Source organism: Brachycentrus maculatus, unplaced genomic scaffold, assembly GCF_059751285.1.
Source record: "Brachycentrus maculatus isolate JH-2025_06_01 unplaced genomic scaffold, ASM5975128v1 h1tg000114l, whole genome shotgun sequence".
Lineage (NCBI taxonomy): Eukaryota > Metazoa > Arthropoda > Insecta > Trichoptera > Brachycentridae > Brachycentrus > Brachycentrus maculatus.
In genome coordinates, this window is record NW_028280867.1 from 28,414 (window position 1) to 85,664 (window position 57,251).

A 57,251-nucleotide genomic window follows, 5' to 3' on the forward strand; every position below is an offset into this window, starting at 1 on the left:
ACACGAAGGAAAGGTGATCAGCCCTCCGCTTCAGGTACCAGTCCAGGGTAATATTGAATAAATATTACAGTGAAAAAATCACTTATATTTATTTGACCCCCCTGGGAATCGAACCCGGGACCTCCAGAACGGTAGCCGAGCGTGCTGACCATTACACTACAGAGGCGGACAACAAACTAAACTTTTTAAACATACTAAATATTTTTCAAATGGAGTAAAAACCTTCAGGTTTTACCTAAAAAGATCTGTTGCACAGTAAAAAGTTCAATAAGTGGCTTAATATTTATTTTTAATACATTGTATTATATTTTTAAACTTTAAAAACGCTCTTCTGAAAAATCAAGTTTTTTGATTTATGACGTTCTTGAAAGGAGTGAGCGATATGCGTAATATTGCAATGCGTTGCCTGCTTGCTCGCGAGTGTTTTTGTCTAGAATTTTCACTCATAATTTACATGAAATTATAGTAACTTTAAACATAAAGAGTAAATCCACTCACAATAGGCTATGAAACTTAAAAAGTTGAAGCCGGAGTAGGGTCATGATAAGCGGCGTTGCAGAAGCCGTAGCTAGATTTCAGAGTCACTTGGACGTTAGGTAATTTAAAAATATACCGTTGTCTGCTTACTGAAATACTGTATTTCGAGCGAACTCAGTATGTGAAAATGATCATTTTAATAACTGATATTTCATGGTTTTATATGTCACTCAATATATATAATTCTATTCAACCATAAATGTGCCTCATCGGTGAATATAGTTTTGCGTCGAAAAAGAGGATCAAGCTGAATCGGAATGTCGTTATTTTAAACGTTATTTTACGTTATTTTAAAAAATACGTTATTTTATAAATATGAGTTATATTTACTAACTGGTTAAATAGAAATATAGTATTTATTTTTAGTAACGTCTTTTATAATAAATATTTGAAGTACTTAATTTGGGACTTTAGTATAAGTTTGTAGTATTTTACATATACATATGTGTGTCGTTGGTAGACGCTCGACTGCAAAACTGACGTCGCGGGTTTGATTCCCGCCAATTGTAAAATTAATTCATGAAAGTTTATTTTTCAATTGGCCTGAGTGTTTGTGATGTATTTTTCATATTTACCTTCCCTATCCTGACTATCCTACCTGCAGACAAGCTTCTAAAATTGACGCTTTGCGGGTTATTCCATTAAATAATACAAACATGTGTGTAAAATTTCGATTCTTTCATATAATTTTCTATGTATTGATTAAAAAACAGTCATGGTGACATTACACAACCCTGTTTAACACCTTAACAGATGCTGAACCTAGATGAAAATAAGCCATATGCCCTAATGGATGATCATTTAAGTAAATATATAAAATCAATGTGATGAATCATATATATTTTTTTTAAAAAAAAACTTTTTTCTACTTCATAAGGTAGTTAATAAGAATTTTGTAAGTATTTATTTCTAAATGTTTTAATAATTTATTTTTGAATATTAAATTAAAATTTAGATAGAAAAGCCTGGAGACAGTTTGTGGACTCCATATGCTCCACCTAGGGAGCGGATATGGTTATTATATTATTAAATTAAAATTTCAGTTACCAATAGTATAGACAAATGCCTAAATATAAGAGTAATAAATACATAATTCATATACAATACAAATGTCCATCAAAACGATGTATGAAAAAGTTCAAACTTGAGAAGGGTCGTGATAAGCGGTGATGCATAAGCCGTAGCTAGATTTCAGAGTGACTTGGATATTAGGAAATTCACAAAAAAAAGATGCATGGTAGATGTTCGAATGGTGATATAAGGAAAGAATGCAAGGCTAAGATAAGCATTATGCGTTAAATTAAGAAAGGTGTGTTGAGATGGTTTGGGTATGTGGAACGAATGAGCGAGGAAAGAACGGTGAAAAAATAAGGTGAATGAATTACAGAATAGTAGCAGAGGAAGAACGATTAATACTTGGCAAAATCAAGTATTTTAAACACTTGAGCTTGGTTAGGTCACGAATCGGAATAATCATCGGGTATGTATGAGGAGATACGTGAATGTGGAAGAGGCGAAGAATGTTTGAAAAATATAGAGTGGTGTGGCGTTCTATTCTTTCAGTATATCCCTAACAAGTAGCACGATTCTTAGTTAACTAATGGATTAAATCATAAAGTTTTACAAAGTTAATGTTGATACCGTCAGTCAAAGCATATATCGCTCACTCCTTTCAACAACGTCATAAATCAAAAATCGTAAATTTTCAACTGTGCATGTTTTCGGAATGCCCAGAAAATGTACTATATCCCAGCAAAAGCGGCATATTTTTAACTTAATATTTACCCGCTACAGGGCAGAAAGTGTTGTTTTTTTGAAGAAAAGGTATTATTTAATTATTTTTTTAAACATACTAAATATTTTTCAAATGGAGAAAAAATCTTCAGGTTTTACCTAAAAAGATCTGTTGCACAGTAAAAAGTTCAATAAGTGGCTTGATATTTATTTTTAATACATTATTATATTTTTAAACTTTAAAAACGTTCTTCTGAAAAATCAAGTGTGTTGATTTATGACGTTCTTGAAAGGAGTGCACGATATGCAATATTCACCAGTTTATTAGGTGGGTGTGGCGTTCTATTGTCTGTGCCTGCCCCTGGTTAGTTTGATAATTAATATAGTTTGTACTCCAGTACAGTTTTCGTACAGTGAAACCTCTCATAAGGATCATAATTCATTCCAGAATCTTACTCGTAACGCGAAACATTTTTTTTTGTTTTGACTGTCACGGAATTCCCGGCTCACAAGTGGATTTCGTGATAAACGGACTTGCCTTTGACCGTAATGCGTTATGCGAAACGTCGCTTGTTATGAGAGGGTCAACTGTATGTAGATGTAGATTTAAAAAAATCGTAAATTAGTGATAACTTATTTTAAAATAAAAGAAATTGTTCAAATAAAAGCAAACTGAAGAGTTCCTGAATTGTATTTTAATGTATGTATGTAAGATTTTTTTAAAACGGTAATAAATAAATTAAAAAAACATGAATCTATTTTTTTTATTTTTTATTAATATTGTGTATCAACATTTTGCATGTGTCCAAATCCTTGTTCACAAATCTGGGTACCCCTAAACCTAAGAAGTAGCATGATATTAATATAAAGTTATAAGAAGTTAATGCTGACACTGCCAATCAAAGTGTATATTTGTACAAAGTATATCAGTTTACTAGTGGGTGTGGCGTTCTATTATCTCTGCCTACCCCTACAGCGAAGAGGCGTGATGGTATATATACACATGTATATATATATATATATGTATACATGTATATATATATATATATATATATATATATATATATATATATATATATATATATATATATATATATATATACACACATCTTATATGTGTGTGGCATTGCAACCTTGTATGAAGATAGAACTGCATTCATTAGGGCATGTGGCTCATTTTCATCTTGGTTTGGTGGCATCTCTTAAGGTGTTAAACAGGGATGTGTAATGTCACCGTGGCTGTTTAATTCATACATGGATAATTGCATGATAAAACTGAAAGATATATATATATATATATATATATATATATATATATATATATATATATATACATCCCTGTTTAACACCTTAAGAGATGCCAAACCAAGATGAAAATGAGCCACGTGCCCTAATGAATGCAGTACTATCTTCATACAAGGTTGCATATAAATAAATATTATATCTTCTTCTTCTTTATTATTCTTAGTCAGCCGTCCCTCCACTGCTAAATGTAGGCCTTTCCTATTTTATTCCAGACTTCTCTCGTTTCCACGCGATCCATCACATCAACAAGCTTTTTCTAGCGTATTGCTTGAATACGGCCCAATATTTGTATAGCGTTTCGGTCAAACTTTCAACAGGGCTTGTGAATACGACCATCAGAGCTTCCATCACAAATATAGCACTTATGGTAAAAGTATAATATCGTATACAAACACCATACGTGACCTTCAGTTAAAAATGTCACAATAAAATCAATAGTCATCAGTAATCGGACCATTTCAATGACGACACGTCGCTCACTCCTTTCAATAACGTCATATTTCAAAAATCGTCAATTTTCAGTTAAGCATGTTTTCGAAATGCCCAGAAAATGTACTATATCACAGCAAAAGCGGCATATTTTTGACTTTACATTTACCCGCTACAGGACAGAAAGTGTTGTTTTTGCATTTTGAAGATAAGGTATTGTTTTATTTTATTTTTTTAATAAACTAAATATTTTTCAAATGCAGAAAAAACATTCAGGTTTTACCTGAACAGATCTGTTGCACGGTAAAAAGTTCAATAAGTGGCTTGATATTTATTTTTTATACATTTTATTATATTCTTAAACTTTCAAAACGATCCCCTGAAAAATCAAGTTTTTTTATGTATGACATTGATGATATATGTACAATAGGAGTCTAGCAGTATTATGCAAAGTGATACAAAACAAAGTAAACGATGAGTTATGAAGTGAGTGTTGTACATATTACCACACCAAAAAGTTAAGATTGCTTTTCATATAGGTACATACAAAACGATCTCCTGAAAAATCAAGTATTTTGATATATGACGTTGTTGTAAGGAGTGATCGACATGTAATCAAGCATACGACAAACTAAATAGACAAGTTACTATCACATCGCTTCCCGCAGGGGTAGGTAGAGAAAATAGAACGCCACACCAGTCTGTCTTTGTAAAAAATTAATTGCCCCTTCCACATTCGTTCAAAATTCTGCAAGAATCTTTTCTAAGCATAAAATAATCCCAATAAATAGTGCGTTTTTCTTGCCCATTAAAGGTGCGTGGTTTATTTTTAGTAACAGCAGTGGATGTATGGATGAATTTTTTATTTGATAGGCTCTATGACGTGGATCATAAAAATAGCTAATCTATTCAATGTGCGTCAAATAAAGTACCTGTTTAGCTAAATTAGATATTGTACTGACCTAGCGACCCTTAGAATATTGGAATATTTTAGATGACTGATATTCTGCGTACCTATTATTTTTTTTACATCGATACGAAAAAGTTCATCAATAAATTTATGTATTAATAGGGTATGTATATTTTTTATTTATTTCTTTAATTAGCTTGTTTACACTTATATAATATATTATTTACATTTAATTTACATTATATATATATATATATATATATATATATATATATATATATATATATATATATATATATATATATATATATATATATATATATATATATATATATATATATATATGTATATATATATATATATATATATATATATATATTTATATATATATATATATATATATATATATATATATATATATATATATATATATATATATATATATATATATATATATATATATATATATATATATATATATATATATATATATATATATCCAACTCTAATGTATGGAAGTGAAACATGGAGTTGGCAAACGAAGGATGAAAGTAGACTGAATGCAGTCGAAATGCGATCTGTCAGAAGAATGTGCGACAAAACGATGTATGATAGATGTGCGAATAGTGAAATAAGGAAGGAATGCAAAGCTGAGATAAGCATTATCGATAAAATTAAGAAAGGTGTGTTGAGATGGTTTGGACATGTAGAACGAATGAGTGAGGAAAGAACGGTAAAACAAATTTATGAGGCGAATGCTAGCGGGAAAAAAAGCAGAGGAAGACCGAGAAAAACATGGCACGATCAGGTATGCCAAATACTTGAAAGTGGTCAGGTTAGGAGTCGTAACAATCGGCGGGTATGTATGAGGAGATGCATGAACGTGGAAGAGGCGAAGAATGTTTGCAAGGACAGAGTGGTGTGGCGCTCTATTCTCTCTGCCTACTCCTGCGGGGAAGCGGCGTGATGGTTAGTTAGTTAGTTTTATATATATATATATATATATATATATATATATATATATATATATATATATATATATATATATATATATATATATATATATATATATATATATATATAGCTGTTTTTTTAGGCTGTATTAAATCGGGACTTTGTTTTTCCCCAATTCGGGGAAATTGACCTAGATTTTTAATTCTCAATACTGGCATTGGCTACGTTAACTCCAACTGTCTAGTTCACAAGTCGCTCACTCCTTTCAAGAACGTCATAAATCAAAAAAACTTGATTTTTCAGGAGAACGTTTTTAAAGTTTAAAAATATAATACAATGTATTAAAAATAAATATCAAGCCACTTATTGAACTTTTTACTGTGCAACAGATCTTTTTAAATACAATCTGACGGTTTTTTCTGCATTTGAAAAATATTTAGTGTATTTTAAAAAATAATTAAACAATACCTTTTCTTCAAAATGCAAAAATGACACTTTCTGCCCTGTAGCGGGTAAATATTAAGTTAAAAATATGCCGCTTTTGCTGGGATATAGTAATTTTCTGGGCATTCCGAAAACACGCACAACTCAAAATTGGCGATTTTTGATTTATGACGTTCTTGAAAGGATAAAGCGAAGTGTCAAACGTGATTGACGTACGACGCCACTCGCAAAATTATAACATCTGTGATTAATATTCTGTATTTCTAGCTCCTGAAACATTCGACAATTTGCCACAGAAACTTAAGCTAGAATGAAATTTAACCGAGAAAATGTATCGATTATCATCTCAATCGTGTAGCCGATTAAATAAGAGTCACCACATCTCTAGTAGGTCGTATGTGTGGTGGCGTGGGAAGGTGCCTAACCCATTTTCTTAAAAACGTCAATCGCATATGGCTTTTGAACGCAGGTAGATAGTATGACCACCCGCCGATGTCTATTTTATGACCAAATTCATTAAAATTGTAGACATCGTGCGGGGTGGCTACCCCTGCTGACGATACTCCGTGGACATATTTAAAGTGGGTCATGCTACTACCTGTACTTAATTTTTATATAATTATTTGTTTCGGCATTCATTTTGTGGTAAGGCATGATTTAATTATAAATTAAAAATTGTTTTTACCACATATTATAAATACATATTTGATTTTTTTTATTAAATAATGTAATATATCATATATGAGATAAGCATTACCGATAAAATTAAGAAAGGTGTGTTGAGATGGTTTGGACATGTAGAACGAATGAGTGAGGAAAGAACGGTAAAAAAAAATTATGAGGCGAATGTTATTGGGAAAAGAAGCAGAGGAAGACCGAGAAAAACATGGCACGATCAGGTATGCCAAATACTTGAAAGTGGTCAGGTTAGGAGTCGTAACAATCGGCGGCTATGTATCAGGAGATGCATGAACGTGGAAGAGGCGAAGAATGTTTGCAAAGACAGAGTGGTGTGGCGCTCTATTCTCTCTGCCTACCCCTGCGGGGAAGCGGCGTGATGGTTAGTTTTTTTAATATATCGTAGTCGTACAGGAGAAAGTGACTAACTAACAAAACGTTAAATATTCAGGAGGGTCATTTAAGTCACTTTTGCTTGGCAATAAAATAAACATCAATGCAGTTAGTCATTTTTAACAAGTCAATATGTTATGCATCCAAGTTTAAAATCCTTTGGAATTTTTTCAGGGCAATATTAAGCTAGTAAGATATCAAATAGTCAATAATCGCGTTTTTGCAAAAAATGCACTTGGTCACTTTCTCTTGTATGACTACGATAAACATAAAGAGTAATGCCTTTTTTTTTTTTTAGTTGTATTTATAATTTTTTATATTTATTTAAACCGTAAATAAAACTTACAAATTATTCAGTTTTTAGTACACGACTTTCAAGTGTGTCTTTTTTTTTAAATACCTAACATCCAAGTGACTCCGAAATCTAGGTACGGCTTATGCAACACCGTTTATCATGATCCAACTAGGCTTCAACTTTATTAGTTTCTTTATATTGAATGACATATGAAAACCATAAAATATCGGTTATTAAAATTATCATTTTCACTTACTGAGTTCGCTCGAAATACAGTATTTCAGTAAGCAGGCAACGCTATTTTTTTAAATAACCTAACGTCCAAGTGACTCTGAAATCTAGCTACGGCTTATGCAACACCGCTTATCATGAATGCCCTACTCAGGCTTCAACTTTTTAAGTTTCATAGCCTATGCCTACTCGTGAGTGGATTTACTCTTTATGTTTAAAGTTACTATAATTTCATGTACCTAATTCATTAATGAAAATTCTAGGCAAAAACACTCGCGTGTGTCATGTCCACTTCTTGCTTTTAAGTCCATAAAGCCTTCTGACGTCACCTTCATCACGTGCCATTTTCAGCGGTCACGTGACAGCGGCCATATTGCATTCCACTTTTCAAATTACTTTCAGGACATGTCACAATCTGTGTCAGAATTACCGCGCTGTCGGAGGAACATCGTTTCGCACCGGAAGTAGTCGGTATAAGGAGAGGAAAACGCACTAAAACACGAGAAAAAGTTTAGAAAATCATATGGGAAATGCCTGTAAAGATATATGTGTTCCTGGTATATAAGGTTTAATTGAAAATTGAAGAAATAATCGAGAAAAAAGGTACGCTTTTGTATATTACTTGTAAAAATGGAAGGGTTATTTTTTTACAATTTTTTTAGCGTACGCAAATCTTGGTTTTTCCAATTAAAAGTAATTTTAATAACAACATTTTGAGTACAACATTTTTAAAGTGTGTCCAAATACTTGTTCACAAAATCTGGATTATCTCCAATTACAGGAGTTATTTTCATATGATTTTTTGACATCTCATCAAAGATGACGAATAATATGGAAGTCTGGGCATTTACGGGGCTGACGACCGTCATAGGCTGGTTTAAGTGATCACTTTACACACGTGTAACATTCACCAATTCTACCCATTATTGACAACCACATTACTCAAATTCTTGGAAGCTCTATATATATGAACCAATTTAGAAACCCTAGTCTTGAATCACTAGAACTTCACTAGAGACATCTATTGGCGAGATGTAAAGAAGCTTTTTATTAAGCAGAAACTCTTATAGTATGTGAGGTCCAAATCCTGGATTATAATCACACACATTATGATAACTTAAACCACCAGCCTATGACGGTCGTCAGCCCCGTAAATGCCCAGACTTCCATATTCTTCTTCATCTTTGATGAGATGTTAAAAATAATATGAAAAGAACTCCAGTAATTGGAGATAATCCAGATTTTGTGAACAAGTATTTGGACACACTCAAAATGTTGTTCAAATCCTTGTATATAAATCTGTATTTCTCCACAAAGGGATGATTTTTGATTTCAACATTTTGAGTGTGTCAAAATACTTGTTCACAAGTCTGGATTTTCTCCAATTGAGAGTCATTTTTTATGTTGATATCTCGATAAAGACGAAGAAAATATGAATTAGTGTTGTTGTCAATCATGGGTATAATGGTAAATATTGCACATGTGTGATGCAATCACTTAAACCATTATTTGATAGGTCGTAAGCCCTGTAAGTGCCCAGACTTCCGTATTCCTCTTCATCTTTATTGAGATATTTTTTAACATTAAAAAATTGCATTTCTAGGTATTTATTTGCAGATCTTACAACCGTCATAGGCTTAGTTAAGTGATCACATTACACACGTGTCAAATGTACTATGTCAGGAGTTTGATCAATATACCTAGAAATCTCTGCTCAATGATAAGCATTTTTCATATCACCAATAGATGTCTCTAGTAATATTCTAATGATTCAAGAACAATGTTTCGAAATTGGATTACATATATCGCTCACTCCTTTCAACAAAGTAATATTAAAAAAAAGGTTAATTTTCAGTTGTGCATGTTTTCGAAATGCCCAGAAAATGTACTATATCCCAGCAAAGCGGCATATTTTTAACTTAATATTTACCCGCTACAGGGCAGAAAGTGTTGTTTTTGCATTTTGAAGAAAAAGGTATTGTTAATTTTTTTTAAATATAATAAATATTTTTGAAATGGAGAAAAAACTTTCAGGTTTTACCTAAAAAGATCTGTTGGACAGTAAAAAGTTCAATAAGTGGCTTGATATTTATTTTTAATACATTTTATTATATTTTTAAACTTTAAAAACGTTCTCCTGATAAATTAAGTTTTTTGATATATGGTATGACGTTGTTGAAAGGAGTGAGCTGTATAGAAGTTCCAAGAATTTGAATAGTGCGGTTGTCAATAATGGGTGGAATTGGTGAATGTTATACATGTGTAAAGTGATCGTTTAACCAAGTCTATGACGGTCGTAAGACTTGTAAACGCCTTCCATATTCTTCTTCATCTATGTTGAGATATCAGAAAGTTATTTTTATATATAGATGAATAAGAATATGTAATTCTAGGTATTTACAGGGCTAATGACCCATCATAGACTGGTTTTAGTGATTGCATTATATATGTGTAACATTTAGCATTCTGCCCATGAAATTGCAACGACACTAATTTAAAAATTTCAAACTCATGCATATCGCTCACTCCTTCAACAACGTCATAAATCAAAAAACGTCAATTTTCAGTTGTGTATGTTTTCGGAATGCCCAGAAAATGTACTATATCCCAACAAAAGCGGCATATTTTTAACATAATATTTACCCGCTACAGGGCGGAAAGTGTTGTTTTCTCGCATTTTGAAGAAAAGGTTTTGTTTAATTATTTTTTTATTTATACTAAATGGAGAAAAATAGTCAGGTTTTACCTAAAAAGATCTGTTCCACAGTAAAAAGTTCAATAAGTGGCTTGATATTTATTTTTAATACATTGCACCGATGGTGCACATAAACGCAGTGTTATCGTGATCGTTAACACATAAGGAAAAGGGATCAGCCCTCCGCTTCAGGCACCAGTCCAGGGTAATATTGAATAAATATTAGAGTGAGAAAATAGCTTATATTTATTTGACCCCTCCCTGAGAATCGAACCCGGACCTCCAGTACGGTAGCCGAGCGTGTTGACCATTACGCTACGGAGACGGACAATTTTTTCTGTCGTACAGTTCTTACGTCACTTCGAGTGTGAATTTGCTGCAGTATCTATGGTTGATTTGATTGCGCTATGTTTCAAAATTGAACCATATACGAATAGAACTTCATAGAATATGAGTAGTGTGGTTGTCAATCATGTAGAATTGGTGAATATTACACATGTGTAAAGTGACCTCTTAAACTACAGCCTGTGACGGTCGCAAGCCACGTAAATGTCCAGACATATCACTCACTCCTTTCAAGAACGTCATAAATCAAAAATCGTCAATTTTAAGTTGTGCATGTTTTCGGAATGACCAGAAAATGTACTATATCCTAGCAAAAGAGGCATATTTTTAACTTAATATTTACCCGCTACAGGGTAGAAAATATTGTTTTTGCATTTTGAAGAAAACGTATTGTTTAATTATTTTTCAAATATACTAAATATTTTTCAAATGGAGAAAAAAACCTTCAGGTTTTACCTAAAAAGATCTGTTGCACAGTAAAAAGTTCAATAAGTGGCTTGATATTTATTTTTAATACATTGTGTTATATTTTTAAACTTTAAAAACGTTCTCGTGAAAAATCAAGTTTTTTGATTTATGACGTTCTTGAAAGGAGTGATGTTCTTCTTCACCTATAAAACTTGCCCAAGACGCGGGAAAAGGGCCCATTAAGGGGCGACCACACTCCCCCCATTCCAGTATAATGATTGACAATCTGTGATCAGTTTGAACAGAGCATATTGATCGTTCGCCCATTCCGCGATGCATCGACCACAGCAGGTCGCTAGATTGATGCCGATAACGTCCAATGTCACAATCGATTTTATGGCCATCCTGAATAATTGATGGCTACCATGTCCAACGCCTATTGTTAACGGCAAGGCCCTTCGCGGACTATTCAAATTCAAAATTAATGCTAGAAATAGTATTTGTAAATTTAAAAAATCAATGAAAAAATCCAACTTATCGCCTTTGTAGACTGCTAGGGTCAGCTCTCCTCGTCCTCAGATTGTAGGTCCTTCCTTTTTGCTGTTTATAAGTTTAGGTAGTTAGTTGAAATTCCAAATATATATATGTATATATATATATATATATATATATATATATATATATATATATATATATATATATATATATATATATATATATATATATATATATATATATATATATATATACATATATATATATATATATGTATATTTTTTTTTCTGATGCTATTTCTCGCTCTGCCTCTCATAACAAATCTCTCTACATTATTTTTTTGACATCTCAACATAGATGAAGAAGAATGTGGAAGTCTGGGCATTTACGGGGCTGGCGACCTTCATAGGCTGGTTTAAGTGATAAGTGATTATTGTGAGCCTTACACACGTGTTACATTTACCAATTCCACCCATGATTTACAACCACACTACTCAAATTCTTGGAAGTTCTATATATATATTATAAATACTATTAAAATTTGAAACATTGTTTTTGAATTCCCTAGAATTTCACTAGAGACATCTATGGTGAGATGAGAAGCTTTTTTACGAAGCAGACTCTCTTTCATTTGTATGTGAGGTCCGAAACCTGGATTATATTCACATACATGAGAAACGCTACAAAATTTCATTATATTTTTAGCTTTATAATTTGACCACTTAATTTATTTACAACATTTTAAGTGTGTCCAAATACTTGTTCACAAATCTGGATTATCTTCAATCATAGGAGTTATTTCCCTTTTTTTGACATCTCAACATAACTCTTTATTGGAGATAATCCAGATTTGTGAACAAGTATTTGGACACACTCAAAACGTTGTAAAAAATCTCTATGTTTTATTTTATTTTATAAGAAATTTTACTTCCATCACGCTAAGGGCGCTTGTCCACTACCCGTAATTTTACCATCCGGCAGTCCGGTTTTGAAAAAAGCGACTACGACAGTTTGGCGTGATGGAATTTATGCGCACCGATCAAGAGCACCGATCCGAAGAAAGATGGACAAAAACACAAGCCAATCCAAGCCAATCATCGTTTTAAAACGCCTACTGACGTGCCGGACGGTAAAATTCCGTGTAATTCCGTGTAGTGGACAAACGCCCTTACGGTTCTCCGTTCGCAATTCTTAATTTTTATTATGCTTATTTTTTTCAGATTTGAAATGCTATTTTTAATGCCAAATTCCTGAACAATTTTTCAAACTCAACGTTGATCAAAATTTAATTTAAAAAGTGTTTTTCATCGCTGATTTTAATTAAATAAATAAATATTTATCGATTTTTTTAAATTATATTTTAAACACTGAATTGATGTAAGAATCATATAAGGAATTGATCGACAGTACGGACAGCATGATCGGATTCAATGAAAGAAAAAGAAGAACAAAGCAAGTGTCAAAATAATATTATTTTCTTCTAATATTTTTGCCAAGCATGTATCTCTACACACCGGACGAATCTAGAATGGTATTCTAGACAATTCTCTGCACAAATTTTTCGCACAGGTTTTGACTTGATTCGTGTCCAATTTTCACCAAAAACTGCTTCAACGGTTTTATACTTTGAAACTCTTGGCTTCTTTCATACCGCTTTCAATTTTTTGCACCAAATTCGGCTTATGGGACGCTTTGGACGGCAGATATAGCACAAGGGAGATGGGTGATTGGGACAGTTTGAGAAAAACAGAAGAGAAAACTTGGAACTCTTCGCTGGACCATCAAAACAGGCATAAAGATACCCTCAAGCTAAAGCCAGCTCGAGAAAGGATTGAGGAAAATGCTAGATCTAATTCGAAAGAAGCTGATAAAGAGAGACGCGAAGATTTCAGCATAGAAATCAATATTACTGACAGTGAAATAGATCTCGATGATGAAGCTGAGACTGATCCTCGTGTAAAATACCACCCGAGGTTTCTAAGCGTCGGGTTGGATGGATCTCTTACCAGGGAGTTGGAAGAAGGGAAGCTGTCTGGCCTCGGTGGAGGTTCGGCCGACAGCAGCTCCAGCAAGAGGCGAGCTAGCCACGAAGGCACGGTGAGGCAGAGCATCTTGCCCTCCATAGAGCACGCAGGTTAGTGAGTCCAGTCTGAGGCGGGCGAAGGCGATAGATCTTCGATCAAAAATTGGTACTATTGTCATTATATTATCCAATTTGGTTTGTTAAACGACCAATTTGATTAATAAAGGCATCCAATTTGATTTTTGAAACAACCAATTTCAAGTGGACAACCTGTATAACTGAGAAAATACACATCGCTCACTCCTTTCAAGAACGTCAAAAATCATAAATCGACAATTTTCAGGTTTGCATGTTATCAGAATGCCTAGACAATGTACTATATCGCAGCAAAAGCGGCATATTTTTAACTCAGTATTTATCCGCAACAGGGCAGAAAGTGTTGTTTTGTATTTTGAAGAAAAGGTATTGTTTAATTATTTTTTTTAAATATCCTAAATATTTTTCAAATGGAGAAAAAACCTTCAGGTTTTACCTAAAAAGATCTGTTGCACAGTAAAAAGTTCAATAAGTGGCTTGATAAAATTATTTTGAATACATTGTTTTATATTTTTAAACTTTAAAAACGTTCACCTGAAAAATCAAGTTTTTTATTAATGACGTTCTTAAAAGGAGTGAGCGATATGTTACAATGTTTCAGTCGATTTGAAATCACGCTATGTAAAATAATTTTTGATAATTTTTTAAATAATATTTCAGGAGAATGGACGAGAAGTCGCTCAAGTCCGGCCCGAAGAAGGCACAGTCACGGGTCTGCAGTGTCTCCAACTGCATCGGTAATTACACAATCTTTCTTATTGCGTCACTCCACACAAACGTCTTGGCAATCTGACTGCACTCGCTCCAAACAGTGCTACAGTGGAACCACCTTCTCCAGTTCGGCTGTCCAAACTTAAAACACAGTAAGGGACATTATTTTTGTAGTACGTTTTTTTTGCATTTTTGGACTAAGTAGAAAAAAAACGTACTACAAAAAATGTCCTTTACTGTGTTTTGAGTTTGGACAGCCGAGTTGTTAAGCTAGGATAAATATTGTCTATATTATTAATATTTAAAGCATTAATTTTTTTAATTAGTAATTTTTACCTTTTTTTACAAAAATGTTAATAATATTAGTATATAACCACTCACCGAGATTTTTATGTCTACCGGTTTCGAGACATACCCGTCCCTTCGTCAGGACAATCACTAACACAGCATGCAAACAATACTACCCTTCACCACCATAGCACCATTTACACACTCAAAACTACACAAAATGTCTAACACATGCGATTTTTGGTCGATCCGAGGACCAACATGCACTTATGTTTTCAACACTGACATGCGTTACGAGCCGAGGTTGCACATGCAATGATAGGATAAATGTGTCGCCTAGTTTCAAAATCCGCCAGATCCAATTTCATAAGATTTTAAAATAAATACTTTATCGGAATGCCAATTGTAGGTTTCATTGTTTAAAATATTTATATACTTGAAATAATAATAATAATAATAAAACCCTTATCCGCACCCCAATGGTGCATAGGGCACTGCGTCATATAAACGCAGTGTTATCTTGATCGTTTACACATGAAGGAAAGGTGATCAGCCCCCCGCTTCAGGTACCAGTCCAGGGTAATATTGAATAAATATTACAGTGAAAAAAGTCACTTGTATTTATTTTACCCCCCTTGGGAATCGAACCCGGGACCTCCAGAACGGTAGCCGAGCATGCTGACCATTACACTACGGAGGTGGACAAAATGAGATGAACATTATCCATAAAATTAAGAATGGTGTGTTGAGATGGTTTGGGCATGTGGAGCGAATGGTTTAGAAAACAAATATATCGTAGTCATACAGGAGAAAGTGACCAAGTGCATTTTTTTTAACAAAAATGTGATCTATTGTAACTGCAGACTTGGTTGGTGGAATTCCATATTGAATTGTTGAGTAATATATCCAAAATTAAACAAGGTTTATTTGGTTGAATTTTACATTTATTTATGTATATTTTAATACGTGACGTGTTTCGTCTTCTTAGGACATTATCAAACACGTATTACATTATCAAATAAGTGTTTGATAATGTCATCAAATTTTAAATTTCTTCGAAATACAAAAACAACACTTTCTGCCCTGTAGAGGGTAAATATTGGCACATGCACAGCTGAAAATTCGTGATTTTCGATTTATGACGTTCATGAAAGGTGTGAGCGATATGTATTCCACTAGTATAACGAATATTGTTATTGATTAAAATAATACATTTTTAAATTCTTGATTTTTCTCTTGTTCCTCAGACTGCTGTATGTGGAAACCTAGGGCAGAGTGTCCCAGGAAGTTGTGATACAGCACTAGCGGACATCATAGAGAGCCCTGCCAAGTCGGTGAGTATACACAATCAACTAATGAATAGAACATTTTGAGTGTGTCCAAATACTTGTTCACAAAATCTGGATTATCTCCAATTACAGGAGTTATTTTCATATTATTTTTTGACATCTCATCAAAGATGAAAAAAAATATGGAAGTGTCTGGGCATTTACGGGGCTGACGACCGTCATAGGCTGGTTTAAGTGATCACTTTACACACGTGTAACATTCATTTGGACACACTCAAAATGTTGTAAATAAATTATCTGGTCAAATTATAAGCTTAATAATAAAAATGAAAATGGTATTTTCTGGCGTTTCTCATGTGTGTGATTATAATCCAGGATTCGGATCTCACATACTAATATAAGAGTTTCTGCTTAATAAAAAAGCTTCTTTACATCTAACCAATAGATGTCTCTAGTGAAGTTCTAGTGATTCAAGAACAAGGTTTCTAAATTGGTTCATATATATATAGAACTTCCAAGAATTTGAGTAGTGTGGTTGTCAATAATGGGTAGAATTGGTGAATGTTACACGTGTGTAAAGTGATCACCTAAACCAGCCTATGACGGTCGTCAGCCCCGTAAATGCCCAGACACTTCCATATTCTTCTTCATCTTTGATGAGATGACAAAAAATAATAATGAATAGAAATTATCGATTATCATTGCGATATGATGTGTAATCCTGAAATTATCTGGAACATTGGTCTGTATGTTCCCGATAGTTACCTAAGACAGCGTCGGCAGATTGTTTCACATTCCTATATCGTAGTCGTACAGGAGAAAGTGACCAACTAACAAAACGTAAAATGTTCAGGAGGACCATTTAAGTCACTTTTGCTTGGCAAGAAAATAAACATCAATGCAGTTAGTCATTTTAACAAGTCAATATATTATACTTCCAAGTTTAAAATCCTTTGGGATTTTTTCAGGGCAATATTAAGCTAGTCAGATATCAAGTAGCCAATGATCACATTTTTGTAAAAAATACACTTGGTCACTTTCTCCTGTATGACTACGATATACAGGACCAACCTGCCGATGGTTATGCCTGTAGGAAGAGCTACCGCTATGTTGAACAATATTTCATCTGTTCCATGTGTCTGAAGGGGTTTTCCGAAGCGGGATTCTTCTACACCTTTAGCAATAGTTCTTGCATATTTTCGATTTTCGTATGTATAGGTACGCTTTAATTTTTTTTCGTTTTTAATGTATATGTGAATTGAGAATCAATAAATTAAATTTGAAATTGAAAATTATCAAAATAAAGAAAAATATATCTGTAATAATAACTCGTAATTAGGATGCAATCGGTTTATTCAACAGGTCGCTTTGTCAGTACAAGGACAAGTCGGCTGTCCAAACTTAAAACACAGTAAGGGAAATTTTTTGTAGTACGTTTTTTTTGCTTTTTTGGACTAAGTAGATTCTACTAAGTCCAAAATTGCAAAAAAACGTACTACAAAAATAATGTCCCTTACTGTGTTTTAAGTTTGGACACCCGAAATGAGTCAGGTTGTGGTCCTGTGGTTAGTGTCGCAGACTTAAGTCAGAGATTCTCGGTTGGAACCCACTCTACCACAATTTGATACCTATTTCTAATAATGAGCCGCTTAGGCTCACAGAAATAGTATGAAATTGAAATATTTGTGTAAATAATAAAAACACAAACGTTTCACTTTTGAATAAAAAAATTCTTACAAAAAAAGGGGATTGGAAGAGACCTACAGCTAGCAGTGGAGAGATGGCTGAGTCCAAAAGTCCAAAATTGCAAAAAAACGTACTACTAAAATAATGTCCCTTACTGTGTTTTAAGTTTGGACAGCCGAAGTGTATGCAGTCTGCTTTGTATCAATCTCATAAGGGTTGTAACATTAACATTCCCCGCGTACAACTCTGCTGCCCTGCCCCTGGCCGGCACACAGAGTTTAGGTTGTTTTCTAGGGATGGAAAGGTTGATAACGATATGGGATACATTCATAGAGATACTGTCCACCTAACCTCGGACATACGTGCCACATGACCTGCCCAGTTTCACTTTACGACTCTTTCCGCGACTCTTTGAGTCACATTTCACTCACTCCTTTCAACAACGTCATATTTCAAAAAACTAGATTTTTCAGGAGATCGTTTTAAAAGATTAAGAATATAATGAAATGTATTAAAAATAAAAATCAAGGCACTTATTGAAGTTTTTACTGTGCAACAGATCTTTTTAGGTAAAACCTGAAGGTTTTTTTCTCCATTTTAAAAAAGCGAGTGTTTTTGCCTACGATTTTCACTCATGAATTACATGAAATTATAGTAATTTTAAATATACAAACCAAATCCACTCACGAGTAGGCATAGGCTATGAAACATAAAAAGTTGAAACCTGAGTAGGGTCATAATAAGCGGTGTTGCATAAGCCGTAGCTTGATTTCAGAGTCACTTGGAAGTAAGATAATTTTAAAAATCCAATTTAAAAATATTTAAAAAAATAATTAAACAATACCTTTTCTTAAAAATGCAAAACCAACACTTTCTGCCCTGCAGCACCCGCTATTTACCCAAATATTAAGCTAAAAATATGCCGCTTTTGCTGGGATATAGTACATTTTCTGGGCATTCCGAAAACATGCACAATTGAAAATTGTCGATGTTTGATATATGAAGTTGTTGAAAGGAGTCAGCGATCTGTTACCTTGGTATTTTCCCTTATTTGAACATTCGTTCTTCTATCCCTAAGGGACAAGTTTAGCATTTTCTCTCCAATGCTCTTTGTGTTACCCGGAGTTTACATATGATTCGTTTTGTTAGGGTTAAAGTCTCAAATCCTTATCGCTCACTCCTTTCAAGAACGTCATAAATCAAAAATCGACAATTTTCAGTTGTGCATGTTTTCGGAATGCCCAAAAAATCTACTATATCCCAGCAAAAGCGGCATATTTTTAACTTAATATTTAGGGTAGACTGGGTACGGTTGAAACAATTTTGCTTATATTGTCCATAGAATTGTTCTTAACAAGTCAAGCGATGATGAAGATGCATTAAATACAAGAGTGTGTTTCTGTCTACTAATGGGAAGTATTATTTCAGTACCCGGTGTGTTATTTTTAGTGGCAGATCAAATTTAAAAAATATATCCGATTTGTTTCAACCGTCCCCATACCAGGGGCAGTTGAAACAGTGATTGGGGTCAGTTGAAACACACGCAAATAAATCAATATTTAATATTGTAAGACGTTTTATTCATTATTTATGTTTTGTTTTATAAATAATTTTGGCACCGCATGACAATATTAATCAGTCTACAGATATGTAATGAACAAAAACAACTAAAAACAATGGCATTTAAAAAAAAAACAAATCGAACGAAAATAATCTGTGAATAAACTAAAAGGAAACACTTCTTTCATTTTGATTAGTCATAAATCAAGCGAAAATCTAGCTTTGGGATCATTCCGAGTCGCAATTGTGGCAAACATAGCTAAGACCACCTTTTGTGCAGTCTTCTTGAGTCCACAGTTTACAAGTAGTGCACTGTATCCACTTTTCACCGGATTTGCTCTCTGAATACAGTGACAGACAAACAAGACAATAGCACTCGTCCTCTTCTGATGATGATTCCTGTTGCGTATTATGATTATTTTTCCTTTAACGATCCTTCTACTTTTTCCTCCATCCAATCTTTTCTTGACTTACTTAGTTTTCATCCGTTTCAACCTTATTTCATGTTCCTTTCTTATCTCTTCTTTCTCTGTTTTTTTTAGTAGCAAGTATTTTGCAAGCTCCTGCTCCTGCTTTTTATTAAAAACTTTGTTATGGGGTTCATATCCCATTTTCTTCTTCACCAGATGCATCTTGCTTTCGTATATATATAATGAGTGAACAGTGGTTTAATCCATGCTTCTCCGCCGCTTTTCGCAGTGAATCTCCTGCTTTAACCTCCTCATAAGCGTATGTATACCTCGACAAGTCGACCTCCCCTCTCGAAGTCTTTCTTGCGCGTACTCTCGGCATCAAGAAAACAGGAAAACTGAAAAAATATGTTGTTTCAACCGTACCCACAAAAAATGTTTCAACCGTCCCCAACCCCTCCTTTAGGTGGAAAACAGAAAATAGTAATGTTAACAATAATGGCACATTAAAACTAATCACTATATCGTGTTCTACAAGCTTCATTTCAAACACGAAATCATACTCAATAATATCGTTTCAATAGAAACCGTAATAAAAAGAAAACTCTCGGAACAAAAATACTTACTTTTGGTTATCAAAAAACAATAAGACCTCCTACAAGCAACTGCACCGTGCGGCGAGCGATGCAACACTGATATTCGTGTTTGAACTTGTTGTCCGCTTTGTTCGTCCCTTGGACCCTTCACCCTACCGCATACGGTTTGCAAGATATTTGCTCTGTTTCAACCGTCCTTTGTTTCAACCGTACCCAGTCTACCCTACCCGCTACAGGGCAGAAAGTGTTGTTTTTGCATTTTGAAGAAAAGGTTCTGTTTAATTATTATTTTTTAAATACTAAATATTTTTCAAATGGAGAAAAAACCTTCAGGTTTTACCTAAAAAGATCTTTTGCACAGTAAAAAGTTCAATATTTATTTTTAATACGTTGTATTATATTTTTAAACTTTTAAAACGTTCTTCTGAAAAATCAAGTTTTTTTATTTATGACGTTCTTGAAAGGAGTGAGCGATATGTGATACAAGATACAAGGAACGATTTATGAGTTGCGGGTAACGGTTTGCGGATAACGGGTTACATGGAACGGGTAATATGTTGAACGGGTTACAAGGAACATGTAACAGTTACAAATAACGGGTTAAAAGTTCGGTTCCATTTTAGTTGCGATTAGTTAGCCGCATTGATTGATTAGTTATATACTTTTTTTTACATCTTAAAATAGAACAATGACTCAAAAACCATCATTTAACAACATTTTGAGTGTGTCCAAATACTTTTTCACAAATATGGATGATCTTGGAGTTATTTTTCATATTATTTTTGACATCTCATCAAAGGTGAAGAAGAATATGGAAGTCTGGGCATTTACGGGGCTGACGACCGTCACAGGCTGGTTTAATGATCATTTTTACACATGTGTCACATTCACCAATTCTACCCATGATTGACAATCACATTACTCAAATTCTTGGAACTTCCATATATATGATCCAATTTCGAAACATTGTACAAGAATCACTACAATCTTCACTTCAGACATCTATTGGTGAGATGAAGAAGCTTTTTTATTGAGCAGAAACTCTTATATTTGTATGTGAGGTCTGAATTCTGGATTATAATCACATACATGAGAAACGCCAGAAAATATTATTTTTATTTTATTATTAAGCTGATAATTTGACCAGATTTATTAACAACATTTTGAAAGTGTCCAAATACTTGTTCACAAATCTGGATTATCTCCAATTATAGGACTTATTTGTAAATGTACCACAAATGCCCAGACTTCCATATTCTTCTTCATCTATGTTGAGATATCAAAAAAATATATGAAAAATAATAATAAAATAATAATTCTTTTCATCTCACCAATAGATGTCTCTAGTGAAGTTCTAGTGATTCAAGAATAATGTTTCAAAATTGGTTCATATGTATAGAACTTCTAAGAATTTGAGTAGTGTGGTTGTCAATAATGGGTAAAATTGGTGAATGTTACACGTGTGTAAAGTGATCACTTAAACCAACCTATGACGGTCGTCTGCCCCGTAAATGCCCAGACTTCCATATTCTTCTTCATCTTTGTTGAGATGTCAAAATATAATATGAAAAATAACTCCTGTAATTAGAGATAATCCAGATTCTGGGAACAAGTATTTAGACATACTCAAAATGTTGTAAATAAAAATAATGCCTTTAATAATAATAAATAATAAAACCCTTATCCGCACCCCAATGGTGCATAGGGCACTGCGTCATATAAACGCAGTGTTATCTTGATGGTTTACACATGAAGGAAAGGTGATCAGCCCTCCGCTTCAGGTACCCAGTCCAGGGTAATATTGAATAAATATGACAGTGAAAAAATCACTTATATTTATTTTACCCCCCTTGGGAATCGAACCCGTAAATAAAAATAATGCCTTTAATTTGAGATAATCCAGATTTGTGAACAAGTATTTCGACACACTCAAAATGTTGTTGATTGATTGGTTTTTGATTTGACGTTTTCTAGGGATGGAAAGATTGATTGATTGATATTTTTTTATTGAAGGCTGTGGTGATGGGTCATGGAGCGGTGCCCATAGCGTTCAGCAAAGGGTTGACACTCTCTCCGTTGTCGTCTACAGTGAAACAACCCTTCGGAAGCCCTCTCGCAGAGTCCCCGCACAGGGCTACACCCTTACCTCCTCTCCAAGTAAGCAAACAACTAAAAATAATTATAAAATAATCCGTTTGACTTTCTCCCAGCATATCGTCCGTAGGATGAAAATGATCCGGTACCCAAAATTTTAATATCACTCAAGACCTAAAATATATTTGCTAGTTCCAAAATAACATTTGAAAAGAAAAACAATTATATGAGTAATAATTCCTATACTTGGAGATAATCCATATTTGTGAACAAGTATTTAATAATAATAAAATAATAAAACCCTTATCTGCACCCCAATGGTGCATAGGGCACTGCGTCATATAAACGCAGTGTTATCTTGATCGTTTACACATGAAGGAAAGGTGATCAGCCCTCCGCTTCAGGTACCAGTCCAGGGTAATATTGAATAAATATGACAGTGAAAAAATCACTTATATTTATTTTACCCCCCTTGGGAATCGAACCCGGGACCTCCAGAACGGTAGCCGAGCGTGCTGACCATTACACTACGGAGGCGGACAAACACTACGGAGGCGGAAAAGTATTTAGACACACTTAAAATGTTGTTAGTAAATTATCTAGTCAGATTATAAGCTAAAATAATAAAATGAAAAGGGTATTTTCTGGCGTTTCTCATGTATGTGATTTTAATCTAGGATCCGGAGGTCCGAATGTGAGGTCACATACAAATGTAAAAGTTTCTCTGTTCAATAAAAAAACTTCTTTATCTCACCAATAGATGTCTCTTGTGAAAATTCTAGTGATTCAAGAACAATGTTTTGAAATTGGATAATATATATGGAACTTCCAAGAATTTGAGTAGTGTGGTTGTCAATCATGGATAGAATTGGTGAATGTTACACGTGAGTTAGTGATCACTTAAACCAGCCCATGACGGTCATAAATGCCCAGACTTCCATATTCTTCTTCATCTATGTTGAAATGTCAAAAAATAATAAGTTTTACTTAGTAAATAGCGAAGGAATATAATTTAAGCGTGGCGCTGATCACCTTTCTTTCATGTGTTAACGATCAAGATAACACTGCGTTTATATGATGCAGCGCTCCATGCACCGGGTGCAGATAAAGGTTTGAATGAAATGAAAATAACAGTATTTCATCAAATCTATTGTGACACGTGTTTCACATCAATTTCAAACTACTATGGTAATACCAGTGGCGGTACTTCCCTAGAAGCCCAAAAGCCCGGCTTGCCTAAAAACTCCAAATAAAAATGACTAAATCTAGACCAAATGATTAAAAATATATAATTAATGTGTGACTGTTTTTAAATTATCGTGCGCTCATATGATTATTAAACACTATGCATGCCATTATATGGTGATGGTACTTATTGGTAATGGTTGATCTCTGAGGAAGGTATTTTATTATAGTGAACATTTTCTTTGTTTAAAGGTGATGGCTATACCTTACAAAAGTTACATGTATGCATATTTTTACAATGATTACAATACATTGTTTATATTTATAATACTTTCTGGGTGCTTACTATACTGGGAATGATATGAGGTGAAGAAATTATAGGTAAATCATATATTCACGAATGTGAAAAATAATGGGTTTGCCTTACTGGTAAACCCTAGGCACGCCACTGGGTAATACTGTGTTTAACATACCTAGCTACCTTTTTTATATTCACTGAAACGTTGAAATTGTATAAAAAAAAATTAACCACGTTATATAAAAATATTAATATATTTTATTTTTCAGGACGAATTTGACAAGAAGGAGCCAATCACCCCTAACGATATGGATAGCAAGCTAGACAAGAATATGGAAGGAGAGGGAGCTGATCTCATAGAAGGACATACAAGCAGAGATGTAAGAATAGCCCTTTTTATAATTGTGCAATACCTTTTTGTATATGTTCTTCATGAGATTACGAAAGCCTGTTTTTAAGAGGGATAAACCTCCTGCGATGTCGATCCCAGCTGTCAATCCATCTCTTTGGTGGTCTGCCCGGGAGAAAAATCAAGTACAGTGAAACCTCTATCGTTTTTAAAGGGACCTATTAAAATAAACTATGAATACGGGAAAACAATGAATGCGGGATCAAGAGGTCAATACGCAAGTAGATACGACCGAGTAAAGATACCGGCCTCCCAATCTGTATAACCATTCGTAGGCTGATATTCTAAGAAGAATACATGTTTCAGATGCAAATGAATTTATTTAAAAAAAAAATACAAACCAGAATAGATTTTGAATTAATACTAAAGTTTATTAATCAATTTTTTTTTAAACTGTTTTATTTTCGTAAGTCAATAGTATATATTCGGCTTTGCAAATAGTATTTTTTTCAGCATCGGTTATTGAATGTGCGTTGTAGAAAGTTTTCTTTCAAAGAGTGTGCACGCTTCTGCAAATGCAGGTACAGGCAGCGGCTCCTTTTCATCAATATTGACCTCTCCTGCTATCGGTTACACAAGCTTTCGATAGTTTCTATCCCATACGTTGCCGTTGAATGTAAGAAAATTGAAAATAATGTAAAAAAACAGACAAAATGTATCAAATATGCAGCTTAATTCGAACCATAAATGCGGTAAATGGTGATAGAGAAACGATCGATGCGGTTTAGTTTAGTATGAAATGAATTCGGGATAGAAGAAATAAACGATACATCCGGAAAAACGATTATTCGAGGAACGATAAATAGAGCTTTCACTGTATATGAGTATATCAAATATATGACGTTGTTGAAAGGAGTGAGCGATATATCTATCCAATTTGGTTATGCTTGATCTAATAGTTTTCTTGGTATCACAGGGTCTAGACCCGGAGACCATGATGTTCAGAGATGGTAGGAGAAGAATTGACATGGTGTTGGCTTACGAACAGGAAGATATGGGAGTGATGACAGAAGCGGAAGCCAAGAGGTGTGACCAGAGAAGAACGTTCCAAGAAAACCTCGTCAAAGAAGGTATGGACAATGAATATGGTATACTTGAAAACAAATTTAACAAAGAAATTTGATTTTTAACAAAGAACTTCATTTACAACATTTTGAGTGTGTCCAAATACTTGTTCACAAAATCTGGATTATCTCCAATTACATTATTTTAATATAAGAGTTTCTGCTTAATAAAAAGCTTCTTTACATCTCACCAATAGATTGTCTCTAGTGAAGTTCTAGTGATTCATGAACAAGGTTTCTAAATTGGTTCATATATATAGAACTTCCAAGAATTTGAGTAATGTGGTTGTCAATAATGGGTAGAATTGATGAATGTTACACGTGTGTAAAGTGATCACTTAAACCAGCCTATGACGGTCGTAAGCCCCGTAAATGCCCAGACTTCCATATTCTTCTTCATCTTTGATGAGATGTCAAAAAATAATATAAAGAAATTCATAATCATAATACACGAGGACATAACAAAATACATGTGGAGCCGATAAACACTACTAAATTTGGAGTAAGGTCCTTAAATTATATTGCCAATACACAAATTAACCAGCCGCCTGACATATGTAAAATAAAACCCATTCGGGGATCAAAATAAATGATCTGAGAAGGTACTTTATGGAAAAATATATATGTAGTGATTAGTCATATTTTCTTATTTTGTTTTTTATATCTCATATGTTATATTTTCTCATTTGTTATATTTTCTCAATTGTTATATTTTCTCATTTGTTATATTTTCTCATTTGTTATATTTTCTCATTTGTTATATTTTCTCATTTGTTATATTTTCTCATTTGTTATATTTTCTCAATTGTTATATTTTCTCATTTGTTATATTTTCTCATTTGTTATATTTTCTCATTTGTTATATTTTCTCATTTGTTATATTTTCTCATTTGTTATATTTTCTCATTTGTTATATTTTCTCATTTGTTATATTTTCTCATTTGTTATATTTTCTCATTTGTTATATTTTCTCGTTTGTTATATTTTCTCATTTGTTATATTTTCTCATTTGTTATATTTTCTCATTTGTTATATTTTCTCATTTGTTATATTTTCTCATTTGTTATATTTTCTCATTTGTTATATTTTCTCATTTGTTATATTTTCTCAATTGTTATATTTTCTCATTTGTTATATTTTCTCATTTGTTATATTTTCTCATTTGTTATATTTTCTCGTTTGTTATATTTTCTCAATTGTTATATTTTCTCATTTGTTATATTTTCTCATTTGTTATATTTTCTCATTTGTTATATTTTCTCATTTGTTATATTGTCTCATTTGTTATATTTTCTCATTTGTTATATTTTCTCATTTGTTATATTTTCTCATGTGTTATATTTTCTCATTTGTTATATTTTCTCATTTGTTATATTTTCTCATTTGTTATATTTTCTCATTTGTTATATTTTCTCATTTGTTATATTTTCTCATTTGTTATATTTTCTCATCTGTTATATTTTCTCATCTGTTATATTTTCTCATTTGTTATATTTTCTCATTTGTTATATTTTCTCATTTGTTATATTTTCTCAATTGTTATATTTTCTCATTTGTTATATTTTCTCATTTGTTATATTTTCTCATTTGTTATATTTTCTCAATTGTTATATTCTCTCATTTGTTATATTTTCTCATTTGTTATATTTTCTCATTTTTTATATTTTCTCATTTGTTTATTTTAAATATGCTTCTCACCTTGTGTTTTCTCATGTATTTCTTTTAAATATGTTTCTTGTGCCTATTTATTATACCTGTTTATTGTTTTTATAGTTTGCCATGTATCAGTATTAGTTTTGGTTATTTAAAAAAAAAAAATTGTTACTTTATTATTTGTGTTCCAGTCTTGTTAACCTTAATCCCATGTCCCAAAATGAAAAATCGAAATTACTCATCGGGAATATTATATGTATGTATATATGATTTATGTATGTAATATGTATTGAAATAAATAAATAATACAAGGTTAGAACAGGAACAAACAAACAGTCAACTGTCAACATTCTCAAAGGTTTCTCTAGAGTTGCAATCAATTCTGAATGTATCAACAAATACGTTCCAGGTTTGGAGTTGGAATTGGAAAACAAGTGCCTCTCGTTTGACGAGAAGACCTGGTTCCTGAAGATCCACATTCCGTGGCGAACGGAGGCTAGATACGCTGAGGTCATGGGGCTGAAGCTCCCCACCAAGAGGTTCATCACCATATCGGTCAAGGCCTGGGTAAGCTGATCAAATTTCTGCATCCATTAAAACCTTGGACGATGCAGCTTGAAAGAATGAACGGATAGTCATGTAGGTACCTTGCATGCACACACAGCTGCACTCTATGCAGAATAAATTAATGAACAGTAGCCATGTAGGTACCTTGCATGCATACACAGAGCTGCACTCTAAGCTCCTGCTAAGAGGATGCAGCGTGAATGCATGAACGGTAGCCATGTAGGTACCTCGCATGCATACACAACTGCACTCTATGCATGAACGGTAGCCATAAAGGTACCTCGTATGTAGACACAGATGCACTGTTAGCAGGATAATGCAGCGTGAATGCATGAATGGTAGCCATGTAGGTACCTCGAATGCACACACAGCAGCACTATATGCAGAGTAAATGCATGCGTGACAGCCATGTACTCTATGCAGTGTGATTTTTGACCTTGCATGCCTACACAACTGTACTCTATGCAGAATAAATTAATAAACGGTAACCATGTAAGTACCTTGCATGCATACACAGCTGCACTCTAAGCTCCTGCTAAGAGGATGCAGCGTGAATGCATGAACAGTAGCCATGTAGGTTCCTCGCATGCATACACAACTCCACTCTATGCATGAAAGGTAGCCATGTAGGTACCTTGCATGCATACACAACTGCACTCTATGCATGAATGGTAGCCATAAAAATACATCGAATGCAGACACAGGTGCACCCTAAGCAGGATGATGTAGCTTGAAAGCATGAACGGTAGCCATGTAGGTACCTCGAATGCACACCCAGCTGCACTATATGCAGATTAAATGCATGAACGATAGCCATGTACTCTATGCACCGTGATTTTTGACCTTGCATGCCTACACAACTGTATTCTATGCAGAATAAATTAATGAACGGTAGCCATGTAGGTACCTCGCATGCATACACAACTGCACTCTATGCATGAACGGTAGCCATATAGGTACCTTGCATGCATACACAACTGCACACTATGCAGATTAAATGTATGAACGATAGCCATGTATTCTATGCACCGTGATTTTTGACCTTGCATGCCTACACAACTGCACTCTATGCAGCGTGACTGCATGAACGGTAGCCATTTAGGTACCTTGTATGCACACACAGCTGCACTCTATGCAGGATGATGCAGCATGACTACATCAACGGTAGCTATGTAGGTACCTTGCATGCGCACTCAGGTGTACTGATGAAGATCTATGAATGCATAAGAGAAAATCATATGATCCTTTCTTAAAATTTTCTTACGTCCAAGTGGGTACATCTCAAATCTCGCTAATTCTTATGCAACACCGTTTATCATGGCTCTGCTTAGGATTTAACTTTCTAAGTTTTATAGCCTATTCCTACTTGTGTAGCCTCCGTAGTGTAATGGTCAGCACGCTCGGCTACCATACTGGAGGTCCCGGGTTCGATTCCCAGGGGGGGGGGTCAAATAAATATTAGCGATTTTTTCGCTGTAATATTTATTAAATATAACCCTGGACTGGTACCTGAAGCGGAGGGCTGATCACCTTTCCTTCATGTGTTAATGATCGATATAACACTGCGTTTATATGATGCAGTGCCCTATGCACCATAGGGTGTGGATAAGGGTTTGAATGAATTCCTGCTTGTGAGTGGTTTATCTCTTTATTTTTAAATTTAGGATGATTTTATGTAATTCTAAAGTGGAAAATTCTAGGCAACAGCTTTTAGACTTATATTGTATAAGTCTATAAGCAATGGTTCTAAGTTAGCAATGAAGTTAGTTAGTTGTATGATCGTGATACAACCGAAGCTCGACCGCGAGGTATCCAGTCAATATATATTGAGTCGATATATCGATTTTCAGCTTGTAACAGTTGAATGTAATGAGTTTTTTTATTCCCAGGACAAAGATGGCGCCCAAGAGAAGCAAGGACGTTTTAGAAGGATAATTTCAAGGCTCGGCGCGCTGCTGGACTGGGACCACTCCTTGATCCCTCCTCAGCCGTCTTTCTACGCTTCTACGGCTGGGCCTTCAGCTAGAGAAGAACAGTAAGTCATTTGCATCTCTCTCTCTCTCTCTCTCTTCTATCTTCCTCTCTTGTCCAGAAATGTCTCCCGCCTCTTTTTCTCCTATCTTCTCCGTCACTATCTCTCTCTCTCTCTCTCTCCCTCTCTCACTCTCTCTTTTTATCTTTCTCCCCTTCTCCCCCCCTCTCCATCCTCTCTCTCTCTCTCTTCTTTCTCACCCTCTATTTCCACCTCTCGGTAGTATCATACATGATAAAACTAGTGAAGGACATTGGTACCATAAACCAAGCTAGGACGCACAATCCCGAACCCTCTTCTAGTGGAACGGAAGGTCTGCTGACGACAGTCAGCAGTCCGGCTTCTCCTGAGGAGTGCAACGTGGTTTCCTCCCAGCAATGAGCAAATGCTGACAAGTTCCTGATTGGCACACACTAGATTATTCCTCCTGTTCCCAACACAGATTCAAATAAAAACATATTTAATTGGCTAGAAGAAACAAAAATCCACTAAATGATCTTTAAACCTTGTACATAATAAACAAGGTAAATAATAAATTTTAGTTCTTTTAATAACAAGTGTTAAATAACAAGTTTTAGTAAATAATAAATTTAAAGTTCAAAAAACGCCTAAAACATCATAATCTTACCTTAGAACACTAACTGCCCATCTCCTCCTCCCCTGATCCCTCCTCTCTTCCTTAAACTTGCTACCTGATTCTACCTATTTATCATTAGAATCCTAGAATACTTTTTTGTCTAATTGTTAATAATTGTTTTTTAGTTTTTTGATAAAATCTATTACATCAGACAATAATAAGTATTAACTTTTAAAAACGTCTGAGACATTACTATCTGTCATTAGAATCCTGACTGTCCATCAAACCTCCTCCCTCTACCTCCTTCCCTAAACTCCCTTCTTCCTTTGCCCTCCTTATTATCGTCTTTTGTTAATTTATGTTTCTTTTTAAATGTCAATTTGTAATTTATGTTTTTTTAAATGTTCAAGTACTATCTGCCCACTGATTGCAAACGGCTATATATGGTATCAAACGTTTTGATCAATATCACTAGTCCGTCTTTGGTCAGTTGGAAGATATTGCTTTTTAGCAATAAGCCCACCAATGTACTTTTTATTTTCTGTACATGAAGTTTAAATAAATAAATGCAAATCCCACCTAAAAAAAAATAAAAATCTCCACCTCTCTCTTCCAATTTTCACTCACATTCTCTCTCTCTCTCTCACCCCCTCTCTTCCTGTCTCCTCCCTTTTTCAATCCATCAACCTTACTCTCCCCACTTTTCTGTCTCTGCCATTCTAATACTCTCTCCCTCACTGTCTACTCTCTTACTGTCTCTCCCTTTTCTGACTCCCTTCCCCTTTCTCTCTCTGTTTTTCTCTCTACCCTCCCTACTCTCTCCCTAAGTTATCCCAGTCTCTCATACCATATTCTTCTTCATCTATGGCATTTTTTAAAAATAACTCCTAATAGGAGATAGTCCAGATCTGTGAACAGTATTTGGACACACTACAAAACGTTGTACAGACATATTCACTATTTTGATATTTTGACCTTGCAGATTCTTAGTAAAAGACAGAGATACGGCCTACACGTCCGCGCAACGTTCCCTCTTGGTTATGCAGATATTGCTTAGAGGCAAATATGACGCAACGGAAAAGGTATTACTATTTTTACTAATAACTTCATACTTCAACATATCGTAGTCGTACAGGAGAAAGTGACCAACTACCAAAACGTAAAATGTTCAGGAGGCCCCATTTAAGTCACTTTTGCTTGGCAACAAAATAAACATCAATGCAGTTAGTCATTTTTACCAAGTCAATATGTTATAAAATTAAGAAAGGTGTGATGAGATGGTTTGGACATGTGGAGCGTATGAATGAAGAAAGAACGGTTAAACAAATTTATGGAGCGAACGTAGTTGGAAAAAGAAGCAGAGGACGACCGAGGCACGATCAGGTATGTCAAATACTTGAAAGCGGCCGGGTCAGGAGTCGTAATAATCGTCGGGTATGTATGAGGAGATGCATGAATGTAGAAGAGGCAAAGAATTTTTGCAAAGACAGAGTGGTGTGGCATTCGATTCTCTCTGCCTACCCCTGCGGGGAAGCGGCGTGATGGTTAGTTAGTTAGTTAGTAATATATTATACTTACAAGTTTAAAATCCTTTGGGACGTTTTTCAGGGCAATATTAAGCTAGTAAGATATCAAATAGTCAATGATTACGGTTTTCTAAAAAAATGCACTTGGTCACTTTCTCCTGTATGACTACGATATACTCATAATTTCTTGATTTTTATTTTATTTTTTTTATTTCTGTAGTTAGCTTATATTACAACTAATACAAACAAATAATAGTTAGCTTATATTACAACTAATATTTACACTTAATTTACATCATCTATATATATATATATATATGTAATAAAATAACTAGGTATCTACCTATACTTTTTTTAAGTACCTACTTACAAATAGTACCTACATAAAATACCACCAGATGTCACATGCGTCGCTCAGAATAAAACAAAAGACTTCCGATAATATTATTAACTGTCAGAATCAGATAGATAGATAGATAGATAGATATAAAATTATTATAAAGATAAATTAAGAATAAACTTTAATTACAAAGCAACACATTGTTTATTTTATTATTATACACCCACTTTACATATTATTTACACCCAATTTACGAAGGAGAATATTACCACGTTATATATATATATATATATATATATATATATATATATATATATATATATATATATATATATATATATATATATATATATATATATATATATATATATATATATATATATATATATATATATATATATATATATATATATATATATATATATATATATATATATATATATATATATATATATATATATATATATATATATATATATATATATATATATATATATATATATATATTTACATCTTCTTACAGTAAACAAAACATTTATTTTTAAATTCTTTCAGACTCTTTTCATTCTCCATACATTCAGGCATCTCATCATACATTTTCAAACCCTTATACATTAAACAATTTTGTGACTCGGTTTTTTTCAACAATGGCAGTCTATTTTATCCTTATTTCTAGAAATATGTTCATTAAAATTTTTGTTGAACACTATTTTATCATTAAAAATATTTGGGTAATTTATCGTTTGTCCGCCTCTGTAGTGTAATGGTCAGCACGCTCGGCAACCGTTCTGTAGGTCCCGGGTTCGATTCCCAGGGGGGGGGGTAAAATAAATATGAGTGATTTTTTCACTGTAATATTTATTCAATATTACACTGGACTGGTGCCTGAAGCGGAGGGCTGATCACCTTTCCTTCATGTGTAAACGATCAAGATAACACTGCGTTTATATGACGCAGTGCCCTATGCACCATTGGGGTGCGGATAATGTTTTTTTTTATCATATTATTATTATATAAAGATCAGCATATTATATTTTCTTAGTTCAACCTCTATAAGACCAGGAAGACCACCTAAACGATGGAAGGATAACTGGTCTTCCACCTCCCAGGAGCGACCCGAGAATGACAGGACCTAGTCCTAAAAGAAGAAGAAGAAGAAGAACTTCTATACTTGTGTTACAAATCGTTTAAATGTTTCCTTTCTCCCATATATAATTTAATCGTTTAATAAACGCCCATTCTTAGGTTTTATTACTGTATTTTTTTAATATATATATATATATATATATATATATATATATATATATATATATATATATATATACCATCTCCGTAGTGCAGTGGTCAGCGTGTTTGGCTACCGTGCTGGTGATCCCGGGTTTGATTCCCAGGGGGGTCAAAAAAAAGGCTGATTTTCACTCTTATATTTATTTAATATCACCCTGGACTGGTACAAGAAGCGCAGGGCTGATCACCCTGCCTTCATGCAATTAACGATCAAGATAACACTGCATCGCTACGATGCAGTGCCCTATGCACCATTGGGTGCGGATAAGGGTTAGAAGACATTTATAATGACATCTCAAACATAAATTTTTCCAGGTGGGCATTCGAAGACTGCTGAACGACGGCACCTACGCAGCCTGTTTTCCGCTCCACGAAGGAGGATATGATAAGCCGGCTGCCAATGGGGACGTCTTCGACAGAAGAGTGAGTTTTACCCTTGAATACCATAGAACCGTCACTCAACTCGCCGCAGGGGTAGGCAGAGAACAGAATAGAACGCCACACCACTCTGTCTTTGCAAAAAATCTTCGCCAATTTCACATTCTTGCTTCTACTCATATACTTTTACACTCTTTGAATCTTGAATTTGTATTTGATATACTCAATTGATTCAAATTTCCCTCGGTCTCTCTCTGCTTCTATTTCCAACTTTTATTCATTCATTCACCTCATAAATTAGTTTTAAAGTTCTTTCTTCACTCATTTGTTCCACGTGCCCAAACCATCTCAACACGCTATTCTGAATTGTTTCTTATTTTGATTATTTATAATATTTATAATATTGTTTCTAGCGTTAATTTTGTGACGCTTCTTAGTCGTAGGCTGAGAGGATAGAACGTCACAAAAATGATTTGATTTCCTTCAAATAGTTTACATCTTACAGGGATTTTACTTATTGTAAGACTTAGTTTTCTCTGCGGATATCAATATTATATTTTAGGGACAAAAAGATGCTATCTTACTTATATTATGTATTGAATAAAAATAACACTGTCCAACAATTTACAACTTTTATTTTGTAACTGGCATGAAAATACCGGATCTTTATGCACTTTGCATAGCTGAATTAAAAAACGTAAGCAAAAAAAAAATGCTCAGAAAATGTACTATATCCCAGCAAAAGCGGCATATTTTTTAAACTTAATATTTACCCGCTACAGGGCAGAAAGTGTTGTTTTTGCATTTTGAAGAAAAGGTATTGTTTAATTATTTTTTTAAATATACTAAATATTTTTCAAATGGAGAAAAAACCTTCTGGTTTCACCTAAAAAGATCTGTTGCACAGTTAAAAGTTCAATAAGTAGCCTGATATTTATTTTTAATACATTGTATTATGTTTTTAAACTTTAAAAACGTTCTCCTGAAAAATCAAATTTTTGATTTGTTTATGACGTTCTTGAAAGGAGTGAGCGATATAATAATAAAATAAATAATAAAACCCTTATCCGCACCCCAATGGTGCATAGGGCACTGCTTCATATAAACGCAGTGTTATCTTGATCATTTACACATGAAGGAAAGGTGATCAGCCCTCCGCTTCAGGTACCAGTCCAGGGTAATATTGAATAAATATTACAGTGAAAAAATCACTTATATTTATTTGACCCCCCCCTGGGAATCGAACCCGGGACCTCCAGAACGGTAGCCGAGCGTGCTGACCATTACACTACGGAGGCGGAGCGATATATAATGGTATTTTTCATCAGGTGTTTACAAAATCATTTCCTCATTTCTGAAGTTCTTACAAGAGCTGTGGTTCTCGCTGTATCCGCTCTGGTCTCTATCTCATATGTGGCACATTTTCCTGTTATGTAAAACCTAAATGGTACTTTGCATTTTCAGCTTTTGTACCTAGAATGGGCCAAGCCTGGAAAATGGTACAAGCGCCAACCCTTGTGGCTGGTCAGGAAATACTTTGGAGACAAGATAGCCCTGTATTTCTGCTGGCTCGGTTTCTACACAAAGATGCTCTATGCTCCCGCAATCGTTGGAACTCTATGCTTCTTCTATGGCCTGTTATCTATGGATTCCGACGATAATCTGCCTACGTAAGTTTGCATTTTTTTATTATTTATTCTATTCCGATGTTATATTTGTTGCAAATGGCGTCATACGTCAATAACATTCGACATTTCGCTCACTCCTTTTGAGAACGTCATACATCAAAAAACTTGATTTTTCAGGAGAATGTTTTTGAAGCTTAATAATTAACAATGTTTTAAAAATAAATATCAAGCCACTTATTGAACTTTTTACTGTGCAACAGATCTTTTTAGGTAAAACCTCAAGGTTTTTTCTCCATTTAAAAAATATTTAGTAAATTAAAAAAAATAATTAAACAATACCTTTTCTTTAAAATGCAAAAAAAACACTTTCTGCCCTGTAGCAGGTAATTATTGACTCAAAAATATGTCACTTTTGCTGGGACATGGTACATTTTCTGGGCATTCCGAAAACATGAACAACTGAAGATTAACGATTTTTTATTTATGACGTTCTTGAATGGAGTGAATGATATGTGACACTAACACATAACCCATGTTTTCATCTTTGTTGAGATGTAAAAACACGAATAAGATTTTTATTTAAATGCATGGATGACCACTAACAACTGTCGCTGTATGCCAGGAAAGAGATATGCGATACTAACGGTCCCGGGAGCATCCGGCTGTGCCCGCTGTGCGACAAGGCCTGCAAGTACCAGGATCTCTCCGAATCCTGCCTCTTTGCGCAGCTCACATACCTCTTCGACAACCCCGCCACTGTGTTCTTCGCCATATTCATGTCCTTCTGGGGTGAGTGGAAATCTGCTAAAGAGTGCTTGTAAATGTGTTTTTGATATGCCATCTACTTTTACATAAGATCACGCCTGGTGTGTCCATATGTGCCGTCTACTTTTTGCATAAGAACACACCTAGTGTGTCCATATGTACCATCCACTTCATTCATAAGAGCACGCCTTGTGTATCGATATATGCCATCCACTTTATACATAAGAACACGTCTAGCGTGTCTATACGGCTGTCCAAACTTAAAACGCAGTAAGGGACTTTTTTTGTAGCATGTTATTTTCCCATTTTTGGACTAAGCAGAATCTACTTAGTCCAAAAATGCAAAAATGAATGTACTACAAAAAAATGTCCCTTACCGTGTTTTGAGTTTGGACAGCCGTATATATACCATGTACATTTTTAAAACACGGCTGGCGTGTCTATATATACCATTTACTTTATTAAAACAGGGCTGACGTGTCTATTTATACCATATACTTTATTAAAACACGGCTGGCGTGTCTATATATACCATCTACTTTATTAGAACACGGCTGACTTGTTAATATAAGCCATCTACTTTATTAAAACAGGGCTGATGTGTCTATATATATACCATAAACTTTATTAAAACACGGCTGGCGTGTCTATATATACCATCTACTTTATTAGAACACTGGTGACTTGTCAATATAAGCCATCTACTTTATTAAAACACGGCTGGCGTATCTATATATACCATCTAATTTATTAAAACACGACTGGCGTGTCTATATATACCATCTAATTTATTAAAACACAGCTGGCGTGTCTATTAATACTATCTACTTTATTAAAACACGGCTGGCATTTCTATATATACCATCTACTTCATTAAAATACGTCTGGCGTGTCTATATATACCATCTACTTCATTAAAATACGGCTGGCGTGTCTAAAAATACCATCTACTTTATTAAAACAGGGCTGACGTGCCTATATAAATCATCTACTTTTTTAAAACACGGCTGGCGTGTCTATATATGCCATCCACTTTGAGCTTTAGAAGAAACATTTTGAGCACCGATGTGCCTTCATGGGTCTAGCAGTGAATGTGTGATACTGAATATACTGGAATACTTATGAATTTTTTCACAAAAATGTTAATAATATTAGTATATAACCACTCACCGAGATTTTTATGTCTACCAGTTTAGAGACGTACCCGTCTCTTCGTCAGGACAATCACTACTACAGCATTCAAACAATGCCACCCTTCACCACCATAGCACCATTTACACACTCAAAAGTATACAATATTATTAACGTTTTAACTGAAAATGATTAATTTTGAACATTTATGTAAAAAAATAAATAAGTAAAAATGACTTAACACAAAGTAAATGCTTTAAATTTGATTATTTGAATATTTATAATTAGTATTAGGAAAGAGGAAACTAGCACAATATCTATCTAGGGGGAAGTAGCCATGATTGGGCCAGCGTTTTAATTGGACCATTATTTTACAATTGTTTTATTATATGAAACCTATTTCCACCAAGAAATTTCAGAACAAAACTTGAATTGATGTATTGATGAGATACTGAATGATATTTCAGCCACGACGTTCCTGGAACTGTGGAAGAGGAAACAATCCGTGATGGTTTGGGAGTGGGACATGAGCGGAGTCGAGCAGGACGAAGAGCCCAGACCAGGTCTGATGTCCTTTACATCTTCAACAGATGGCACTGCCATTGCAGTAAACAAACTGTTAAGAAAACATGTTTTTACCTTATTAATACAGTGATTGTCCGCCTCAGTAGTGTTATGGTCAGCATGCTCGGCTACTGTTCTGGAGGTCCCGGGTTCGATTCCCAGGGGGGGTGCAAATAAATATAAGTTATTTTTTCACTCTAATATTAATTCAATATTACCCTGGACTGGTACCTGAAGCGGAGGGCTGATCACCTTTCCTTTGTGTTAACAATCAAGATAACACTGTGTTTGTATAATGCAGTGCCCTATGCACCATTGTGGTGCGGATAAGGGTTAAAAGAACTACTTGGAGGATGGAGATCCTTCGAAAAAATAGAAAATAAAGAAAGAATATTCCTTCCCATGGCAATACCAAACCGATTTTAACGTGTGTCAACAACCAAGATAACACTGTGTTTGTATAATGCAGTGCCCTATGCACCATTGGGGTGCGGATAAGGGTTTGGATTGAATTGAAAATACAGTGAAACCTCTCATAAAGAGCATAATTCGTTCCGGAATCTTACTCATTTTCTGTTTTGACTGGCGCAGAAGTCCCGGCTCACAAGTGAATGTCGTGAAAAAGGGACTTTTTCTCCGTAACTTTTCACATCTTTTTGTTATGCGAATTTCTCGTTATCAGAGGTGCTCGTATGAGCGGTTCCACTGTACTATTATTAGAGACAATTGTCGATAAGACACTGTATCAAATCGATGCAATGTTATATTAAAACAGTTTTTTCACAGTTATGGCGGCGCCATCTGTTGAACGTAACGGCAACTCGTGCAGTACTAAACTTGTTCATAGCGAGCAGCATACTTCTTAACAGTCGGTTCCACTTTTTTAAAAATGTTTTTTTCATTATTTCTCCAGAATTTGAGACATCTGTGAAGACATTTCGAATGAATCCGGTAACGAGGGAGAAGGAAGCATACATGCCCATGTGGTCTCCCTCTTTGAGGTTTTTTCACAGTAATGGCAGCGCCACCTGTTGAACGTAATAGCAACTCGTGCAATACTAAACTTGATTATAGCAAACAGCATACTTCTTAACAGTCGCTGCCACTTTTTTAAAATGTTTTTTTTTTTTAATAATTTCTCCAGAATTTGAGACATCTGTGAAGACATTTCGAATGAATCCGGTAACGAGGGAGAAGGAAGCATACATGCCCTTGTGGTCTCCCTCTTTGAGGTTTTTTCACAGTAATGGCAGCGCCACCTGTTTAACGTAACAGCAACTCGTGCAATACTAAACTTGCTCATAGCGAACAGCATACTTCTTTACAGTCGCTGCCACTTTTTTAAAATGCTTTTTTCATAATTTTTCCAGAATTTGAGACATCTGTGAAGACATTTCGAATGAATCCGGTAACGAGGGAGAAGGAAGCATACATGCCCTTGTGGTCTCGCTCTTTGAGGTTCTTCGTCACGGGAAGTGCTGTGTTATTCATGGTGAGTAAACTAATCATCTGACCGTCACGCTGCTTCTCACAGGGGTAGGCAGATACGATGCAACGCCAAACCACTCTGGTTTTGAAAACAATCTTCGCCTCTTCCACGTTCATGCATCTCCTCATACGGTTTTTTCTCCATTTGAAAATATTAAGTATATTTCAAAAAATAATTTAACGATACCTTTTCTTCAAAAAGCAAAAACTACACTTTCTGCCCTGTAGCGGGTAAATATTAAGTTAAAAATTTGCCTCTTTTGCTGGGATATAGTACATTTTCTAAGCATTCCGAAAACATGCACAACTGAAAATTAACGATTTTTGATTTATGACGTTCTTGAAAGGAGTGAGCGATATGAGTTATACATTTAAAAGAAGAAGGTACATACTAAGATTTTTTTTAAATAAAATAAATCAAAATTAAGCAGAATTTAAATGGAAACAAACTTAGATAATTAATGTCTAACATATAGTCTTTGTGGAATGAACTAAACAGTTTTGGAGCTGTGAAAAATGCATGTCTGGATTTGCAAAAAGGGGTTTCTAGTCTATTATTATAAGCTACATGTAGCTTATAGCAGCACATATGCTGTTTTTGTCTACTGGCAAGCCTGTTTTAGTAATATTGTTCTTGATTGCAGATCACAGTGGTACTAGGAGCAGTCCTGGGGACCATCATCTATCGGCTCTCCGTGGTGTCCATAATTTACAGCATAGGAGACCATGGCAACTATAAGGGAGTCTTCATACAGAAACACGCCAAGATATTCACCAGCATAACGGCGGCCATTATCAATCTCATCATCATCATGATCCTGACGAGGGTAAGCATTTCTAAGCGGGCATGGTGACATTGCACAGCCCTGTTTAACGCCTTTGTAGAAAGTTAAAAACTACGATGAAAATGAGTCATTTGTACTTTTAAATGCATACTAACCTCATACAAGGTTACAATGTCTATTCTAAATATATATATTCATTTTTTTAAACCCTTACCAATGATGCATAGGGCACTGCATCATATAAATGCAGTGATATCTTGATCATTAACATATGAAGGAAAGGTGATCAGCCCTCCGCTTCAGGTACCAACCAGTCCAGGGTAATATTGAAAAATATAAGTGAAAAAATCACTTATATTTATTTGACCCCCTCCCCTGAGAACTGAACCCGGGACCTCCAGAACGGCAGTCGAGCATGCTGACTATACAAGGCTTCCCTATCTTTCTTCATCTATGTTGAGATGTCAATAAAAATACCTCCCGGGTGGAGAAACCCAGATTTGTGGACAGAGATCTGGACGCACTCACAATTTTGTGCTTGATTTCATTCCAGATATACGCCAAGCTAGCTATATACTTGACAAACTTGGAAAACCCCAGGACACAACTGGATTACGAGGACTCTTACACATTCAAGATCTTCCTCTTCGAGTTCATGAACTTCTACAGCTCTCTGATTTACATAGCCTTCTTCAAGGTATGTATAAACTTCAAATGCAGTCCAACCTGGATGTATTTGGTTCTACTAAACATACCCTCTCTACGACGGCAGACTTAATCTCCTCTTTAAAATGTATACATAGATCAATCTGGGACAAACTGGCAGAAACATCCTTTCACTGGGTGACTGCCAAAAAATAATGATAATATAGTAAAACCCTTATCAGTACCAGTCTAGGGTTATATTGAATAAATATTAAAGTGAAAAAATCACTTATATTTATTTGACCCCCTCTGGGAATCGAACCCGGGACCTCCAGTACGGCAGCCGAGCGTGCTGACCATTACACAAAAAAAAAAGCCGGCGGACACAAAAAAATATATAAACAGCGATGATGATATATATATATATATATATATATATATATATATATATATATATATATATATATATATATATATATATATATATATATATATATATATATATATATATATATATATATATATATATATAGGGTCCGCCATCTAAAGTTTTTTTTTTCAACTAGTGCTTATTTCGTGAATGGTAACACTTAGCTCATGTCTGATTTGACAGATAATTAGTTTTATCCTTCCGCTGAGCGAATATGGTTGTGTATACGCTTGAACAACGCTGGGAAATATTGCGACATTACTTTGAAAATCATGGTAATGTTGCAGAATGTGTGCGAAAATTGCGTACGGTTTTTGGAAGAAGAGAAGCACCGTCAGCTCCGTATGTTCGTTATCTTGTGAAAAAAGTGAAAGAAACTGGCATCCTCATCGATAAACCAAAGCGTGAAAAGCCAAAAACAGTGCGTACACCCGAGAATATCGATGTTGTGGCAGAAAGTGTGCGTGAAGCGCCATCAACATCAATTCACCGTCGTTCTCAACAATTGAACATTTCGGAGACATCATTGAGACGAATTTTGCATAAAGACCTTGGTATGACGCCATACAAAGTCCAATTGGTTCAGGAGTTGAAGCCAACTGACCATCCAATGCGTTTTCGCTTCGCTGAGTGGGCCTGCGATCGACTTACAGAAGATGCCGATTTTGCCAAAAAAATCATCTTTTCGGATGAAGCTCATTTTGATCTTGGCGGGTATGTAAACAAGCAAAATTGTCGTATTTGGGGCACAGAAAACCCGCACGCATACATTGAAAAGCCGGTACACCCAAAACGAGTCACTGTTTGGTGCGGATTTTGGTCCAGAGGCATAATTGGGCCATTTTTCTTTGAAAATGAGCAAGGAGTGGCCGTTACAGTCAATGGCGATCGTTATCGGGCCATGTTGAACGGATTTTTGTTCACAAAAATTGAAGAGGAGGATATTGGCAACATTTGGTTTCAACAGGACGGCGCTACGTGCCACACAGCCGAAGCTACACTCGATGTTTTGCGCCCTGTTTTTGAAAAAAAAAAGTTATTTGGCGGACCCTTATATATATATATATATATATATATATATATATATATATATATATATATATATATATATATATATATATATATATATATATATATATATATATATATATATATATATATACATATATATATATATATATATATATATATATATATATGAATATATATATATATATATATATATATATATATATATATATATATATATATATATATATATATATATATATATATATATATATATATATATATATATATACATATATATATATATATATATATATATATAAGTATATATATATATATATATATATACATATATATATATATATATATATATATATATATATATATATATATATATATATATATATATATATATATATATATATATATATATATATATATATATATATATATATATATATATATATAAATATATATATATATATGTATACATATATATATATATATATATATATATATATATATATATATATATATATATATATATATATATATATATATATATATACATATATATATATATATGTATACATATATATATATATATATATATATATATATATATATATATATATATATAAAACCATTCAGTACTCTCATGCAATTATCCACAAAACAGTACACAAACAGCGATGATATTACACATCCCTGTTTAACACCTTCAGAGATGCCAAACCAAGATTGAACTATCCTCAAACAAGGGTTAATAATAATTAATTTGGATAACTTATATAGCGCCGTAAAAAAATACCTCAAGGGCGCTTCACTGTGAATGAATTGGGGAAAATATTATGGTGGAAATGATTTAGCAAACAAATGTGTTTTTAGTCTTTTTCTAAAGATCATCTCACTCTCACTATTTCTAACCATTGGTGGAAGAGCATTCCACGCCGTCGGTCCTGCAAGGGTTGCCTTGGATAAGTTTACTACAAACTTCATACTCAACTCACATCCAATTGGAGGATAAGTACAATATCCGAAATTTGAGTAGTGTGGGGAGAATTGTGAATATGACAGACAAAAATTCTGTAGCTTTCTCCATGTATGTTTAGATATCAATATAAATAACTCTCAAGTAGATAGACCAATATTCGAAAACACAGATTTTAACACACTGTGTGAAATTTTTGATATTGAATTTCTGGATTGTTTCCACAGGGAAGGTTTTTCGACTATCCGGGAGATGTCACTACCAGGAGATCGGAATTCTTCAAGTTGAAGGGAGACGTGTGTGATCCGGCGGGCTGCCTGAGCGAACTCTGCATACAGCTGGCCATCATCATGATAGGCAAACAGTTCTTCAACAACTTCGTGGAGATCATGAACCCGTAAGTGCCTTCTGGTATCCTTTTTATTTTTTAACCAAAAAACCAACAGAATATTTCGACAAAAATAACATAATATTACCCAGTCCAGGGTAATATGGAATAAATATTACAGTGAAAAAATCACTTTTATTATTTGACCCCCCTGGGAATCGAACCCGGGACCTCCAGAACGGTAGCCGAGTGTGCTGGCCATTACACTATGGAGGCGGACAAAAAAATTGATATCTTACTAGCTTAATATTGCCCTGAAAAAATCCCAAAGGAATTTTAAACTCGGAAGTATAATATATTGACTTGTTTAAAATGACTAACTGCATTGATGTTTATTTTCTTGCCAAGCAAAAGTGACTTAATTAATGTTTCACTTAGTACTTCTTAAAATTGACACGTGTTTCGATACATTCCGCATCATTTTCAAACACCCTATGCATTGAAAATGAAAATGATGCGGAATGCATCGAAACACGTGTCACAGTAGATTTTAAGAAATAGTGGTATTTACTTATTTTAGTAGGAAAACATGAATTAAAAATGAATAGATTTTACCACAAAATGACAACTGATTAATGAAAAGTGACTCGAATGGCCCTCCCGAACATTTTACGTTTTGTAAGTTAGTCACCTTCTCCTGTACGACTACGATATATGGACTTCAGAGGCTTGCCCTAGCACTGCACTCCAGGGTTTGAATTTAGGATGATCAAATGATGAATTTCAGGAAAATCTGGAACTGGTGGAGACGGAGGAAGCACCGCTCCAACACCAAGGACGTCCACCTCCACCGGGAGCACCAGCTTTGGGAGCAGGACTACCACCTGCAGGACCCCGGCAGGCTGGCACTATTTGATGAGTACCTAGAAATGAGTGAGTGACACTGTTCAATTGCATATTTTAGGCATTTAAAAAAAAACAGCATCCTTCTACTATTCAAAGGTGAAAAATACTTGCATTGTCTTCGAGGTACCAACATGACTTTACAATACCAAAATGAAATACTAAACAATTTCAAAAGAACTTTAAATATTTGCGAACCACATACATACAATGAAATCTCTGTCTATCGTTCCTCAAATAAAGACATAGAAAGGAGAGTGAACGCTGGGAACAAAGTGAATGGTGCACTGAAATCAGTTATAGCAAATAAAAACCTATCAGCGGAAGCTAAGCTGGCAGTGCACAACGGAGTCCTGGTTCCAACTCTAATGTATGGAAGTGAAACATGGAGTTGGCAAAAGAAGGATGAAAGTAGACTGAATGCAGTCGGAATGCGATCTCTCAGAAGAATGTGCGACAAAACGATGTATGACAGATGTGCGAATAGTGAAATAAGGAAGGAATGCAAAGCTGAGATAAGCATTATCGATAAAATTAAGAAAGGTGTGTTGAGATGGTTTGGACATGTAGAACGAATGAGTGCGGAAAGAACGGTAAAACAAATTTATGAGGCGAATGTAAGTGGAAAAAGGAGCAGAGGAAGACCGAGAAAAACATGGCACGATCGGTATGCCAAATACGTGAAAGTGGTCAGGTTAGGAGTCGTAACAATACAGGAGTTATTTTCATATTTTCATATTTAATTTAATATGAAAATAACTCCTGTAATTGGGGATATAATCCAGATTTTGTGAACAAGTATCTGGACGCACTCAAAATGTTGTATATTCATTTTTCGATTTCTTAGGTTTTACTAAGCGAATGCTGTGAATGTGGTCTGTGAATATTGATCTCTGTTTGCAGTTTTGCAGTATGGCTTCGTCACCCTCTTCGTCGCTGCTTTTCCCCTGGCCCCTCTGTTTGCACTACTTAATAATGTGGCTGAAATACGGCTCGACGCATACAAAATGGTGACCCAAGCCAGGAGACCTCTGGCGGAAAGAGTTGAAGACATTGGTGCCTGGTAATAACCACATTACTGTTTATTGTTCTTCTCTGTCCAAGCGGCCAGACTATGGAATGAATTACCGCTCCGCGTAAATAAATGCACCTTCTCTAACAACTTTTAAGAAACGTCTGAGACATTACTATCTATCATTAGAATCCTAACTGTCCATCAAACCTCCTCCCTCTACCTCCTTCCCTAAACTCCCTTCTTCCTTTGCCTTCCTTATTGTCATCAATTTGTAATTTATATATTTTTTAAATATTAAAGTACTATCTACCCTCTGATTGCAAATAGCTATATATGGTATCAAACGTTTTGATCAATATCACTAGTCTGTTTATGGTTGGTTGGAAGATATTGCTTTTTAGCAATAAGCCCGCCAATGTACTTATATCTTTTCTGTGCATGAAGTTTAAATAAATAATAACAAGTCCCAAACAGCCACGGTGACATTACACAGCCCTGTTTAACACATTTGGATATGACAATCTAAGATGAAAATGAGGTTATATCACATATTATGTATTTATATATATATAAATTGTTTATTACATAACCAACTTTTACCGTATAAAAAAAATTAATATACTAAATATAAAAAAATTAATATACTAAAAAATTTAATATACTAAAAATACATATATTTTTCAGGTATGGGATTTTGAGAGGAATCACATATGCCGCTGTCGTTTCTAATGTAAGTTCTGATCTCCTGAAGTATACTGATGCAAGGTCAAAATTGTTGATTGCAATATCTACTATCATACTTGCATCTGTACGCCTCTTTGGTATATTACATTCTTATCCTTCTTAACCTCAAAGTATCTAAAAATCACTTAATCTCCAAAGGGAGATTGTTTTAAGACCCCAGTTCTATTTATAGGAATATCGTATGTAGTAATAATATGGGGATGGCTGCAAACCACATACAGTCAGTAGCATGTTCACGGATCAACTGTGTGAATTGTAGCATGATTGATAGGAAAAATCCAGTTCATAATTGCTGTCTAGCTTCCATACAGTTGTGGCAAGCAGTAGTTAGAGTGAAATAGGTAAAATGACTCGGGTAAAATCCAGTTTATGATTGCTATCTCGCTTCCGCACAGCTGTGGTGCACACAGTAGTTAGAGTGAAATAGATAAAATATCTCGGGAAAATTTCAATTTATAATTGCTGTCTCGCTTCCACATAGCTGTGGCACGCAGTAGTTGGGGTGAAGTAGATTAAATGTCTCCGGAAAAATCTAGTTAATGAATTTTGTCTCGCTTCTACACAGTTGTGGCGCGCAGTAGTTAGAGTGAAATAGATAAAATATCTAGGGAAATTTACAGTTCACAATTCGCTCACTCCTTTCAAGAACATCATAAATCAAAAATCGTCAATTTTCAACTGTGCATGTTTTCGGAATGCCCAGTAAATAAACTATATCCCAGAAAACTTAATATTTACCCGCTACAGGGCAGAAAGTGTTGTTTTTGCATTTTGAAGAAAAAGTATTGTTTAAATTTTTATTTTATTTAACTTAATATTTTTTCAAATGGAGAAAAAACCTTCAGGTTTTACCTAAAAAGATGTGTTGCACAATAAAAAGTTCAATAAGTGGCTTGATATTTATTTTTAATACATTGTATTATATTTTTAAACTTTAAAAACATTCTCCTGAAAAATCAAGTTTTTTGATTTATGACGTTCTTGAAAGGAGTGGGCGAATTGTTGTCTTTCTTCCACAGTTCAGTAGTTCTTATATTCTTCATCATCTATGTTGAGATGTCAATATTTCAAGATATAAGTCAAATACTGGCTGGTCGTGTGTACAGACACAAGCCCAAGCTTGCTATGACAGCAAATCAAATCATAATGTATGGTATCTATAATACAAATTAAATGCCAAATTTATAAATAAAAAACCATAATGTATCTATTATTTTAAAGGCATTTGTGATAGCTTATGCATTTGTGTGTTTATGCTTGTAACGACAGTGAATCATATCAACGGCCCCTACATAGAGTACTCTTCATTCATTTCATTCAAACCCTTATCCGCACCCCAATGGTGCATAGGGCACTGCATCATATAAACGCAGTGTTATCTCGATCGTTAACACATGAAGGAAAGGTGATCAGCCCTCCGCTTCCGGTACCAGTCCAAGGTAGTATTGAATAAATATAAGAGTGAAAAAATCACTTATATTTATTTGACCCCCCCTGGGAATCGAACCCGGGACATCCAGTACGGTAGCCGAGCGTGCTGACCATTACGCTACGGAGGCGGACTTTACAAATACAGACGGACAGAGTACTCTACAAATCTGTTACTATACAGGAGAGAGCTTAGAAGATTTTTTCAACTTTTTTTTTTTATTAATTAACGGTTTTATCTGAAATTTAAAACTAGTATTATGCATTTTGTCCGCCTCCGTAGTGTAATGGTCAGCACGCTCGGCTACCGTTCTGGAGGTCCCGGTTCGATTCCCAAGGGGGGTAAAATAAATATAAGTGATTTTTTCACTGTAATATTTATTCAATATTACCATGGACTGGTACCTGAAGCGGAGGGCTGATCACCCTTCCTTCGTGTGTAAACGATCAAGATAACACTGCGTTTATATGACGCAGTGCCCTATGCACCATTGGGGTGGGGATAATGGCTTTATTTTATTTTATATATTATAATACATTAAAAACAGATAAACATAATGTATTAAATCGTTTTAAAACTTTGTGCTTGGTCAAAATTAAGTAGTTAGCGTTTTAGGAGTTTAGTTCATTTCGAAAATTCCATATAGATAGCATCATCATCTTCTAAAGGCAGCGCCTTGTTGTGTCAGCCACTTGTCTCTGTCAGTCGCCATCCTCTTGAGCTGCGAATAGGAGGAGACGTCCATGAGCCGCTTCAAATCCTGGAAGTATGAAGTTCTTGGGCGGCCTCTTGTTCGTTTTCCCAAGATTCTTCCTTCGAAGATGTTGCTAAGAAAGGTGCTATGTCTAATTGAGTGCCCTATTAGCTTGGCCTTCCTCTTCAAAATATGATTTATAAGCTCTCTTCTTTCTTTTACGTCCTGCAACACCTTTTCGTTGGACTTCCTTACGACCCATGATGTTTTGGTCATCTTCCTCCAAACCCACATCTCAAATGCTTCAAGCCGGTCTTTGTCGTACTTTTGGATGGTCCAGGTTTCACACCCATACAACAAAACACTCCAAACAAAAGCCTTTATGAATCCTTTTCTTACTTCGATAGAAAGCATCTTAGCCTAAAAACTAGGCGTAACTTATTTGATACATTTTTTTTGTTTATTTATATTTATAGATAACGTTCAGTTGATAATGTACACCAAATATCTCAAAATGTAGTTAGAGCACTTTACGTAGGGCACGTCGATATCATAATATATGTATTATTTTAGAGGCGTTTGTGATAGCTTATGCATTTGTGTGCTTGTGCTAGTAACGACCGTGAATCATATCATAATAAATCAATTATTTTCTAGGCATTTGTGATAGCTTATACGAGTGATTGGATCCCAAGGATGGTCTATCGCGTGGGATACTCCATTCCAGGAAAACCCACACTACAAGGATACATAGCGCACTCATTATCAGGTGTGTGGAAACTATTATATCACCTTGATCAAAAGTTCCCGGAATTCGTTAAGAAAATTAAAAGTACAACATTAGTCATAAAAATCGATATTGTCATCGATTTACAACATTTTGAGTGTGTCCAAATACTTGTTCACAAAATCAGGATTATCTCCAATTACAGGAGTTATTTTCATATTATTTTTTGACATCTCATCAAAGAAAAAAAAGCTTCTTTACATCTCACCAATAGACATCTAGAGACATCTCTAGTGAAGTTCTAGTGATTCAAGAACAAGGTTTCTTAATTGGTTCATATATATAGAACTTCCAAGAATTTGAGTAGTGTGGTTGTCAATAATGGGTAGAATTGGTGAATGTTACACGTGTGTAAAGTGGCCACTTAAACCAGCCGATGACAGTCGTCAGCCCCGTAAATGCCCAGACTTCCATATTCTTCTTCATCTTTGATGAGATGTCAAAAAATAATATTGTCATTGATGTTACAATTTGATTTGTTAAATGACCAATTTAAATTCTTTAACCAGTTGCCAGTTTATCCCTCACGTGACTCGGGCAAGGAGTTTGTGTTGCATTGACGAGTCTGAGAGCTGCTCGGGCAAATGGTATTCCAATTTTCCTGAGCAAAATATTTTTATGTATTTGTCTTTATTGACTAACCCGAGCAGTGTTCAGATAGTTCTAGTCTAGTTTCCAGTTATTTAGTGATGATATCCTGCACCAACGAATTTTCACACCAAAATTTAACTGTTAATTGGTTAATGTCCATTTCAATTTGTAAAATGCATAATTTGGTTTGTAAAACGTCCTAGTGAAGTACAAATCTATATTTCGGTAGTGCAAAGGCAAAGGGGTATATCTGTCTCAGACCAAATTTTACAGGAGAGCAAAAACAAACTTGTGAAATTCAATATTTTTTTCGGATGCCATATCGCTCACTCCTTTCAAGAACGTCATAAATCAAAAATCGTCATTTTTTAGTCGTGCATGTTTTCGGAATGTCCAGAAAATGTACTATATCCCAGCGAAAGAGGCATATTTTTTACTTTATATTTACCCGACATATATAAAAAAATTGTCAATTTTCAGTTGTGCATGTTTTCAGAATGCCCAGAAAATGTACTGTATCCCAGCAAAAGCGGCATATTTTTAACTTAATATTTACCCGGTACAGGGCAGAAAATGTTGTTTTTGCATTTTGAAGAAAAGGTATTGTTTAATTATTTTTTTAAATAAACTAAATGTTTTTCAAGTAGAGAAAAACCTTCAGGTTTCACCTTAAAAGATCTGTTGCACAGTAAAAAGTTCAATAAGTGGCTTGATATTTATTTTCAATACATTGTGTTATATTTTTAAACTTTAAAAACGTTCTCCTGAAAAATCAAGTTGTTTGATTTATGACGTTCTTGAAAGGAGTGAGCGATATGTACATATCTTAATAAAACTGAATAAGTATTGCAACTACAGCTATATCCTTTTGCTAGATTATGGAATACACTATTTTATACATTTTGTGGAAGAAAACTTTTAAAAAATAAGAAATTTGACAGATATACCCCTTTGCCATTAATTACAAAAGTATCTATATGTGTACTTTTGTTGGTAGTGTTCAACACGTCAGAGTACCGCTCCGAGTGGGGTCTGGAGACGGAGAACGACCCGGCCATGTGCTACTTCCGGGGCTACCGGAATCCTCCGGAGCACCCCGACGACCCGTACGGCTACTCCCCGCACTACTGGCACGTCTTCGCAGCCAGACTGGCCTTTGTGGTCGTTTTCGAGGTAACTTTATCCCAAATTTACCACGCTTTGTGTGAGTCTATTCTTGGGGGACGGTCGGAACATCTTCTTCCTGATGAGGCAAGGGGGGAGGGTTGGAAGATTTCCTGTCAGATAAGTTAATAGTTTGATATGTTTCCTACACACAACCGAAAGAATTACGAAAATCCCTATATATTTGATGAAAATATACACAATTTTGTGTAAATTTAATTGATAGATTATTTGAATTTCTCTGAAATTCTTTGACAATTTTGTCATAATATGGGCGTTTGTACACTACACAAAATTACACGGAATTTCGCCATCCGGCACGTCAGTTAGCGTTTTAAAACGATGATTGGCTTGGATTGGCTTATGCTTTTGTCCATCTTCTTTCGGATCGGTGCTCTTAATCGGTGCGTAAACGCGTTGCGCGTAAATTCCATGACGCTAAACTGTCGTAGTCGTTTTCATTTTTCAAAACTGGACTGTTGGACGGTAAAATTACTGGTAGTGCACCAACGCCCTATGTGTAAAATGCAGTAAAATGGTTAAGTTAACTCTTAAGACTTATATTTTTTTTATATAAAAATGTTAATCAAATTAGTATATAACCACTCACCGAGATTTTTATGTCTACCGGTTTAGAGACGTACCCGTCTCTTCGTCAGGACAATCACTACCACAGCATGCAAACAATACTACCCTTCACCACCATAGCACCATTTACAATGTGTTAGACATTTTGTGTAGTTTTTAGTGTGTAAATGGTGCTATGGTGGTGAAGGGTAGTATTGTTTGCATGCTGTGTTAGTGATTGTCCTGACGAAGAGACGGGTACGTCTCGAAACCGGTAGACATAAAAATCTCGGTGAGTGGTTATATACTAATTTTACTAACATTTTGGTAAAAAAATAAATAAGTAAAAATGACTAACCACAAAGTAAACGCTTTAAATATTAATAATATTGAGAATATGAACTCTTAAGAGTTGAATTGCAAACGTGGCCGTGATTTCAGCACGTGGTATTCGGGCTGACCAGCATGATGAGGTACGCCATCCCGGAGACGCCCGTGGAGCTGAAGACGCAGATGCAGCGCGAGGCCCTGCTGGCCAAGGAGGCCAAGTACGAACACGAGCTCAGCAAGGACAAGGACACCGACTACGAGAGGGTGCTCAACCACATACGGCAGCCGCCAGGGCCGGGTGAGGAGGCTGGAGTTGTTCTAGTGTTGACTTACTTGCCCCGCTGAGAGCGACAGGGAAAAATTATGCCTCTTCTCGTTTACGAGTGATTTTAGCTCTAACAAACAAACAAATTTTCATTGTAATAACAGTAAATAAAGGATATATCGCTCATTCCTTTCAAGAACGTAATAAATCAAAAAACTTTATTTTTCAGGAGATTGTTTTAAAAGTTACAGAATATAATAAAATGTATTAAAAATAAATATCATGTCACTTATCGAACTTTTTTGTAGGTAAAACTAGAAGATTTTTTTCTCCATTTGAAAAATATTTAGGATTTAAAAAAAAAATGAACAATACTTTTTCTTCAAAATGTAAAAATAGCACTTTCTGCCCTGTAGCGGGTAAATATTAAGTTAAAAATATGCCACTTTTGCTGGGATATAGTACATTTTCTAGGCATTCCGAAAATATGAACAACTGAAAATTGTCGATTTTTGATATATGACGTTGTTGAAAGGAGCGAGCGATGTGTATAAAGTGATCACCATAACCAGCCCTTTCAGAGGCACACGGGCCTTTAGTTATTTCCCTTGATACATTTTTTTTGCAACATCGACACTATGGAAGTTGCTTAAAATTATATTTCAAATTTGTAATTGCAACTTGGCAACATTGTTTCAGGTGGAGCCGGAGTAGTGGGATCCTGGGCCAGACGTCTGTCACGAGTTTCAGACGGACTGGACGCGCATGTGACTGTCACCCAAAGACCTAGGGCCTCCCTGGCGTCTGTAGCAGCCGCCTGGCAACACCACTGATGGCTGGCAACACCGGTGGTAGCTGGCAACACCGGTGATAGCTGGCAACACCAGTGATGGCTGGCAATATCTTTGCTAGCTGGCAACACCATTGATAGCTGGCAACACTAGTGATGGCTGGCAATATCTTTGCTAGCTGGTAACACCATTGATAGCTGGCAACCCCAGTGATGGCTGGCAATATCTTTCCTAGCTGGCAACGCCACTGATTATCTTGACTCAAAATACTTACTTTAATTTTCTACTAATAGATTATAATTATTGATAATTTGTCTTAAATTTACCATTTGAAGACAGTAGAGAAGGTCTTCTCCTTGCATTTGGGCATGTGGATTATTTCCATCTTGGTTTGGAATCTTTGGAGGTGTTAAACAGGCATGTGTAATGTCACCGGGAGGATAAGTGGCTCATTTCAACCTGGTTTGGCATCTCTGGAGGTGTGTAATGTCATGTAATGTAAACAGGGATGTGTAATGTCACCATGGCTGTTTAATCTATGGTTAATTGCGTAAAAGAACTAAAGGTCTACTGTATATTTTATTGGAGTTGAAATGATTGATTTGTCCGTTGCCTTTTGTATGCTGACGATGCTGTTCTTCTTGCCGATAGTAGAGAAGGTCTTCTCTTCGCATTAGGGTAAGTTGCTCATTTTCATCTTGGTTTGGCATTTCTAAAAGTGCAAAACAGGGATGTGTAATGTCATCGTGGCTGTTTGATCTATACATTAATAATTGAATGAAAAAAAATTAAAAGTTCACCTTTCATTTTTTTTCTCTCTCCTTTCATTACACATATAATGACATTACACATATAGTGACATTACACATATATAACATATAATATAATATAATGATCGATTTGACTGTCTTTGTTTCATTATGTATATTTCTACATTTTCTGTTTTAAGATATTACAACCCAAACATTTTCTGAATGTGTTTGTTTGAGTTTAGTTGGTAGGTTGAGTTGTATTTTTATGAGTGTAATACAAATAAGGAAGAGCATGGAGTTGGCAAAAGAAGGAAGAAAGTAGACTGAATGTAGTCGGAATGCCATCTCTCAGTGCGGCAAAACCATGTATGGCAGATGTTCCAATGGTGATATTAAGGGAAGGGTGCAAGGGAGTCCTGGTTCCGACCCTAATGTATGGAAGAAAAACATGGAGTTGGCAAAAGAAGGATGAAAGTAGACTGAATGCAGTCGAAATGCGATCTCTCAGAAGAATGTGTGACAAAATTATGTATGATAGATGTTCGAATAGTGAAATAAGGAAGGAATGCAAAGCTGAGACAAGCATTATCTATCAAATTAAGAAAGGTGTGTTAAGATGTGTTTGGACATGTGGAACGAATGAGTGAAGAAAGAACAGTTAAACAAATTTATGAGGCAAATGTAGTTGGAAAAAGAAGCAGATGAAGACCGAGGAAATCTTGGTTTCATCAAGTATTTCAAATACTTGAAAGCGGTTAGGTCAAGAGTCGAAATAATCGGCAGATATGTTTGAGGAGATGCATGAATGCTGAGGAGGCAAAGACAGAATGGTGTGGCGTTCTATTCTCTCTACAGACCAAGCAGAATGATGGTCAGTTAGTTACATAAACTTAAGAAAGGTGTATTTAGATGGTTTGGACAAGTGGAACGAATGATTGAAGAAAGATCGGTAAAAAAAATTAATGAGGCGAGTGTAGTAGGAACTAAATAGGAGCAGAGGAAGACCGAAAAAAGCTAGGCATGATCAAGTATGTATTTGAAATACTTGGGCATAGTTAAGTCAGGAGTCGGATAATCGGCGGGTATGTATGAAGAGATACATGGATGTAGAAGAGGCGAAGAATGTTTGCAGAGACAAAGTGGTGTGGCGTTCTATTCTCTCTGCCTACTCCTACAGATAGCTGCGTGATGGTTAGCTGGTAATTAGTTAGTTATGTTAAAATCATTTGATATTACAAGAATTTTATATCGCTCACTCCTTTCAACAATGTCATATATAAAAAATTGTCAATTTTCAGTTGTGCATGTTTTCGGAATGCCCAGAAAATGTACTATATCCCAGCAAAAGAGGCATATTTTTAACTTAACATTTACCCGCTACAGGGCAGAAAGTGTTGTTCTTGCATTTAAAAGAAAAGGTATTGTTTAATTATTTTTTAAAACATACTAAATATATTACAAATGGAGAAAAAACATTCAGGTTTTATCCTAAAAAGATCTTTTGCACAGTAAAAAGTTCAATAAGTGGCTTGATATTTATTTATAATACATTTTATTATATTTTTAAAACATTTTATTATATTTTTAAACTTAAAAAACGATTTCCTGAAAAATAATGTTTTTTTGATATATGACGTTGTTGAAAGGAGTGAGCGATATATACCTCTTCTAGTATGTTGAATTTAATATTCATACTTTGTGGAAAAATAGTACATAATACATAATAGGGTGGCGCAAAATGAATCACCTATCTGGCAGATGTTTTAATTTTTTCAAATGGCATCGTACGTCAATAATATTTGACATTTGTGAACTAGACAGCTGCAGTATACAAACAAATTGATAAAACGGGCACTAATGTGTATCCACATTGGTGGCAGCCACTTCGGATATCATCTTTTCTAAATAATAGAAATAATTGTTAAGGTCCAAATAAAGACTTCCATTACTCAAAATCCAAAATCATTGTCCGCCTCCGTAGTGTAATGGTCAGCACGCTCGGCTACCGTTCTGGAGGTCCCGGGTTCAATTCCCAAGGGGGGTAAAATAAATATACGTGATTTTTTCACTGTCATATTTATTCAATATTACCCTGGACTGGTACCTGAAGCGGAGGGCTGATCACCTTTCCTTCATGTGTAAATGATCAAGATAACACTGCGTTTATATGATGCAGTGCCCTATGCACCATTGGGGTGCGGATAAGGGTTTTATTATTTTATTATTATTACTCAAAATCATTTATTTAATGAAAAGTATATTTTAAATTAATTTAAATTTTGTCTGTCTCCGTGGTGTAATAGTGAGCGTGTTTAGCTACCGTGCTGGAGGTCCCGGGTTCGATTCCCAGGAGAGAGCGAAATAAATATGATTGATTATTTTTTGATATCTCATCAAAGATGAAGAAGAATATGGAAGTCTGGGCATTTACGGGGCTTACGACCGTCATAGGCTGGTGTAAGTGATCACTTTACACACGTGTAACATTCACCAATTCTACCCATTATTGACAACCACACTACTCAAATTCTTGGAAGTTCTATATCTATATAGTCGTTGGAGATAATCCAGATTTTGTGAACAAGTATTTGGACACACTCAAAATGTTGTAAATAAGATTGATTTTACACTCTAATATTTATTTAATATTACCCTGGACTGGGCTCTGAAGCGCAGGAGTGATCACCTTACCTTCATACAAGTATCGATCAAGATAACACTGCGTAAATAAGATGCAGTGCCCTATGCACCATTGGGTGCGGATAAGGGTAAGAACAATAAAAAAGTGTAATTGGATGATTAATTTTGCGCCATTTTTAATTTGTTTGTATACTGCAGCTGTCTGGTTTACAAGTGTCGAATGTGATTGACATACGATGCCATTTGCAGAAATTATAGCATATCTTCCGTTAGTGTAATTAATTTTGAGTCACCCTGAATAGTTTGTTTTTATTTTATTTTTTATTGTGAGGTCAAAGGATCTTGCATCCCTTGTGTCACTGCGACCATATTAGGTATATTGTGACCTCGCATAGTATTTTACTAATTACTCCTTACTCTTTTGACTACATAAGAATGACATAGAAGACTCATTTTATATATCGTAGTCATACGGGAGAAAGTGACCAAGTGCATTTTTTACGAGAACGTAATCATTGACTATTTCGCTCACTCCTTTCAAGAACGTCATAAATCAAAAATCGTCAATTTTCAGTTGTGCATGTTTTCGGAATGCCCAAAAAATGTACTATATCCCAGCAAAAGCGGCATATTATTAACATAATATTTACCCGCTACAGGGCAGAAAGTGTTGTTTTTGCATTTTGAAGAAAAGGTATTGTTTAATTATTTTTTTTAAATATATTAAATATTTTTCAAATGGAGAAAAAACATTCAGGTGTTACCTGAAAAGATCTGTTGCACAGTAAAAAGTTTGATAAGTGGCTTGATATTTATTTTTAATACATTGTATTATATTATTGTATTTTAAACTTTAAAATCATTCTCCTGAGAAATCAAGTTTTTTGATTTTTG

General features: G+C 34.7%; 1 protein-coding gene across 1 annotated transcript; it reads left to right on the forward strand.

Moving 5' to 3' along the window:
* Positions 1-24,364: 24,364 nt before the first annotated feature.
* Positions 24,365-53,197, forward strand: LOC148309975 (anoctamin-4). Its single transcript, XM_088259188.1, has 20 exons — positions 24,365-24,469; positions 25,415-25,568; positions 27,625-27,782; positions 29,657-29,817; positions 31,374-31,473; positions 33,860-33,967; positions 35,387-35,592; positions 36,173-36,339; positions 37,914-38,009; positions 39,381-39,502; positions 40,143-40,325; positions 40,837-40,980; positions 43,585-43,754; positions 44,473-44,618; positions 45,492-45,651; positions 46,288-46,333; positions 49,128-49,239; positions 50,846-51,021; positions 52,021-52,207; positions 52,874-53,197. Exons 1-20 carry the CDS (start codon positions 24,398-24,400, stop codon positions 53,005-53,007), a joined length of 2,802 nt encoding a protein of 933 aa, XP_088115314.1. The 5' UTR covers positions 24,365-24,397; the 3' UTR covers positions 53,008-53,197.
* The last annotated feature ends 4,054 nt before the right edge of the window (positions 53,198-57,251 follow it).

Bases quoted from the DNA above. Each gene is read 5' to 3' on its own strand.
- LOC148309975 (XM_088259188.1), top strand. From the start codon at position 24,398: ATGGATAGCAAGCTAGACAAGAATATGGAAGGAGAGGGAGCTGATCTC. The intron at 24,470-25,414 runs GTAAGAATAGCC...TTGGTATCACAG, and splicing joins AAGGACATACAAGCAGAGAT to GGTCTAGACCCGGAGACCAT. The intron at 33,968-35,386 runs GTGAGTTTTACC...TTGCATTTTCAG, and splicing joins GGGACGTCTTCGACAGAAGA to CTTTTGTACCTAGAATGGGC.